The sequence below is a fragment of the Nicotiana tomentosiformis genome, chromosome 3 (genome assembly GCF_000390325.3).
Source record: "Nicotiana tomentosiformis chromosome 3, ASM39032v3, whole genome shotgun sequence".
In the NCBI taxonomy this organism is placed as follows: Eukaryota; Viridiplantae; Streptophyta; class Magnoliopsida; order Solanales; family Solanaceae; genus Nicotiana; species Nicotiana tomentosiformis.
In genome coordinates this window covers 26,234,835-26,306,923 of record NC_090814.1, presented here as the reverse complement: position 1 = coordinate 26,306,923, position 72,089 = coordinate 26,234,835, and the positions used below count along the sequence as shown (strand labels likewise).

General features: G+C 36.9%; 2 protein-coding genes and 1 pseudogene across 4 annotated transcripts; 1 reads left to right on the top strand and 2 right to left on the bottom strand.

Moving 5' to 3' along the window:
- Positions 1–19,245: 19,245 nt before the first annotated feature.
- Positions 19,246–19,797, bottom strand: LOC138907519 (serine/threonine-protein phosphatase 7 long form homolog). The gene has a single exon (XM_070198117.1). It carries the CDS (start codon positions 19,795–19,797, stop codon positions 19,246–19,248), a length of 552 nt encoding a protein of 183 aa, XP_070054218.1.
- Positions 19,798–33,921: 14,124 nt separating this feature from the next.
- LOC104114996 (uncharacterized) lies at positions 33,922–40,809 on the top strand (annotated as a pseudogene).
- Positions 40,810–41,863: 1,054 nt separating this feature from the next.
- LOC104114995 (probable 26S proteasome non-ATPase regulatory subunit 3) lies at positions 41,864–49,689 on the bottom strand. 3 transcript variants are annotated; one of them, XR_011414650.1, is made up of 10 exons: positions 49,473–49,689; positions 48,850–49,040; positions 47,715–47,852; positions 47,483–47,619; positions 47,215–47,269; positions 47,020–47,130; positions 44,819–45,058; positions 43,496–44,144; positions 42,965–43,114; positions 41,864–42,181 (listed from the first exon to the last, which is right to left on the bottom strand). XR_011414650.1 is itself a non-coding variant. In XM_009625560.4 (8 exons), the coding sequence occupies exons 1-8, from the start codon at positions 49,561–49,563 to the stop codon at positions 43,632–43,634; spliced, it is 1,476 nt and encodes a 491-aa protein (XP_009623855.1). In that variant the 5' UTR covers positions 49,564–49,689; the 3' UTR covers positions 43,259–43,631. The 3 variants fall into 3 exon arrangements, 1 of the variants encoding a protein (XP_009623855.1); XR_011414649.1 differs by having other exon boundaries at positions 41,864–43,114; XM_009625560.4 differs by lacking the exons at positions 41,864–42,181; positions 42,965–43,114 and having other exon boundaries at positions 43,259–44,144.
- Between the last annotated feature and the right edge of the window lie 22,400 nt (positions 49,690–72,089).

Sequence of the window (72,089 nt, the reverse complement as noted above, 5' to 3'; positions counted from 1 at the left end):
TCAATGCATTACCTAACAACTTACACGTTCGTGAACCCCTCCACACAATTGTGAAGCACAAAATCTCCCCCAGCCAAATCCTTCAATGCGATCGCGAGGCACGGCTTCGTAATTGCTATTCACTGCAATGCACCATCAAACCAACAATTCTAACTTATTCCAAAATGTTCTGAAACCATCCTGAAACTCACCTGAGCCCTCTCGAGACCCCGTCCAATTATCCTAACGAGTACGTATACCCTATACAAACTTTCCAAAAGACTCAAAATGACAAAAATAACATCAAAACCAAGAACCAAGCATGAAACCAAAAATCTGAAATTTTCTTAAGTTCAAATTCTAACTTTCGACTAGAAGTGTCGAATCAACTTCGGGCCACCCGAGACCCGAATCGAACATATATACAAGTCTAAAATCATTATACGAATCTATTGGAACCTTCAAATCACTAATAGGGTATCGTTTACCCACAATATTGACTTTGGTAAACTCTTCCAACCTTAAGCCTCTAGTTAGGAACTAAGTGTTCTAAATCATTCCTGAACCCCTCGGGAACCAAACTATTCGTTCTTACAAGTCATAAAAAATCAAAGCAGCTACGGAAAGCATCAAACAGGAAAATAGGGTTCGATAACTCAAAACAACCGGTCGGATCGTTACATTCTCCACCTCTTAAACAAATGTTCGAATTTAGAAGTGTACCTGAACTACTAAAAAAGTATGGATATCTGCTCTGCATGTCTGACTCGTCCTCCCAAGTAGCCTCCTCGTTTGATTGCCTTTTCCAAAGAACCCTCACCAAAATGATCTCCTTTGACATCAACTTCCAAACTTGCCTGTCCAAAATAGCTACTGGCTCTTCTTCATAGGCCAATTTATCATCTAGATGCACTGTCCCGAAGTCCAAAACATACAACTTATCTTTATTATACTTTCGAAGTATAGAAACATGAAATACTAAATGTACCACCAATAAACTAGGAGGCAAAGCAAGCTTATAAGCAACCTTACCAACTCTTTGAAACACCTCAAATGGTCCACTAAACCTCGGACTCAACTTGCCCTTCCTTCCAAACCTTATCACATCCTTCGTGGGAGAAACTTTCAAAAATACCTTCTCACCCTCCATAAATGCCACATAAGAACCTTCTTGTTCGCTTAGCGCTTCTACCTACTCTGTGTTATCCGACGTCGTTTGTGAACAAATTTCACCTTCTCCAAAGCATTACGTACCAAATCTGTACCCAACAACCAAGCCTTGTCAGGCTCAAACCAACAAACAGGAGAACAACTTTGTCTACCATACAAAGCCTCATACTAAGTCATCTGAATGCAGGACTGATAATTGTTGTAAGAAAACTCCGCCAAAGGTAAAAACTAATCCTAATGACCTCCAAATTCAATCACACAAACTCTTAACATGTCCTCAAGAATCCAAATAGTCTGCTCAGGCTAACCATCCGTTTGTGGGTGAAAAGTCGTGTTAAGCTCAACTTGCATACCCAACTCTCTCTGAACAGCTCTCAAAAAGTAAGATGTGAATTGAGCGTCACGATCTGCAATGATAGAAACAGGCACACCATGTAGATGAACTATCTCCCGGTTGTAGATCTAGGCCAACTTCTCCGAAGTATAAGTAGTCAACACCGGTATAAAATGTGCGGACTTGGTCAACCTATCCACAATGACCCAAATAGCATCAAACTTCCTCAGACACGTGGTAATCCTACCGCAAAGTACATAGTAATGCGTTCCCATTTTTACTCCGGAATAACTATTTTCTGAATCAAACCACCAGAGATGTTCATACTTAACTTGCTGGCAATTCAAACACCGTAAAATATGTCCAACAATGTCCTTACCAAGTTCATGTTATTCACTTACCTGTTTAATTAGACACTCTAGTCATTTTCTAAAAAACCAGAGGTGAATATGTAACCATGGATGATGTGATCCAATAGGTTTATGTTCATTGTCTACATCTAAGTGTACAATCTAAAATTTACATCCTAGGGGAGTTGTAATACCAGAGTTCTAATTCAAGGTCAATGCTTCCGTAAAATTAAAAGTATATCCGATTTTTGATAAAACAACCTACCATTTGTAATAAACAAAGGCTTCTAACGATGAAGAAAGTACCAATATAAATCATACATATTTTTTATGCTTGCAAAAATTTAAACAAATGTGTCATATCCTGATATTATTCAAAGTATGGTTCGGGATGCATTGCAATGTATTACATATTAAGTTATTTCAGTATCCTGTAGGGGTGACAAATGGGCTATTTTGGATGTATTTGGGCTGGTCAAGATGGATCGACTCGTTAAATGGATCATTGCCCAACCCTGCCCAAAATTCACTTGGGTTAAGATGAGTTAGGTCAAGATGGGCTAAACAATGGGTTGTAACCCAACTCGCCCAAATTGACCCAAATCTTTGCAATATTCTCAACTTTTAAATCAGCATACATGAAAATTGTTTTATGTTTTGGAATAAATGTCAATTCATGCCAAATGATTTATTTTCTCAATTTGGATTTAGAATTTTATTCGATAGTTCTTCGTCTTATAATACTAACAAAGATCAAAATAATTAAAAAGTAGTAAAATTGAACTTCTCACCCACCCCAACCCACCTCTCACCACTCCAACCCCCACCCTACCGCTGAACCTCCATCCCACCCCTAAATAGAAATATTATTTAGAGTACTTTCTTTTAATGTTGTAGATAGAGTATTTTCGTTTTTATTTCAATAAAATAAAAAAAAATTATGATGTAGAAAAAGTATTTTTTTTTATTTTAATAAAATAAGTACTTTCTTTTCATGATGTAGAAAAAATATTTTCTTTTCACAAATTGAGTACTTTCTTTTCGTGTTGTAGAAAAAGTATTTTCTTTTGTTTCAACAAAAAGAGTACTTTCTTTTCATGATGTAGAAAAAAAATTCTTTCCCACAAACTGAGTACTTTCTTTTCCTGTTGTAGAAAAGGTATTTTCTTTTAATATTGTAAATAGAGTATTCTGCCTAATAATTTCAGCAAAATAAATATTTTTCTTTTTATGATGTAGAAAAAGTATGTTCTTTCATTTTAATAAAATAAGTACTTTCTTTTCATGATGTAGAAAAAGTATTTTCTTTTCACACAATGAGTACTTTCTTTTCATGTTGTAGAAAACGTATTTTCTTTTGTTTCAACAAAATATTTTCTTTTCATGATGTAGAAAAAGTATTTTCTTTTTCACAAAATGAGTACTTTCTTTTCCTGTTGTAGAAAAAGTATTTTCTTTTATTTCAACAAAAAGAATATTTTCTTCTCATGTTTTAGGAAAAGTATTTTCTTTCATTTTAATAAAGGGAGTACTTTATTTTATTTTATTGTAATACGTAAAAAATAACTCAGTACCCGTCCTTTATATATTGATATAAATTTTATTTATTATTTTTTCTGTTGTGATAATGTGTTTGTTCTTTATTTTTAGATTTTTTTCATGTTTGATGATTATTTTTGTCAACAACAGTTAATTTTGGAAAATATTTTTCCTTCTCTTGATAGAAAAAATATCTTCCTACAATTGAAGAAAAGCGAATTCATAAAGAAAATATTTTTCAAATATTTAAACCAACCAAACATGGAAAAATTAGAAAATATTTTCCAGCACATGGGTCAAAGTAGAACTCTAAGATTGAGCATTTTCATGGGTCAAGGTTGGGGATCATCATGGGTCCATTTGGGCTGATGATATTTTATGGGTTAACTTGGGCTAGCTCAAAACAGTCCATTTTCAAAAGAGATTTTTTTCTTCCTATATAATATTTGAAACTTATTTATCAAAATTGTCCTAGTTTTGTATACTACCCACCCTAAACAAAGATTACCTACAAATTATATACAATCCATTATTAGTGCCTTGAATTAGGGGATTTAGTTACATTCTTTTCTCTTTTTTTTCTCCTCTCCTCTTTCCTTACTGCCGCATCTCTCATCAATTTTTCTTTCTTTCTTCATCTTTCTCTCTCACCGTTTTTCTCTCTCAATAAGGTAAGCCTAAAAATTGTCTTCTGCCAATCAACCTGTTGAAGTAACCTCCAGGTCGTAGGAATTGAAGATTCGAACACTAATCTATCATAAAGCTTTGAATTCGAATTTGGATTTTCAAAAATTATTATTTATTTAGATTGGGTGTTGTTGCAAACAATTGAGAATATTGTTTGGAGTTTAAATCTTAATTTTGAGGGTGCTTGGTGAAGATTAGACTTGATTCTGGCTGAATTTCATATTGAAACTCGAAGAAGAAGAAGAAGAAGAAGAAGAAGAAGAAGAAGAAGAAGAAGAAGAAGAAGAAGAAGAAGAAGAAGAAGAAGAAGACATGACATACAATATACTTACGAAATTGTAGTAAAGTTGTAGTAAAATTGTAGGTAAATTATATTTTGTTGTATTTATATATATTTTTTATTTGAATGCTGTATGAAAGTTGAAAAATAGTTGTATGATGATAAAATCTAGTTGCCTCCCCATGTATAATTTGAGAAACTAGTGATGTTTGACATATCAACACTTGGCATTTAACTCTAATATTCACACAATTAAGCATCACGAAATTTTTCTTTAGCAAATGTCTTGCAACGAATAATATTTATCTGATTATCCTATCAGCTTAACACAATTGATTTTCTTAAACATGCATTACTTTTCGTAACGCGGAGAAAATCAAAACTACATCATAAGCACCAAAAGCCTGCAGGTCTATCACATAACCAACTTGAAAATAGGGCTCCTTATTACTTAGACAAATGGCAATACTCAGTACTAGTACTAAGAATTGGCACAGAGACACTTTGAACTTATCGATATTTTTGACAATTATAGTCACAAGTTATTTGGTCAAATTACATAATCAAATTTTACCCTCAATGAAATTACAGTCAATTGCGACTTGGAATGTAATATTGAATTAGTCACATTGCATTTGATTTTGTAATATTGAATTACAAGTAACTATACATTATACACTTATTTACAACTAATCTACAATTTATCTACAATTTTCATACATTATTTATACCCAATTAAATACAACTACAATATCATACAACTTAAATACAATTATTATACAAATTTTATACAATATGTCTTTTGTATATTTTGTATCTGATTTGTATATATTTTGTGTGTGGTGTGTGCTTCTTCCTCTCTAAAATTTCAATCAAACTTACTCTCTTAATACAATTTTGATACACATCAATAACTTTATGTAAAAAGATAGTATTGATAACTTAAATACAAATTTTATACAACGATTCATACATAATACAACTATTTTTCAACTTTCATACAATATTCAAATAAAAAAATATATATAACTACAACAGAATACAATTTACCTATAATTTTACTACAACTTTACACAATTTCGTAAGTATATTGTATGTCATGTCTTCTTCTTCTTTTTTGAGTTTCAATCTGAAATTCAGCCAAAATCAAGTCTAATCTTCACCAAAACACTCTAAAATTTGAGATATAAACTCCAAATAATATTCTCAATTGTTTGCAATAACACCTAATCTAAATAAATAATGGTTTTTGAAAATCCAAATTTAATTTCAAAGCTTCAAAACTTTTTAATGGTTGTCAATGGTGGAAACTCTATACAACAAGAAATCCATTGATGAATTACTACAATATTTTCGTCTTAAATTTCGTAATTCTTTTCAATGTTTGTAATCCGCACTTTTGAGTTGCAATCTTTATTCTGTGAACTCTAAATTTTATAATAATCAATTAAGGGTGAAAGTTCCACTGCCAGAAATCATATTCTTTTATTAAGATCACACTACTGGAAAGAAAGCTAGACGATGGGTACACTGAAAAAAGTAGAGAGAGACACGAAGAGAGAGAGTGGACAAGTATAAAGGAATAAGGAAATAACTGATATTCCTTATTTAATTCCTGATATAAAGGGATACTCATTTAAAATTTATTTGTATATAATTGGTAAATTATATATGACCATGTAATTAAATTGAAATTTGAGCAGGGAGGGTAATAAGGTTTCAAATAATGTATAGAAATGTAAAAATTTCTTTTCAAAATTGTTCTAGCCCAAACGTACTAAAACTTGAGCGGGTTGAACGGGTCAAATGGGTTTGAATTAGTTTTGTCACCCCTAGTATCATGTATAATAACCATGCCTTGTTGGGTGGACCGTACATTGTACGTAATTTGTGGCCACACTAATTGCAGACATTAAGAATGCTAACTGTGGTACCTCGCACAGCTTCTACTCAACCCCAATATAAAATTAAGAAGGAGTTCTTGATGCAATCAGATTGCTATATTTCACTATTGTTTATCATTTTGATGGTATTATTAGGTTTTAGAGAATGTATATCTTCTAACTATTTCTGCAGTGAATTTGTGATGGAATGGCCACATTAATTGCTCTAATTGCCCCTGGTACGCAATATTAGTTGTGCTAATAAAAAATGAATCATTTTTGGTGTAAAAAAATATGTTATTGTGATTCTATAAGTGCTTAACTTTATTCCGAATGTTACATTTATTTAATTTGTTCATGTCATATGGAGAAGGTAAAAGTTACTGTATAGGGTAAAATATGATATGACACGTGGCTAATTAAAAGAAGCACACGTGGAATCCAAGATGGGATGGTTGAGGATCGAACGCAGTCACAACATTTGTCACCGGAATGAATAACGTTCATAAAAGTATAGTAAAAGCTCTGCACCCGGTAGTATTTACTAAGGAATATTCTACAGCATTAAGAGCGACGGTCCGTTACAGAAAATTTAGCATTTATACTCAACGTTACATCTCAATCAATGACCCTCATAATTGGCATTAAAGGAGGGCATGATCCTAGGACCTTTTTCCCTAGGCATAACTATAAATAGTGAGCTCAATTACCGTTGTAAAGAACAGGAATTTTCTGGTTAACTTACACTACATTCTATACAGAATTTTAATACAATTTGACTTTCTCGCTTTTTGATCTCATCATTATTGTGCTCGAAAACTCCGTTCTTGGACTCGTCAGTTCTGTCATTTCATCTACACTCTAAGGCTAAGTATTTTATATTTCATCAATTATTTCGTTACTTTTTGGATCAAATTAATTAACTTGTCTAGAAATCACGAAGAAAGTTAACTGTACCATTTTACGAGTAAACAGTTACCTAGTTTGGGGTGATGCGGATCATGTGGAATCATTCTTGAATGTGAAAACTCCAACGTAGTCTGCATGCTCAAACATTGTAAATACTGAAGCTTTAGATAACTCGGATTTCCAGCTCCTTGACCTTCAATAATGGTGGCACTTCGCTTTGTGTTTGGTTATGTACAACTTTGTTGATCACTAATACATTGTAGATTTACCCAACGTGAAACTGTGATCTTCCACTGTAAAAGAGTACCTATGAGATCGAGATGAGCGTCTCTGATTAGGTTTCTTCCTTCCCCGTCAATGGCAGCCCCGTGCTATTAAAAAGCTAGCTAATTACACCCAAGGTCAGCGCAAACTTATAATATTATTGCAGAAAGTCATCAAACTAATTTTTCTTACCATAAAATCACTCAACGTTTACTAATTTTTGTAAAAGCTCATTTTGACCATTTCGGTGAAAGTTAGATGGAAAGATCCTACTCTCACGTGCGAAGCCAAGATTTCAAGCTCATGGGTTCAGAAAGTTATTGGATTCTAAATTAATAATTTGTACATATTCAATAAAATTTTAAAGACAAATACAGAGTTTGAACCAAAGCTACTAGATCCGGCCGAACCCGCTCCCTGCACTCTAACTCCGCCCCTCTCTCCGTCTCATATTATCTGTCATGATTCTTTTGTACACGCTCATTAAGAAAGATTAATTATGATGGGATTTTAACTATTTTACCTTTATTCATGTCTTAATATTTAATCTTTCTATTTGAACAAAGTTATTCATAATTGAGGTATTTGTAGTCTTCAACGATAATTATTACTAAGAGTGAAAAAGGAAAAAGATTATCAATTTTGTCTTAAAAAAGATTATCAATTTTGTCTTACACTTCTAAAGTGACAAATAATTTGAAACAACTATTTTTAGTAACCACGACTGATAATATGAGACGGATGGAGTATATAATTTTAAAAAATTTAAGAAGCTTTGACCCAAATAAACTACCCATGACCCGACCCCCCTGACTTTTTAACTTTTTATGAACGAACTGTCACGACCCGAAATTTCCCATCAACGGGACTGTGATGGCGCCTAACATTTCACTTGCCAGGCAAGCCAACGTTAGAGAATTATTAAATCAATTCCTTATTTTCATTCAGTAAATAACAATAATTAACTAAAATAAAATATAATAAGTACGGAATATCATAAAACTGTATTAATTACTACCACCCGTATCTGAAGTCACAATTCACGAGCATTCTAGAATTTACTACAAGTAATAGTCTAAAAGAAATACAACTGTCTGAATGAAAGAAAACAGTAGGACATAAAAAGATAGACGGGGATTTCAAGGTCTGTGAACGCCGACAGATCTACCTTGAGTTTTCGGACAGCGAACCAATAGCAAATCTCGATCAACTTGAGCCGGTATCAAAATCTGCACAGAAAGTACAGAGTGCAGCATCAGTACAACCGATCTCATGTACTGGTAAGTGTCGAGCCTAACCTCGATGAAGTAGTGACGAGGCTAAGGCAATGCACCTACAATCAACCTGTATAATTTAACAGTGTATACGCAAATAACAGGAATGAAGAACTAAACAGAAAATATCGGGAGGGAAGACATACTAAGGGGAACACAGATAAAAAACTACAACAGAATGATCACCGGAGCAGTCAATATACCATGAATCAACAGGATTAATGAATAAAGTAAAAAAAAATGCACGGCATCACCCTTCGTGCTTTTACTCTCAATCTCACCACAAAATTAATAGAAACGGCACGGCATCACCCTTCGTGCTTTTACTCTCATATCATGGCACGGCATCACCCTCCGTGCATTAACACTCACAATATGGCACGGCATCACCCTTAGTGCATTAACACTCACAATATGGCACGGCATCACCCTTCGTGCATTAACACACACAATATGGCACGGCATCATCCTTCGTGCATTAACACTCACAATATGGCACGGCATTACCCTTCGTGCATTAACACTCACAATATGGCACGGCATCACCCTTCGTGCATTAACACTCTTCCTTACTATAATGCAATGCATGAATAACAACAGGGAGATAAAATAACAAGTACAAACCTTACTTCAACATTTGGTTCCATAATATCAATCTCAACTTTGAAATAAAAACTCAATTATCACCAGAAAATTTCCGTAAACATGATAAGAACGATAATTTGAACAGCACCAGTATAACACGTAGCAATTTGGCATAGGAATAAGACAATATAAGAAAAATAGAGAAACATGGAAAATAAGTAAATTGGAGGCGCATAAGTACTCGTCACCTCACATATATGCCGCTCACATGAATTTCACTTAGCAAATAATCTAAGGTTCCTAATTCCCTCAAGTCAGGGTTAGACATAACATTAACTCGCTCCGAATGTCACTTAATTCTTAATCACAGCTTTTTCTTTGGAATTCACCTCCAAACCACTCGTATTTATTCAAAAATGACTCAATAATATCAAATATTGCTAAAGGAATCAATTATATTGCATAAATTAAATTTCTCAAATTTTCCGCCAAAAAAAGTCAAAAAATCGACCCTGGGCCCGCTTGGTCAAAACCCGAGGTTCGGACCAAAATCCTTTTACCCATTTACCCCCGAGCCCGAATATATAATTAGTTTTGAAATCCGACCTCAAATTGAGGTCTAAATCCCCAAAATTTCCGAAATCCCTATTTTCTACCCTAACTCCTAATTCTACCATGAAAACTCTAGATTTTAGGTTTAAAATTCAAGAAATGTAATGGGTAGTTGAAAGAAAATGGTTTAGAATCACTTACCAACAATTTGGGGAAGGAATGACACTTGAAAATCGCCCCTCACCGTTTGGGTTTTGAGAAAAATGAGTTTTTTGGCAAAAATCCCGTTTTGGATTCTGTTAAGTGCTGGGCGACAGTGTTCATAGCGTTCGCGAGAGCACTGTCGTGTTCGCGAAGTGTATGGCCTGCCAAGCCTTCGCGTTCGCGTATGCTACCCTTCCCTGGTCTTCGCGTTCGCGAGACATTGCTCGCGTTCGCGATGAAGAAAAGGCTGACTCCCCCTCCCCAGTGCCTAACGCTACGCGTTCGCGATGGGCTTATCGCGTTCGCGAAAGGTAACGCCCTCATCGCTTCGCGTTCGCGATCAAGCCTTCGCGTTCGCGAAGAAGAAATCCTCAGCTGCCCAGTTTACTCTTCGCGTTCGCGAGAGTACCTTCACGAACGCGAAGAAGGACATGCCAGTACACAGATTCTGCAGAAAAACCAGATTTTCAAAGTCCAAAACATCTCGTGGCCTATCCGAAACTCACCCGAGCCCTCGGGGCTCCAAACCAAACATGCACACAAGTCTAAAAATATCATACGGACCTGCTCGCGCGATCAAATTGCCAAAATAACACCTAGAAATCTAAATTTAGCACTAAATGAAGTTCTGAAGAACACTTTAAAATTTCTATTTTCTCATCTGGACGTCCGAATCACGTCAAATCAACTCTGTTTCTTACCAAATTTCACAAACATGTCTTAAATATCATAATAAACTTGTACCGGGCTCCGAAACTAAAATACGGACCCGATACTAATAATGCCAAATATCAATCAATTCTTAAAAACAAACAATTTTCAAACTTTTAATTTTCATCAAAAATTCATAACTCAAGCTAGGGACCTCCAAATTTGATTTCGGGCATACGCCCAGGTCCCATAATTCGATACGGACCTACGGGACCGTCAAAGCACGGATCCTGGCCCGTTTACCAAAAATATTGACCGAAGTCAACTAAAATTAATTTTTAAGGAAAAAATTCTTATTTTCATTAGTTTTCAACATAAAAGCTTTTTCGGAAACCTGTCCGGACTGTGCACGCAAATCGAGAAGGGTAAAAATGAGATTTTTAAGGCTTAAGAGCGCAGATTCAAGTTCTAAAATATAAGATGACCTTTTGAGTCATCACACGAACTGTTAAAATAAAGTTTGAATGGTAAGTTTAGTTCCTTTTCTAGCTTAGCTCGAGCGGTGGATGTAGCTCATCAGCTATGAGTTCATTCGAACCGAATATTTTCTAACTTCGAAACTTACTATATGTGTGAATTAAAATCATTGAAATTTCATAAAAATTATAATATGAACCCATTACCTTTCATGTAAAATAAGTTTAGTGCAAATAATTTTAAGAAGAATTAACCTAAATAGTCATCTAATCAATTGCTTAAACTAAAATAGCCGACGAATATATAATATGTGTGTAATTTATGTATGCCAATTAAAAAAATAAATAATAAATTCAACCAACTATTTATATAAACCCTAATTTTAAAGGCTGAACCAATCAAATTTAACTCTCAAATCCGCTCATGCTCGTTAAACAATAGAAGAATCCGAAAAGGGGTTGTAGGGATATACAAGATATTAAACCCCATAATTAACTTGAGATTGTTTTGTCCATGGACTAATTATGAGGGAATATAATGCAAAAATTATTATATCTTTTTCTTAAATTATATACGGGGAACCATGAATATCCTTATGGTCAGGCCTAAAGGTGTACGAAGAAAATCGATAAATCGCACCAAACCAATAATCTAAGTCAAATCGGAAAAAATAACCTGATGTGGTTTGGTTTGATTTGATTTAGTTTGGTATTGGAAAACAAATTCGATCATAATTGGTTTGGTTTTAACTAAAAAAAGTCAAACCGAAATCAAACCAACCCGACATTACATTATACAATTTTTAAAAATATTTTATACATAAAAATATTTATTATATTATAATTTATAAATATTTTTTAAACTTTTTTACAGTTTCATCTTTTAATATATTATTTCAAACTTGAACTTAACATTCTTGAATGGTCCAATAAGTTTTATACCCCATAAATGTAGTAACTCAAACAAAGTTCAAATCAATACTAATGCTAACAAAATAAATTCAATTCAACACTAGAAATGGCAATAGTGTTAGATATCTATTTTTATTTTTGCATTGGTTTATAATGATAATGCATAACTTAGTTTATCTTTTTTCAGTGCTTAGTCATATAATTAATAGTACTTATTAGATGTACTTATTTTAGCATGACTTATATAGTACTTTTAGATTATGTTCGTTTTTATTATGGCTTGTTAATTAACAATATTTGTTTTATGCGATTTTATTATCTTTGTTATTGAATATTTTAGTACAAAATGACTCATCTCATATTACTATATTATTTTCTTAAAAAATATATTATATAGTTGTATCCTACTAGGACTAAAGAAATACTTGGAGCACAAGTTATATATTTTGTGCTATTAAGACTTTTACCGGAAAAAATTCGAAAACTCAAAAAAAATCAAAAAATCCAAGAAAAATCGAGATTGAAAAGCCCGACTTTGTTGGTTCATTTGGTTTATAGATTAAAAACCCCGACAATATTGATTTGGTTTGGTAATTAAAAAATCTGAACCAACCCGACTTATGTACACCCCTAGGCCTAGGCTTATTGGCCGAATCGGGCAAATATTTATGCTTAACGATTCGGTTTATTGGTTATCGATTTTAAAATGTAATAATCCGCTATCAACTGATAAGATATTGGTTGGTTCGGTATGGGTTAACAATTATCTATCCGTAATTGATCAGTTTATCGATTAAATTAACAAGGTATACAAAGCTAGAAGCAATATCTGGCTTAAAATGAAAAAAAAAAATATTACTTACTTGTCAACGTTCGGTCTATGAAAATAAGATCAGTACACTTCTAGTAAAAAAAAGTGACAATACAAGTATTTCCTTCGAAATACAAGATGCTAACAACAATAAACAATACCAAATGCAACAATGATATGTATTCTTTTAATATCACAACATGTGTATAACTAACTAGTAAGAAATCTTTTACACTTGCTTATTAAGCTTAGAGATTGACAAACTGCATCTTCATAGTCGACTTCAGGCCATGATTGGTAAACATCAGATTCCAGAAGGGATTCATGACATTATTTTGTATTTTATGGTATTTAATGCCCATTTACTCACCTACCCAAATATCAACTTCCAGGGGCCAAATTTATGACTGCAATTTCTATAAAACTCTAGTGAAGCAAGGCACACCAAATGAATGCCATATATTTGTGCATTTGTTGCATTGTAATAAACTAGAAATGAAGCTCTCAGTTTCAAGTAGGGGTGGCAAATGGGCTGACTCATTAAATAGCTCATTGCCCAATCCTATCCAAAGTTCACTTGGATTAAAATGAGATGTGTCAAGATGGGCTAACAATGGGTTGTAACCCAACCCGCCCAAATTGATCCAAATCTTTGCAATATTCTCAACTTTTAAACAAACATATATAAAAATTATCATACATTTTGGAATAAATGTCAATTCATGCCAAATGATTTCTTTCCTCAATTTAGATTTAGAATTTTATTTGATAGTTCTTTATCTTATAATAATAACAAATATCAGAATAATAAAAAGTAACAACATTAGAACTTTCCAACCACCCCAATCCACCTCCCATCACCCCAACCCCCACCCCAACCTAAATAAAAATATTATTTAGAGTACTTTATTTTAATATTATAGATAGAGTATTTTCTTTTTCAGTTCAACAAAATAAATATTTTTTTAGATGTAGAAAAATTATTTTCTTTCATTTCAATAAAATAAGTACTTTCTTTTCATGAAGTCGAAAAAGTATTTTCTTTTATTTCAACAAAAAGAATATTTTCTTTTCATGTTGTAGAAAAAATATTTTCTTTCATTTCAATAAATTGAGTACTTTCTTTATTTTATTGTGATACCTAAAAAATAGCTCAGTACCGTCCTTTATTTTATTGATATAAATTTTATTTATTGCTTTTTTCTGTTGTGATAATGTGTTTCTCTTTATTTTCAGATTTTTTCATGTTTGATGATTATTTTTGTCAATAACAATTAGTTAAATAAATCAATCGACATCATGAAAAGAAAGTACTTATTTTGTTGAAATAAAATAAAATACTTTTTCTACGTCATGAAAAAGAAATACTCATTTTGTTGATATGAAAGAAAATACTTTTTTTACAACATGAAAAGAAAGTACTCTAAATAATATTTTCATATATTTAGGGTAGCGGGTCGGGTGGGGTTGGGTGGTGCATGGATGAGAGTGGGGGAGTGAGGTGGGGGTAGGGATTGGGTGGGGGTTAGTGAAGATGGGGAAGGTTGAAAAAACAAATTGGAAAATATTCTCTTCTGTTGATACGGAAAATATTTTTCACCAATTGGAGAAAAACGAATTCATAAAGAAAATATTTTTCAAACATTTGAACCAACCAAACATGAAAAAATTAGAAAATATTTTTCAGAACATGGGTCAAGGTAGAACTTTAAGATTGAGCATTTTCACGAGTCAAGTTTGGGCATCATCATGGGTCCATTCGGGCTGATGATTTTTGATGTGTTAACTTGGGCTAGCCCAAAATAGTCCATCTTCAAAACTGTTCCAGCCCAGACCCATTAAAACTTAAACGGGTTAAACGGGTCAAATGGGTTTGGGTTAGTTTTGTCACCCCTAGTTTCAAGTCTCAACCAGAAACTAGAATACAACAAGTCTAAAATACAATTCATGATGATACATTATAGCTAAAACCTGCAGCAACGAAAATGAAGCTCTCATACTGTTTTTGTTGGTTGTTACTGGCTTTGGATAGAAATATAAATATAATAGTTCTTTAACGGATTAACGGTTTATCTGATAAGAAAATTGAATAATGTTCCGTACTAATAAACCGTTACTACAAAATTTCAATCCATTTACCAACCATTAATCTGATAACATAATGCAAATAAGTCAATTTTGCGATTGAGTTATCGATTATGGTTCGATTTTGAACAACCTTGATCAGGCCTTTCTTAGGATCCCCGAATAGCAAGAGCTTACCCCATCTCTTTCTTTTTTTTCTATTTTGTGTTATAAACCAAATGTTGTATTAATTATCTATTATAGGGAATTTTATGAAGAGATTATTTTTTCTTATAGCCAATGAATTAATTAGTTATATACTCCTTATGTTTTATTTTATGTAGCATTATTTTCTTTTTAGTATGTTTCAGAAAGAATGGTCTTTATATATTTAGAAATAATTTAATTTAAAATTTTTATTTTATGCGTAATGACATGATTTTATATTTAAAAATATGTTATTGGATTGTTAAGATCACAAGTTCCAAAAATTTTATAGTCAGAGAATATCATGACATATTGAAGATCACAAGTACTAAAAGTCTTTCTTTCTTTTGAATCCATGGTCAGTCAAACATATCTATATATATACTATATTAAAAGCACGAAGGCCTTTAACGGAATATCGTTCACCTTTTTTACCCTTTTAAAATAGAGTTCATACTAGACAAAATAGTCATTAGATTATTCTCCTAGCTAATATTTAAGAGTTTTAAATTAAATCAGATTTATTACTTATTAAATTTTCCTTATTTGAATTAAGTAAGAAGTCCTTATAATTAGGACTTTAAAATCATTAAAGTTTTACCTTATATAAATTTAATAATTAAAGTATGATTAAATAACGCGTATGAATGAAGGCCCTTAGCGAAATATCGTTCGCGCTTTTTATCCTTTTAAATAAGAGTTCACATTGGATAAAATGATTGTTTGATTATTTTTTAAATATTTAGAAATAGTTTTTTAATTATTTTTTCTAATATTTAGGCGTTTGAAATTAATTAGATTTAATATGTTAAATTTTCTCTAATTTTCACTATGTGATATACCATATTTGTAAGGAAAAGTAACAATAAAAAAATCAAAGTAGGAAAACTTAGAATTCCTTTTAGTTTAGGAGTCTTTGTTCTTTATTATAAATTCTAACCGATTAACACAAATAACTCCACCCTATTATTCCCACAAAAACTAATATGCAAGGAACGCAGTCACTTGTCTTTGACTGTGCTTATGTGTATAATTCTAAATTTTATTATTCATATTAGAAACTTTGGTTTGGTTGACTACACAAATTACGAAGACATAAAGTTTGTTGTAAATTTCTAATTATCTGTCTCACGATTTTATTAGTTTTAAACATTTATCTACGTTGATATGCACTTTTATCATTGAGGAGTCCAACTCATACTTGCAAGGTTAAATTTCCCAAAACTTTAGTTATTGGGTTCATTCTTTTGGAGCATGGTTATTTGCCTCCAGCTTAGTTAGTTGGAATTGGTTTCTAACTTCCAGTGACAAAGGCAAGAACCCTATACTGTAATATTAAGGATGTTGGGAAGTTTTAATATTTTTGAATTTTAAATCAAGAATTTATAAAAAAAACTCCCTTGCCCAAGATTTAGGGGTTTAAAATTAACTAAAATTTTATAGACAATTTTGTAATAGAATATCACTGAATAATCATGTTTGCAAAGGAATCTCTTTACTAAATAAATTTGAGAAGTGGATTATATATTTTATACAAATATATTTAACAGTTCTTTGACTCAAAAGCAAATCAGACTAGACAATGATGAGGAAGGGACGGGGAAGATGGAAAAGATGATTTTCATTAATGATACCAAATTTAACTCTGACAACAAAAGAAAATTTTATTTTCTAGCAACTTTACATTATTTGTTCATAAATTATGGAAGGCCAACGAAGTATTGATGAGTTTGTTAGGAGACTTAAAGAAAGATATGGTAAAAATTTCATGCATGAAATTGCGGAAGAGAGGATATAACATATGTACCACATGCCTATAAATTGATTTTTTGTGACTTTTCGTCCTTTTTCCCTTTATATTTCGAAAAATAATATTTAGAAATTTTTATTAATATTTTCTACCTATATTACATTGGCTAAATCACAAAAAAAAATGAATAAATTATTCTAAGAATCAAGCAGTATGCCTATTGGTTAAAAAGTTCTCATCCAAATAGTTGTAGTGTGTGATAGGTCTATTACCTGTTTATTTTCTTTACTATTTCATTTTCCTTGAGATAACCAAATTTTTTTGAAACATGCAATGCTTCATTTTTTATTTATTTATTACATTGGGGGTAGGAGAAGGGAAATGGGAAGCGGATTATAAATGTCATGACCCTAAATTCCCTCCGTAGGAGATCGTGATGGCACATAATCTCTAAGATTAGGTAAGCCTATCAATGCGGAATAATAATAAATATCTGAAATAAATAAACTACAATTCAAACAATTTCAACTCCCAAAACCCGGTAGAAATAAGTCACAGGCTTCTAAGAATTTATTCTCCATGTCTCTATACATCAGAGTCTAAAATAAATAAGGAAGACAACATAGTAAGATAGAAGGGGACTCCAGAGTCTGTGGACGCTGGCAGATATGCCTCGAAATCTCCTCGTACAGTTAGTTTACTGATGCCTGGTCTGATAAGATGTACCTGGATCTGCACAAAAAGATATGTAGAAGCGTAGTATGAGTACACCGCAGCGGTACCCAGTAAGTGCCAAGCCTAACCTCGGTAGAGTAGTGACGAGGTCAGGTAAGGCCCTACTGGAGAATAAATAATAACATGGTAAAATATTTAAATAATATAATAAGATAAAATGACAATGGAAATGCATCAAGTAGTATATCACATTTAATTACACCAAATAATGGCAATTAATATCTCGTGAAAACAAAACAAAATTTCCTTTCAACTTCAAGAAAATCACAACAAATAATCAAAGGCAACTGCGGTCATAAATCAATATCAACAAGGGCACTCCCGAGGTACCACCTCGTAGTCCCAAATCATAAATAAATTCACAATATCTCATTTTCTTATCTCACCGTGGGAGCCTTCATAATTTATTTTAAAAAAAATAGTTTTTCCGAAATAGCATCTCGCGTTTTAGCCATCCTTATTACACCGCATGACTTCTAGTAGTTCTCCCTACTAGCCACACGTATAAATCCACCCTTATCTCACCGCATGCGTTTCAATACCCAGACCTTATACCACTGCATGCGTATCAATATCACAATATATCACAATTTGCACCTCAAGTGCTCAAATAATTTAACTTGCCAAAATAATTCAACAACAATATTTTTCCACAATAAAGAGCGCACGGCTCATGCCAAAATAAATCGTCAATAATATTTTTCCACAATAAAGAGCTCACGGCTCCATCACAATGAGTACAAAAATATTTAGGAATAAATAATTCAGCAAAATAATATTTCAATGTCTTTAATACGTTACTTCAATACCAAATTTAAAAATGTCAAATACTTTATATTAATAATATTTAATTTAAAGAAAATTAACTTTAATTAATGCACAGAATAAAAGAAACCAAGTTCCAACTAAACAGATAAAATAATCAACATGAAAAGGTCGAGCAAATTTAAAATATAAACATTAAATCAATAATGAAGAATATAACAAAATAAAATAATTTAATTAATGCGCAACAATGATCTACTGGTGAAGTACCCGTTCCGTGGCATGATGCTCCACAATATCGAGGCACATCAGCGGGACAGAAGTGCTCCAAATCAGTCGGCCGGCCGAGCAATAATCAGGCAGGCCACCTATCAAGTCGTCGTTGTATGGCGTCCAGATGATATCAAATAACAACAGAAAACGTGAGTATGCGCAACACATGTGAAGCTATACCAAGTAAGTTTAGGTACACATTTACCTATGCGCCCTCCAGCATATCAACACATCCCTGTAAAGGGGGAGATTATGTCGATCCTCGTAATCTCGTACATATCCACGCCGGAGAACCCACCTCCTAGCTAGAGGGAGAAACGGAGGTGGTATATCCGGAGGTAATGGTGGTAGAGGTGGCTGCAACTGCAGGAACCGCTCCCAGGCCCAAACCTAACATACAAAGTTGACGTAAAGTTTAAGATAAATTTTGACTAGATAGAATTGGAAGGAATGAACAGAGCATTCGAATATGTTGTCACTTGTAGAAGCGGTAAAAATCCACATACGTCATGCTGGGTGCTCATGCTCGCCCGACACAGATGCATGTACAAGTAGGCGAGAACAACAGCACCCTAACTTTACTGAGGTAAATCATCTAGCAGCTGAAGATGATGAAGAAATCTCAAGCTGACTAGGTTCCCCCGAAGTGTTCGGGAACAAGACCCCCCCCCCCCCCCCAAACAGAAAGAGCAGAAGCAACCTCGTATACCGGTGAATATGCAAATCATCTGTCTCGTCGGTGATGTCGGGGTGCAATATCTCCAAATGATGTCGAATAGCTGTCAAACTCATGCGACTGGCCCCTAAGTGTGCAGTCTCATCCTGTGGCCTGAAACCAGTGAGTTGCTGCAGCATGTCCAAATACTGCCCACGCGTCATCTCTCTCATGGCCTGAGGCAGTGCAACGGGCAGTCCATCAACAGGCATCCCATATAAAACCTCCACGTCCTGCAGCGTGATGGTGGTCTCGCCAATGGGCAGTTGAAAAGTGTGTGTCTCCGGTCGCCACCGCTCTATCAGGGCTGTGATCAAAGACCAGTCGAGCTGCAGCCGCCCGATCTCCAAAATCCTGTAGAAGCCCATATCCCGCAGGCGCTGGACTACACGGGGATGGAGATCTTTGTCCTTCATAAAATCCCACATGTCGTCCACTCTCCTGGCGCAGAGAGTCTGGGCCAGTAACTCTCCCTCCCATACGTAGGCGGACCTATGATCGCCCTGTAACACTAATAGCTCATCGGAGACAGGTCCGGGATGCATAGGCGATACGTCCATGTCGTCTACTATAAATTAAACAACATTAATTGTATGTTTGATTTGTAAATTAAACAATTATTTTTTATAATTATACAATATTTAATTGGACAGGGTATATATCTATGGGTTCCAGGCTCAACATTTGAGGCCCAGTAGCACCAAGCTATCCTGAGTTCTTGTATGTGTCAATTTTATTAGTTTCGTAATTTTGTATGCTTGATCTAAATTAAATAATTATTTTTAATAATTATATAATATTTAATTAGACAGAGTATATACATATGGGTTCCATGCTCGATATTTGAGACCAGTAGCACCAAGCTATCCTGAATTCTTATGTGTGTCAATTTTAATATTTTCATAATTTTGTATGTTTGTTTTGTAAATTAAATAATTAATTTTTATCATATTTAATTGGACAGAGTATATACCTATGGGTTCCAGGCTCGATATTTGAGGCTCAGTAGCACCAAGCTATCCTGAATTCTTATGTGTGTCAATTTTAATATTTTCATAATTTTGTATGTTTGTTTTGTAAATTAAATAATTATTTTTTTAAAATTGGACAGAGTTTGTATTTGATCTATCAGTATAAAAGATACTTAAACTACAGGGATTCTACGCTAAAAGGCTCTACATTTTACTACGCTAAAAGGGCACTAGTCTTTAAGCAAATAAATAATCTAAACTAGATAAAAATAACAAATACATTTTAATCACAAAATATTCACTAAAATACATATAAAACAGTAAAAGAAATTTATTAACATTTTTATTAACAAAAAATAATAATTTCTCAATTTTTACATATTTTTTTAGAACACTAATATTTTAGTCCGGATAAAAATAACATACTAGTTTAATCGCAAAAAAATACAAAACAACATGCAAACACATTCAAAACAACTAATATGCATTATTATACGAGTTTCGACATAAACTAAATCGGAATACCTCGATTTATGTTTTTTGAAAAGTCGATGAATTAAAAATTTGAGCCCGAAACGAGGAAACCACAACAATAGAAGGCTTGGCTAGGATGTGGGACCTACAATCTTATCTTTTTGTGTGACGGGTGGGGTCCACTATAATTTTTTTAGAAGAAAATTTGTTTGGGGGGAGGAGGGGGAGGGTCGTCTGGTTCGAATGTGGGGAAGAAGGAGGGGGAGCGTTTATTTATCTATGTATAGCGCGGTATATAATTGCGCTATACATATATAGCGCGGTTATATACCGCGCAATGCATAAATGTCTTATCAGCCCTGTATAGCGCGATTTACAGTGGCGTTATATATATATATATATATATATATATATATATAGTGCTTTTTTAAAGAGCGTTATACTTTAACGGCCAAAACTCCGTTAAAGTATAGCACTATTTAAAAAAACGCTATATATAAAAAGATCACTCTTTTTTTTAAACACACATTTTTGTCACACTTGTCCAAAAGAATCACAAGTAGGTTCGGAACGTGTCCAAAAGAATCACAAGTAGGTTCGGAACTCATACATTAGGTACCGGTGTGCTTGAATCTGTCAACGGTGTGCTTGAATCTTTAAACAAGAATATACTAATAGTGACAGTGCTATAAAGAAGATATTGTCAAACGTCCTGGATATACTGTGCATGTCCAAATACTGTTCGTTTCTTGGGAGACTTTAGTAGCAATTATATGGAATTACAAGGAGTATTAGGTTGAGAAATAACAGATAAATAATATATATAAAAATATATTTTAAAATTAAAAATAAAATTTAAAAATAAAAATAAAATTTAAAAAATTAAAATAATGAAAATAAAAAGTTATAAAGAAAATAAATTAAAATATAAACAAAAAGGAAAGAAATTGAAAAGTAATTTTATAATTACAAAGTATAATTAACACCAATTCTCACCTCATCTTAAGAAGTGTAATTACACCTCTCCAATTACACTCAATTCCATGCTATGCTGATCAAATAATTATTTCGCGAGACAAATATGTCAAACTTTGTAATTACACCTAAATTCAATTTTTATGTGGCTTTCCCAACCGGGTCTAGATTTCTTCGAACACGTAAAAGACAATAAAAAATGTCATAATTATTCAGGATCATAAAGAATATTCTCAAGAGCGAGGTTCTGGAAAAGGTAGTAGTTTTGGCCTAGAATTTATATTTATTTTACGGAAAATGTCCAAATATGCCCTCATACTATACGAAAGAGCACAGTTGTCATTCGTTAATAGTTTAGCTTAAATATACCCTTACCGTCACATAGTTGGTCCATATATGCTCTTAGAGTTACACAGTAAGCCCATATATGCCATTTTCGAAACGAAATCCACCCAAACTAATTAGCTCTTTCGTTAATTGTATTAAAGTGTATTACAAATACTATTTTCTTTTTATTAGTACTTTTTTTCTTTACCTTTCTCTTTTCTTTCATCTTTTTTCTTTTCTTCTTTTTTTTTTTTCCTTTTTCTTTCTCCCTTATCCGATTTTCTCCATTACTGATGTCTTCTCCATTTTCATCACCAATTTCACTTGACAAATCTCATAAATTCTAATTACTAAGAAAATTCTCCCATAAGAATATTTTTATAGATCATATATTTTTTAATTTTTTAAGTTTTACTGAACATATATTTAGTTCTAAAAAATTTAACAAAGTAAGATTGAAATAATATTTATGTAATAAAAAATTCGAAAATCCAACAAAACCGTACAATCCAAACCGATATAATTGGTTTGGTTTGATTTTGATAAAAAATCGAACCAACCCGTTCCATGTACACCCCTAATTTACATATATAGTTAATAAAAAAAATAAAAAATGTCCAGCTGAAAAAAGACTAACAACTCAAATTTATAACACTACAACTTGAACTCTAGGCTTTTAATCATTAAATTATCTTTCTGAAAACAATTTAAATATTTTGGTTTTTTGAGTATTGTTAAAGGTTGAGATATTTTTATTATTTTAAATTTTAAACCATAATTTTTGAAATAATTTAATTTTATTTATTTAGAGGGCCAGTGAAATTGAAACGTGATTAACTTATGAAAGAATTTTCTTAGTAATTGGAATTTATGAGTTTTGTCAAGTGAAATTGATGATGAAAATGGAAGAGACATCAGTAATGGAGGAAATAGGATAAGGGAGAAAGAAAAGGGGAAAAAAAGTACTAATAAAAAGGAAATAGTATTTGTAATACACTTTTATACAATAAAAGAAAGAGCTAATTAGTTTGGGTGAGCTAATTAGTTTGGGTGAATTCCGTTTCGAAAAGGGCATATATGGGCCAACTGTGTAACTCTAAGGGTATATATGGACCAACTATGTGACGGTAAGGGCATATTTGAGCTAAAGTATTAACGAATAGCAAATGTGCTCAATTTCGTATAGTATAAGCGCTTTGGACCTTTGCCCTATATTTTAAAATAATATTTAATATACAAAAATTATTAAGAGCAGTCTCAAAAGATACAAAATTGAGATTAACAAATTTTAAATCCTAAAAGACCGATATCTGACTGTAGGGGTATGCTAAAGTGGAGTAATAATTTTGAGAAGACTTACTACCCCGACGGAGTGCGCACTTTAATCTATGATTCCAGTACCGGAGAGGAGAAAAGTAAGAAGTGGAGCCACTGATTTGCATTTTTGGTTCCGATGCGTTGCTGTTGTCGGTCATCAGGTACCTCTGTATACGGTTAAAACCGATCCTCGGTCGTGAAGGTCGATCGAGGATGGCATTTCAATGGAGGGGTGCCTTCATGGAAATCCCGAGCGTATTTCGAGATTGGGGCGTCGAGCCCGGGCGCTCGATTCGAACGAGGTAACATCGATCGATACAGGTCCCGAGCATTGATGCCCGAAAGTGACCACCTAGCTCGAAATCAAGACCGAGGTTCCGATTCGGTATCGAGCTTGAAGCGGTATCGAGCTCACAGACAAAAGCCGTTACAACCGCACCAAATGAGGGAATCTCTGCGGGAATTAAGGAGGAGACATACCATCATGGGTCCTCCACTAGTAATATTTATTCCATTATGTTGCTATAGATAAAGTAGCAATCCTTGGCTATAAAGCAGGGAGGAGTTTGTAATAGAAGACACTTTGTAGAGGAGATCAAGAATTATTTGTGTTTATCTTTCTAAGTTCACCTAATATCTTTGTTCATCATCTCCTATTTTCGCAACATAAATACGTGCATTGTTATTCTTATATCAGAAGAATCTACTTGCCCTTAGAACCATATATAAATTCTACTTTATTCGATTTTTCGGGTAAATAGTTTGGCGCCCACCGTGGGGCTAAGGATAACAAGTGATTATTTGATACAAATATACAGCACACTCCACCTTACAACTTCATGTCGGCAATGGCTCTCCCAATCGACCTTGAAGCCGGCCTTCAGGATGAAACCAACAACATGATGCCCGTAGCCGAAAGGCTACCCAACAACGTCAACGAGGCTCGAATCGAGGAACCCGAAATTCGAGCCGAAGTACCAGTAGATATCAATTCACGAATAGCTCTAGAAGCGAATCAACGTTCCGAGCAGGAAAGAAGCGTTCAGGGTGGCGCTCGACCCATAGCCCGAGACACCCACAGCACGGGGGAAATCGGGGTCAACTTGCGCATGATTTTTGAAATTCTACAAGCATAATAAGTAGCGATAGCTCAGTTGCAGAGCCAAACTCACATGCGGAGTAATCCAAACTCCAATCCGCTTCTTCGAGAAGTAACCCTAAGAACAGAACCCGACACAGTGAAACCGAACGAGCGAAAATCAGGAACCACTCCTGAAATTGCTCAACTGCTCGAGGAACTAACAAAGCGAGTCGAAGCCAACGACAAAAAATTCGAGACATATGATGCTAGGATCGATCAGATCCCGGGGGCTCCGCCCATGATGAAAGGGCTGGATTCGAAGAAATTCATACAAAAGCCTTTTCCATCGAGCGCGGCCCCGAAACTGATCCCAAAAAAGTTTCGTATGCCCGTAATTCCCAAATATAATGGCAAGACTGATCCTAACGAACATCTCACCTCCTATACATGTGCCATCAAAGGCAACGATTTGGAAGACGATGAGATCGAGTCCGTATTATTGAAAAAGTTCGGAGAGACCCTCGCTAAAGGAGCAATGATCTGGTATCACAACTTGCCGCCGAACTCTATCAATTTTTTTGTCATATTAGCAGATTCGTTCGTAAAAGCACATGATGGTGCTGTGAAGGTCGCAACAAGGAAATCGGATCTATTCAAAGTAACACAAAGGGGTGACGAAATACTAAGGGAATTCGTATCCCGGTTTCAAATGGAACGCATGGATTTGCCACCAGTCACAGACGACTGGGCCGTACAAGCTTTCACCCAAGGGTTGAACGAACTGAGTTCGACAGCATCACGTCGGCTAAAGCAAAGCTTGATCGAATACCCTGCAATAACTTGGACGGACATACACAATCGGTACCAATCGAAAATCAGGGTCGAAGATGATCAATTGAGATTTCCGTATGAACCCACACGTCAGAACCGCACAACCACTAAAATTCTAAAGGAAACCAACAGAGAACAAAGGTCAAATAAAGACCGATATCAACCGTACGTCACAGATCGGGTGAACCACAGTTCGGCGCATGAGATAGTTAGGAATAACCGCAGATATGATCGAGGGCAAATTTCTCGGGGACTTATGAGCAAAAGAGGCTTTGACAAACATGCCGATCCTATAGAAGTTCCTCGATTATCGGAATATAATTTCAACATCGACGCATCCGCCATCGTATCGGCCATCGGACGCATCAAAGATACCCGATGTCCTCGACCCATGCAAACCGATCCGGCCCAAAGAAATCCCAATCAAATATGTGAATATCATGGCACACATGGTCACAAAACGGAAGAATGCAGACAATTAAGAGAGGAAGTAGCCCGCTTGTTTAACAAAGGGCACCTCAGGGAATTCTTGAGTGATAGGGCGAAGAACCATTTTAAAAACAGGGATTTCGGCAAACGAAACGAAGAAGAAGAGCCACAGCACATCATTCACATGATCATCGGCGGCGTCGATACCCCTCAGGGACCTATACTCAAACGCGCTAAAACATCGATTGTGAGGGAAAAGCGACCTCGAATTCAAGATTACACTCCCCCAAGGACTTTATCGTTCAATGATGAAGATGCAGAGGGAATCATCCAACCCCATAACGATGCACTGGTAATATCCGTACTCATGAATAAAATTAAGATTAAGCGTGTGTTAATTGATCCAGGTAGCTCGGCGAATATTATCAGATCGAAGGTCGTAAAACAGCTCGGCCTACAAAACCGGGTCGTATCCGCAACTTTGGTCTTAAACGGATTCAATATGGCCTGCGAAACCACCAAAGGCGAGATAACCCTACCGATAAACGTCACCGGAACAATTCAGGAAACAAAGTTTCACGTGTTCGAAGGTGATATGAGATATAACGCCCTTTTCGGAAGGCCTTGGATCCACAACATGAGAGTTGTACCTTCGACCCTACACCAAGTCCTCAAATTCCCAACACCAACAGGCGTCAAAGTGGTGTACGGAGAACAACCAGCCGCAAAAGAAATGTTCTCCATCGAAGAAGCAAAACCAACATCTTCGTCTTCGCCAGTGGGTGGATCGGGTTCAAAGGGAGGCACAGTCGAAGACCGGAACGCCAAATAGCAACCAAAGATATCGGGCCCGACCCAGCCAGGTAAGCATAGCATAGATGAGGATAGTGATCAGTGTATCCCTCAATCCTTCGTGGCCCCCGATGACTCCGATGCCACCAAATCAACTATTAAAGAATTGGAGCAGATCATTTTGATCGATCACTGGCCCGAACGGAAGGTATACCTGGGAAGGGGTTTGAGACTCGAACTCAGGAAGAAAATTATTCAATTTCTTATTGATAACATTGATTGCTTTGCTTGGTCCCATTTAGATATAACAGGAATCCCGCCGGACATAACGACACATCGACTAAGTGTGTCCCCTAGATTCAGACCGGTGAAGCAGAAAAGAAGACCCCAATCGGAGGCGAAGCACGCATTCATAAAAGATAAGGTAACTAAACTGCTCAAAATAGGATCCATTAGAGAGGTAAAATACCCCGAATGGTTGTCCAATGTGGTCGTAGTGCCTAAAAAAGGAAACAAACTTAGAATGTGTATAGACTACAAGGACTTGAACAAAGCATGCCCCAAAGATTCTTATCCACTGCCCAACATCGATCACTTGATCGATGCCACGGCCGGCCACGAGATCCTTACTTTTCTCGATGCCTATTCCGGGTATAACCAAATCCAGATGAACCCGGAAGACCAGGAAAAGACTTCGTTTGTGACCAAATGCGGAACATATTGTTATAACGTAATGCCTTTCGGGCTAAAAAAACGCAGGAGCTACTTATCAACGCCTAGTAAATAGAATGTTCGAAGAACAAATAGGTAAATCAATGAAAGTCTATATTGATGACATCTAGTCAAGTCCCTGCGCGCAGAGGACCATTTGACCCATTTGCAGGAAACGTTCGATAATCTAAGGAAATACAACATGAGGCTTAACCCCGAAAAATGTGCCTTCGGAGTCGGCTCGGGTAAGTTCCTCGGCTTCATGGTGTCAAATCGAGGAATCGAGATTAACCCTGACAAAATCAAGGCCATTAAAGACATCACCATCGTAAACAGCGTGAAAGTTGAACAAAGGTTAATAGGAAGAATAGCAGCCCTAGGCCGATTCATTTTGAGATCATCAGATCGAAGCCACAAATTTTTCTCTCTACTCAAAAAGAAGAATGACTTCGCTTGGACACCGGAATGCCAGCTAGCATTGCAAGAACTAAAACGATATCTATCGAGCCCACCACTGCTACACACTCCAAAAACCGGCGAAAAACTTTACCTGTACTTGGCAGTGTCAGAAGTCGCCATAAGCAGTGTCCTAGTTCGAGAGGAAGAAGGTACGCAATTTCCAGTTTACTATGTAAGTCGGACTTTAGGGGAAGCGGAAATTAGATACCCGCACTTAGAAAAATTGGTGCTTGCGCTGGTTAGCGCCTCTAGAAAATTACGACCATACTTCCAATGCCACCTCATAAGCGTATTAACCACCTGCCCACTTTGTAATATTTTACATAGGCCCGAACTATCGGGCCGATTGGCCAAATGGGCCATCGAACTCAGCGGGTACGATATCGAATATCGACCTCGGACAGCCATTAAGTCTCAAATTTTAGCAGATTTCGTGGCCGATTTCACGCCGACCCTCGTACCCGAAGTCAAAAAATAACTAATGTTAAAATCAAATTTATCAACGAGGGCATGGATACTCTTTACGGACGGAGCTTCGAACGTAAAGGGATCCGGGCTAGGCATAGTTTTAAAATCCCCCGGGGGCAACATTATCAGGCAAGCTATTAAAACTATCAGTTTAACTAACAATGAGGCCGAGTATGAAGCAATGATTGCAGGTCTCGAGCTAGCTAGGAATCTGGGAGCGGAGGTCGTGGAGGCCAATTGTGACTCTTTGCTAGTGGTGAGTCAAGTAAACAAAACCTTCGAAGTCCGAGAAGGCAGAATGCAAAGGTATTTGGACAAGCTGCTCGTCACTTTGAACCATTTCAAAAAATGGAGTCTACGACATGTTCCTCGTGAACAGAATAACGAGGCCGATGCGCTTGCTAAATTGGGATCATCGGTCGAGGTGAATGATTCGAGCTCGGAAACTATCGTTCAAATTTCAAGATCTGTAATCGAGGAAGGGCACGCCAAAATAAATTCTACTAGCTTAACATGGGATTGGAGAAACAAGTATATTGAATACCTAAAAGACGGAAAGCTCCCTTCAGACCATAAAGAGTCCAGGACCCTTAGAACTAAAGCTGCTCGATTCACCCTGACTGCGGACGGAACGTTATATCGTAGGACATTCGATGGACCGATGGTGGTATGCATAGGTCCGGAAGATACCAATTACATCCTCCGGGAAGTACACGAGGGCACTTGTGGCAATCACTCCGGAGTCGACATATTAGTTCGAAAAGTGATCAGAGCAGGGTATTATTGGATCGATATGGGCAAAGACGCAAAAGAATTCGTTCGTAAATGCGATAAATGTCAAAGGTTTGCTCCGATGATCCATCAGCCCGGAGAACAACTTCACTCGGTCCTATCACCGTGGCCGTTCATGAAATGGGGAATGGACATCGTCGGCCCCCGTGTCATCAACCCCAGGTAAAGCCAGATTTATTTTGTTTGTGACTGACTATTTTTCTAAATGGGTTGAAGCGCAGGCGTTTGAGAAAGTAAGAGAAAAAGAGGTTATCAACTTTCTGTGGGATCATATCATATGCCGATTCGGAATACCATCCGAAATAGTATGTGATAATGGGAAGCAATTCATTGGCAGCAAAATCACAAAATTCTTCGAAGATCACAAAATAAGAAGGATACTAGCAACCCCATACCACCCCAGTGGAAACGGACAAGCCGAATCCACAAACAAAACTATTCTTCAAAATCTGAAAAAGAGATTAAACGACGCTAAGGGAAAATGGAGAGAAATCCTGCCCGAAGTCCTTTGGGCGTACCGAACAACATCGAAATCCAGTACAGGGGCGACCCCATTCTCCTTAGTATATGGCTCCGAAGCATTGATACCAGTCGAAGTCGGAGAACCCAGCCCGAGGTTTCGATTCATGACGGAAGAATCAAATAACGAAGCTATAAACACCAGCCTTGAATTATTGGACGAAGGACGAGAATCCGCCCTCATCCGGTTGGCCGCACAAAAGCAACGAATAGAAAGGTATTACAATCGAAGAACTAAACTTCGCCACTTCAAGCCAGGAGACTTGGTGTTAAGGAAAGTCACTGTCAATACTCAAAATCCAAACGAAGGAAAACTAGGACCAAATTGGGAAGGACCGTACCAGGTGCTCGAGCACTTTGGGAAAGGGTCATACAGGATCGGCATCATAAACGGCAAACAGCTATCAAGCAGCTGGAATGTATCACATCTAAAACGGTACTACTGCTAAGGTCCGACCTTATTCATCTGTCCCGTACAGAAGTTCGAACAAAGATCAGAAGTATTCTTTTGCTCAAAAGCACATGTTGCACTCCTTTTTCCTTAGACCGGCCTTTTCCCAAATGGGTTTTTTGCGGCAAGGTTTTTAACGAGGCAACCATTGATCGTGCTGCGGTGACAAAACAGTATCCGAGGATTTCGACCCTTAGCCCGAACGGCCTCGAATACCGGGGGCACCAGGCCCTCAAATACATCGAGTTCAGATGCAACAAAATCTTCTCACAATAATAGAGAAAAAATTGTAAGAGCCAAAATGGTCAAAATAAACCATGCTCATATTTGATTGCCCCAAAACATATGTACAATGGCTTGAGATTTATTATGCAACCAGAATTAACAATAACTCGAGTATTAAGTCTACGGGCTACCACATAATCTCGAGTTCGAAATAATCACTCGAATATTAAGCCTACGGGCTTCCACATTCGAGTTCGAAATAATCACTCGAATATTAAGCCTACGGGCTACTCCTATATCATGTTCGATATACTCGGCTGACCATTAAGTCTACGGGCTACCACATAATCTCGAGTTCGAAATAATCACTCGAATATTAAGCCTACGGGCTTCCACATAATCTCGAGTTCGAAATAATCACTCGAATATTAAGCCTACGGGTTACCACATTATCTCGAGTTCGGAATATTCATTCGAACATTAAGCCTACGGGCTACTCCTATATCATATTCGAAATACTCAATCGACCGTTGAGCCTACGGACTGCCAAGTTCGAACAAAGACCCAATCGAATTTGAAATATTGGAAAAGCTACGAGTTTACGTTAATATTCGAATCATCGTCAACTCTACAAGCAAAATCAACCTTATCATATATACAGAATTACCTACGTAATTAATTTATAGGTAATGAGAATTAGACTCTAAGCTTCTGGGTCGAGGTCTTCCCCACCCTCGGACCCGCTTTTGCTACCATCATCGTCATCATCATCGGAAGCCAAGGCTTCAGCTTCCGCTTCAAGCTCCTTTGCCTTTCTTACCTCTTCAGTAAGATCGAAACCGCGAGCATGAATCTCCTCGAGGGTCTCCCTCCGAGATCTACACTTAACAAGTTTGGCAACCCAGTGAGCTCGAGCATCGGCAATCTTCGCCGCTTCTCGGGCCTCCTCCTGAGCGGCCTCAGCATCAGCTCGGTATACAGCGATAGACTTATCCGCCAAAACTTTCGATGACTCAACCTCCGCCTTAGCCTCAGCAAGTCGCATCTCAAGCTCATCGATTTTCTTAGTCTGAGCCAACACCTTTTGCTTAACGTTTCGAAGCTGAACGTCGGCTGATAGTAACTTTGTTAATATGGTTTCTTTCTCCGCTGCCAGGCGGTCAATAGTCTCCTTCCACTGGTTGCATTCGGCCCGGATTTGATCGACCTCCTCTCAAAGTAGCCCGATCTTCTCGATCTTTTGCTGCAACTGAGACAACGGATGGTTAACTTCCACAGTCGAGTCGAACCCATACTTTAACAGAACAAGGCTCACCTGCTGATCGAGCTCGACCCTTTCTTCACGGACTTTAGCCGAATCCGCTTGAAGGTCCTTGATAGCCTCCTCCTTCTTGCTACAAAGAAGCCGAAGGTCATCCTTCTCACCTAGGACCTTCCGGAGTTCGGCCTCACACTGGCTAAGATCAACTCGAAACCTACCGATGGCCTGCACAGTTAGAAACTATCATCAAAACGAGCAGCTTCCTCTAACGAAAGCTGTATGGAAAAGTACGAAAGAATTATTACCCTAGTAATAAAACGCTGAGCTTCCTCTAACAAAAGAGAGGCATCACCGATATCAAAACTATCATCAACACCGGTAAAACAATCCTTAAAAGGATCCGCTGCACCTGAGCCTGCACCAATTTCGGGAGCCTTCAGCTCTCGAGCCTCCTTCAACGCCTCCTCAGAAAAAGACGGAAGGGAAGGTGAATGGCCCATTGCCATTAACCCGAGCAAATCACTCGGAGTACTTCGATCGAGATCTAGGTCTTCCGAACCAACCCCGATGGGCACGGCCGTCGTCAGCTCAGCAGCTCTAACCACCTCAACTGCCTCCGCGGGTCGGACTACCAAAGCCGAGGAGCTATCTTCTTCTTCTTCTTCTTCCTCCCTCAGTCGATCGAAAGGGCAATTATATTTCTCCTCATCATTCGGGTTTTGGGCTTAGGGTCCTCCGGCCGAGAGGAGGCCTTTCGTTTCTTTCCTTTCCCCTGTTCCGGGACCGGGGGCTTGTTGCCTTCATCAATGCTCAAAGGCCGCAGAACGGCATCCCTAGTTACACCTATATACGAGGAAAAAATCTATAACAAAATGAACACAGAATATACCTCGAGAGAAACAGGAACCGAACCTCACCATGATTCTTGGCCTCCCATCTACCTTTAGCCAAATCACGCCAAGCGCGCTCGGCGTAGGATGAAGTCGAGGCTAACTTTCGAACCCAATCCTCGAGATAAGGCACAGCCTGTGGCATCCAAGGTGCAGCTGAACATCAGAAGAATAATATTAGCAAACACAGAAAAGGACACGAAAAGCAAACACGGATCACTTACGGTCGAAATTCCATATCCCAGGAAACGGCATCTTTTCCTCCGAGATAAGATCACGAGTCCTCAACCGAACATATCGACCCATCCAGCCTCGATCCTTATCTTCATCGATGCTCGACATCAAAGCCTTCGATGCCCGACGATATAGCCTAATAAGACCACGATAAATCTGAGGTCGATACAGTCGTATAAGGTGGCTCAGAGAAAAATCCAACCCTCCGGCTTTGATAGAGAAGAAACGCAATAAGATGACTATACGCCATAAGGAAGGATGAATTTGGCCGAGGGTGACCTGATATCTCTTGCAGAAATCAAAAATCACAGGATCGACAGCGCCCAACGTGAAGGGGTAGGTATAAACACTCAGAAATCCCTCCACATAGGTAGTGACGCTCTCATCGGAGGAGGGGATTTGTATCACAACCTCAGAACCCCAACCGCAATCTTTCCTGACGGCCTCGAGGTTAACCTCCGCTATAGAGCACATATACATCGATACGTGCTCACACCGACCCGGAACGGATGAAGGATTCTCCACTTTAAAATCAGCCTTTAAAATACACGGGCCGGGAATATAATCTGGAACGGCGCCTTATCGTCGCACAGCTGTGAGGAGGAAGCTTTCTCCTTGTGAGGTACGATTTTTGAAGTTTTCGCCATTAATACAAGAAGAAAAAGTCACAAAGAAAGGTGAAAGAGGGAACGACACCAAAACTCTGGTACAAGCGACACCAAAACTCTGGTACAAGCGGCACTAAAACGACGAAATAAGAGAAATTGATCAGAGAGAATTTGGAAAAGAGGAAGCACAAAAGCAGAAAATATCGTATGCGAAAATCATTTATAAGGCACGCCGATTCGTCTAGCGGTGGCCGACCACCGACTGACGCTCATTAAACGCCTCGATAAAATAAAATTGATGGGACAGCTATCACGCACGTCATAGTCAAAGCCGATAGAAATGTCATTGTCGATTCGGTCGAACCTTAAGGAAATCACATCGTTCCTCGTCATCTCCTTTCCGAGAAACGAGGGGGCTATCTGTATACGGTTAAACCCGATCCTCGGTCGTGAAGGTCGATCGAGGATGGCATTTCAATCGAGGGGCGCCTTCATGGAAACCCCGAGCGTATTCCGAGATTGGGGCGTCGAGCCCGGGCGCTCGATTCGAACGAGGTAACATCGGTCAATACAGGTCCTGAGCATCGATGCCCGAAAGTGACCACCTAGCTCGAAATCAAGACCGAGGTTCCGATTCGGTATCGAGCTTGAAGCGGTATCGAGCTCACAGACAAAAGCTGTTACAACCGCATCAAATGAGGGAATCTCTGCGGGAATTAAGGAGGAGACATACCATCATGGGTCCTTCACTAGTAATATTTATTCCATTATGTTGCTATAGATAAAGTAGCAATCCTTGGCTATAAATCTGGGAGGAGTTTGTAATAGAAGACACTTTGGAGAGGAGATCAAGAATTCTTTGTGTTTATCTTTCTAAGTTCACCTAATATCTTTGTTCATCATCTCCTATTTTCGCAACATAAATACGTACATTGTTATTCTTATATCAGAAGAATCTACTTGCCCTTAAAACCATATATAAATTCTACTTTATCCGATTTTTCGGGTAAACAAACTCACCTTCTCTCTTTCAATCATTTTGTTTGGAACAACTGAATTCGCCACTTTTATCTGCCTTGTACATTATTATGTTGATTTTCTGGTGGGCAGAACAATCCTCTATATATACAGAGCTTTACCGAAGCAGATGACGCCTTAAAGCTTCATCACATCGTCCATTGCTCCCTTGATGTTGTCGATGAAAGAGGTTTTTGTCTCTCTCTCTTTCTCTCCGAACTGACTGCCACACGCACAGTTAACGCCCATCATTTGATTTTGCTAAGTACCCACCATCTCGGACTCTAATTATATACTTGTGGTAGAAAACTTTAAAATGAAATTCATAGAAATGTGTGTAAATATAGTAAGAGGTGGACTGCCATCATTATATTCTGGATTCGCCTCTTGATTTTAGTATCATTTGATTTGACGCTTTTAATTTTGCAATACTTGTCGTGGCCGAGCCAAAAATTTTGACCAAGGAATAAAACAGAAACTCATCTGAAATTTGAACCTATATTTCTCTTATGTTTAAGGGGATTAAAATTTTGTTTTTACTCTATTTATGCAGTATAACTTTCTTGATGAAGTGGATTCAACCTTCCATACTTGATACAGCTACGAACTTAGATAGAACCTAACTACTCTTTAAGTAGGGGCAATAATTCCTTCTGCGCCAGTGTGATTTGTATAGAGATCTTTGAGAATAGATGTGCATATGTGGAGCGCTTTTTTCATATTGATCAAACCAAAAATGCAGCATGTAGCTATTGCTTTAGTCATTCGAGAAAGTAGATGCATGTTGAAACTTAGATCAGACGGATGGATGTTTCAATTAAGAGCGAAGTCAGAAAGCTAAAGTTGAAGTATCTAGGATCGGCCTCTTAAATGCTAAAGAAGCCTTCTTTTCTTCTTTTTCGGTCTGACTTTGTCTTTTGTTTCTGTCCCTTTATATTACATGTTTCATCCGTTTAATGATATCCACCATTAGAGAATAGGGAAAACCCTCCAATAATGTCTAGTTTGAAAAATATAGAAAGATAGACCATATGGTCTTTTTAATGAGGAGTAATGTCTTCATCATATAATCCATATAAACATTTGAGTCCAATTACTTATCACCACAAAAAGGAGTCTAACTTCTTGAAAGAGAAGGATGCTTAATTCAGATGGGGCAACTGTTGGATAGTGTTTGCATTTTAATCAACTCAAACACGAAATGCTCCACTGTTACATTGCAAACTACTGAATGCAACAGAAAGTTTTCCAAACTTTAACCCACTTATCAAGTCATATGTCATGCCTATTGTTGTTGGTTCTTGTGTTGTATAGTGTGGAAACTACAAAGTAGCTACTGCATTTTCGAGCTGTTTATATAAATATCAGTTAACTTAGACCAACTATACCATTTCTTGACTGAAGTTAGGCGACCTCAGAATAGAAAATTCAAGATTGAAGCAACAATTTAATACCACTTTGATAATCATTTGACTATCTAGCCTGTTTGTAAAGAAAAAGAGGGAGTTACTCTTGAGATCGTGCACTATGAGAATTCGTAATAAGTTCTCATAAGCTGAATTTCAAATTGTCCACTTCATGGGATTGGATGTTTGAAGCCATTTTATTCTTTCGTTGGGCAATTTAGTTTAGTTCATATTTACTTTACCTTATCAAAGAGAATGGTTTAGTTCATATCCCAACAATGTTGATATCAAGAATCAGAATCAGAATAGCATCTTCTTCTCTATTTGACAACTCATCTGTTGTCTATTACAGTGAAGGATCCAAAAAAATCCAGCCCCACGCTGAACGAGACATTTCTTGGCTTGCTATATCCAACCGAAAACTACAAAGTGTGAGTACATATTAGTGCTAATTTGCTGTGCAATAAAGAAGTTCAGCTTTTGGCATCTTAGGGGAGGGGATTGGTGGTTTCATTTCTAAGAAAATATAGATTATTGACAATTAAACCTCCTTGCTTCTTGTGTCCTTATATATCTGATTATATGCTGTTTTCAGGTATGGTTATTTGACAAATACAAAGGTGAAATTCATACTGGTAACAACTGATCTTGATATTCGAGATGCTGATGTGAGAAATGTAAGTGCTGATTCTGTGAAGGTTTTATTTCTTACTTTACATGGATTCACACCTATGTTCCTGTAGACAAACGTATCTGCTTTTATTGAAGCATAGTAACTTGTTGATTTTTAGCAGCAGAGTTAGTGATCCGAGATTGATGTAAATTTTAAATAAGTCAGATATTTCTTCTTGTGTTCTTCGTGTACTGGTTTTTGAAAGGATTAGTTTTTGGATCTATCATATCTGGATTTTAAGTTAATTATTTCTTTACATAGAAAGAAAAATATCTCAAAGGTTTCTTGCCACGTTTTTTTGTACTTTAATTTAATTATTAACTTCTCAAAAAGGAATATCTGAAAGGCTTGTGTTGGTCCAAATGAAAGCAATAAAGCCTGTAATCTCTACTTATCAAAAAAATAAATCCATAATAAATATCTGTAATCATCTATTTTACATATTGTAACGTTTAATCTCTTCAGTTGCATAGTGTTTCTCTATTCTGCAAAATAGACCAAACTAAAAGACCTAGACAAATAGACTCAGCTCTTGTGACCCAGATCTGTTGGTGCATCTTGGTACTGTTGATGACTGGCCATAATTATTTGTCAACTTTGACTCCTGGAGTCATTTCACATATTTTCCTTGTTTTCATAAATTTGCTCTTTGTAATTCGAGACGATCACTATTGTTTTCTAGAACGTGTTTTTAGAAAATTGTGCTCTCGAGCAAGTAGATCATTAGAGAATCTCAACCAGGTAGTAAATGGATTGCTTAATCTTCTTTAAATGGAAATTAAGATGTAATATTTATTAGTTTGTCGTGATAAGTTCTTTTTGCTTGCGTCCTGATATTAAGAAAGAGATATTCATATAAATAATAGCCCTTTACATAAATTGAGGGAATTTTACACGAAGGCATTATTCCCTATGTTTAAACATAGCAGAGCAGTGATTGGAAATAGTATCACATTCTTACTAGTTCTGTGGTACTTCCACTTAGGGGTGTAATAGATATTTGAAAAACGAATAAACCGACCGAATCGTACCGTACCATACCGAATTGAATTTTAGGTTTCTTTTTAAGAAATTGTAGGTTTTTATATAAATTTATAACCGTACCGATAATTAGGATAGATTTTTTATTTTATAAAAATAAACCGAAAAAATACTAAACCGTACCGAATAAATTTTACATGTGAAAAATATATTTATCTAGTAAGTTTAAAAATAATAATGCATTAAATTTTTCTTTGGGCCTTGAAATTATGCAAACTATTACAAGCCAACAATTAATTAAACTCAAAATACTAATTCCTAAAACCTATTATGCTACATCTACTTAAGCTAAGTTATTTTAAGTATCTTTATTAGCAAGACACAAAGTATTTTAGCGATAATGAGTAGCAAACTACAATGTATTGAATATGTTTCCTTTCATATAATTTAGATTTATTTTTTTGAATATTTAATCTTTTATATACTTTATTCTTGAGTCCCAACTTGGTTAATATCTTTCCGCTCGTGTGATTTATATTTTCTTTGCCTTTGCTTTGTTTCTTTTACGTTGTTGTAGAATAATTGATGGATCTATACTCTAGCCATCTTTTATTTTTTTTAATTCATCATTCTTTAAACAATAAAAATGTCTAGAGAGTTTTGCTAAGTCATATAAAAGAACGTATATTATTGCATTTTATTTCTACCGGTGAATTTTATATGATATTTAAAAACATACCGAAAATTAACCGAATCGTACCGATACCGATTAGAAACCGACATGATTGGAACGGTTTCGAAAAGTCTAATTTTAGTTATACATAATAAAATAATCAAAAAATTGATATGGTACCAATTTTATAAAATAACCAACCGAACCGATCCATTGACACCCCTACTTCCACTAAACATTTTAAAACAAAATGTAGAACAAGAGAGTAATACTTTAGATTGTTAACTTCAGTGTCCACCCAGGTTGCTAGTGTATAATGTATTATGTTGTAGGAACAGCTATACTAATTTGTATTTGCTTGGATCTAGTGGCCATCATACAATCATAGTATATTCTATAGCATGAAAAGGATGCGAAATTTTGTCTCGTGTTTTATCCGAACACATTCACATGCACGCACACACGTGCACACACTGTTTTCATTTGCAATGGACAGTTTTAAAGTAGAGAATTTGCTCAACTTTGGTTGAATAGTCGTAGGTGCAGGAAACTGGGATGAAGGGAAAATAGGAATATACTAGAAACCAAGTAGCTCACTAATCCAGACATTAGTTATATAGTCCCAGTTTGCAATATGTTGACAAAGTGAATATTTATGTTAGGGGAAATACATACTTCGCACCCTAAACTTGTCCAGAAACTATGTGGGCATCTTCTTACCCACTTATTCTTGTTTGAAGTGGAATTAGTACCCCCTCTCAAATCCCACAACCAACGCCCTCTGCATCAGCTTCCATGTAAGAAAACCCTTAAAATCATTTTTTTTTTCAAAAAAAAAAAAAAAAAAAACCTCTATTCATCATCATCTTCTTCTCCTCACCCTCACTTGCTAACACACCCTTGGTCCCTCCTTCCCAAAAGCCCTTTAGAGAAAGAGTCGAAAAAGAAATTAGATAGAACTCTTTTTTTCTTAAACTTCTCTTTCTTTCAGATGAATGAAAGAGGTAGAGGTTGATCGGAAAATATGGAGCTTTCCGGAAAAATCTTTCTAACCAAAATCTGTTGATCCTGGCCCTTTTAAAAAGCTTTTGTTGTTTTATGAATATAAAATAAGAAATGGGTTTAAAATAGAGGAAGGTATGTGTTTATGTGGTGGTGAATGAAAGGCAAGAGGACGGTGAATGGAGGAAGTTGTGGGTCTTCTTTTTTTTGGTTGAAGAAAATAGGAGAGACGTGAGGTAAGAGTGGGTGTGAGGGATGCTGGTGTTTGTTTGTTAGTGAGGGATTAGGTGTTAAATCCGCAGAAGTGAGTGAAGAAAAAATTGTTGCTGGTGGTGAAGGATAAGAGAAATTTACATGAAGACCATGAAAATGACACTTTCTCTGGGTCTTTTTAGAGCAGAAAAAATTCCCAAGTTTTCACGTTTTGCACCCTCACTGCTGGCACTCTCTTCCAGTAACTATTCATGGCCTTGCAAATCAAAATTCGTCGAACTTTTCGTTTTATCTTGTAAATTGTGCATTTTATCAACAGCTCATTTCAACTTGTTGATGAATTGGAGAATCGCGTGTGCTTGACACAATTTGTGGACTGCCTCGGAGTTCTTATCTGGCAATTTCAAGACAAAACAAGGGGTTTTCCGGGTAAAAAGAAAAGAGGCTAAAACTAAAGTAAAGAAAAAAAAGAGGGGCCATTAAGTGTTATTAGTTGTGATTAAAAGAAAGGATCCAAGTAAAAATGACACATGTGGAATTTACTTCATTTTAAAAATAAAAATAAATCTTCTTTTCACGGGCGTCTAGAAGGTGAGAACACCTTCTTTGCGATGTCACCCCTCGGGGAAGGGGGACAGGGGGTAATAGATAAACTTTGGATAAGAATAAGGTAAAGGGACGCACAAAAAGTTTAGGTGTGTAAGTGATTTTTTGGGACAAGTTCAGGGGTGCAAAGTATATATTTCCCCCTTATATTACTGTATCCCCATTATTTTCCCCATGTCCTATTGCATGATAGGGATGGCAGCTTACATTGTCCTTTTGGTGGAAATGAATAACAGTTTTTCAGGAGATTCCATTCTGCATATGTTGATGCTGTGTCAAAGACTCAAACCCATTCCACGTTCCTGGCAAGAAGATCGCATCCAATACTTTTGCTGAAAGGGTCAGCAATATTGTCAAGTCTTTTGGATTGAGTTTGGCTGGGTGATGACTGCTTATTGTTCTTTCATTGTGCAAGATACTTTAATGCACCTCCAACCTCCTGAACTGATACCAGAAGGGTGAACAACATACTTCTGCAAACTCCTCTAAGCTCACAAACATGTAATTTCCAAGGGTGTTTTGTAGAGAATTTGCTTGCTTTCATGGACAGTAATCAAGAGAGATGTAAATCTTGCATAAACAGTAAGAAAGAGAGAAAAACTGTTTCATGTGAAATTCTTTTCCTTTATATTAAATAAAGTCAGTGGTCTATCAGAAACAGCCTCTCTACCTAACGAGGTAGGGGTAAGGTATGTGTACACACTACCTTCCTCAGACCCCATTTGTAGGATTATACTGGGTATGTTTTTCTTCTTGATATTAAAGAGAAAGTCGTTATTTTGCTAGATTACATTCTTGCTCAAGGGCTTGTATCCTTGCGAATTTGTCTTCGTAGCTGGCAAGATGCTTTCTCAAACAGGCACACAATTGCAGGAGAAAGCTCTGATACTGCCAGGATTCGACTTCTCTACATTATCAAACCCAATTTCATCCCATTGTAATAGAAAAGAGACTATATTAGTCCGAAAAGACTGATTTACTGGTTTGAGGTACTGTAGACTGCAAGAGATGTTTTCTGGTAAGCTTAACGATTTTCAATTCAAGATAATTATCATACACAAAACTTTTGTTCAATTTAAGAGATTTTTTAGAATTTCTTTTTTTCTCTTTTTCTTCTGGTTTGATAAAAGTAGCAGCTGGAGTCAGCAACCAAATATCCAACTATTTAAATTGACAGATGCTAAAAATGAAGGTACGCTTCAGCTGCCATTTGGCATGACTAGGAGTGGTCTGAATTGCTTGATGGTGAATTTTAGTACCTATGCACAAAGTAGAATGTACAAAAGTAGGGGGAATAAACATAACTAGATAACATCTAAGAAAATTGTACAAAATCCTAGCAACAATAAGTAATTAACAAATACTGCAGCTAATTATCTACATTTCTGGCCGAAACATTTAAAGCTACACCAATTCAATTCCTAAATTATCGCCCATAATATCATATCATCTCCCATAACGGCTAAGTATAATGATGGCAAGACATATCATATAAAAATCAATAACTATTTTACCGAGAATTTATAATGCATTATCAAAATTGACACCCCATTCATTCCTTTGATATGTCTTTCTTCTACAACGCAAACATAGACTACAATCATTTATTTATACTTCAATTATCATATTATTGTTGTTTCATAACCTAATAAATAATTAATTTTAATAATAAATATTTGTGGTTTAAAATATATATATATATATATATATAGAGAGAGAGAGAGAGACTCTATTATTTACATATTACTATTATATACTATGTATATTTATACATATATAGTATATTACTATTAACTACATCGTTATAAGTGGTATATCCATACTACAATAATTTGAACATAAGTTTTTAATCATACATTGATTGACTAGATGAATATATATACGAAATATATTCGACGTATACTAAATTTCATAGTTTGCTTTGACGTATATTTAGTAAATACGTGATGAATAATGTTGTTATATGAGCATATTAAAAAAAAATATACAACTTATTTTTGGAGTATATTAAATTATCGGACAACAATTCTCTTTAATACGAGTACAAATGATATTGTTTGTTACAAAATATATATATAGAGTGGTACACAATTAAAATACAGAAGATATTTTCAAAAACTACATTTTGGTAAACAGTAATAATACATAAGATTATAATTCAATCACATCAAATATACATAGTAAAATTTATACAATCGAAGCAAAATTCTTGAACAAAATCTTCAAAGGAATTGAAAAATGATTGGGGTCGTTTTGGTGCTCGCATGCATCCTTCTATTTGTTCGAACTTTTGAGAACCAAGACTTCTTTTTCTTTTAGTTTTCTTCTCTCTAGTCTCGATCTATCTTTATTTTTTTGTTTCGTGCGAGGCCTGTTACTGAAAGGCAGTCATGATTTCGTTGTTTCTTTTTTCTCTTGCGAGCTTGCTGAAATTTAGAATAGAAAATAAAAGGAAAGAGAATGTGAAAAGATAAATATGGATCTCATGATTTGTGCATTCAGTTACTCATTAATTGTGTGCATAATTTTTGCAATATGCTAATATTGTTAAAAAAAATGCTATTTATGGAATAAACAAGAAATGATATCATTTTCTTAAATAGTTTTTAAAAAATGCTTAGCCGTGTGTTTTTCTCAAAGTAGTTCATATTCATTCGAATATTGAAATTTGACCCATTTTCTCGTTGAATGGAAGGTATGAAAAAATCAGATTGATAAAAATACAATGTGAATTTTCGATTTTTATATTTTGTTCAAGAAAAATCTCGAGTTTATTGACGGCACGCGGACGGTCCACCTTTGACATTCCTTACTGGATGTACCGGAAAACTTGTGAGAGACAAAAGTAATAACTCCTGATCACCTAGGCGAACAAAAGCCTGAAATTGCTAGAATTACATCTTTTTTTGTAAAGAACTAGAACTTTGTAAGATGACCAAACAATATACCAACCCAACAAGAAAGAAACAGAATGTTCCTTGCCCACTTTACTGTTTATTTAGGTAGAGGGACTTCTAGACTTATGTTCTACTCGTACTGGGCAATTGGGAGGGCCATGGTGGGGAGATGTCAGTGGCAGAGCAATCGAGCAACGGGAAGGCAGACGCAGGAGAGAAAGGTACATCAATAGTTGCATTTGCCAGACTTAATCCTCCATTAAATCTTTAAAAATGTGATTGCACAGGAATGCCTTAAACTTTATAACATACCTTGTACATGGTTCTTGCAAAATTGTTAAAGAGGGACTACTAAGTTGCAGCTCCAACAAATTTGGGACCTCCAAAAATGCTATTTTGGTATAAACATAAGGCTTTGCACCAAAGGAAGAGCATGATGCTACTTGTGAAAACCCCTGGCACCTAATAGGATGACATGATATGGAATCAGAACAAGTCCAAGGAAAAAAAAAAAAAGACTACCCCTTTCTCTGCAGGTAAAAACAGATTAGGCAGAGAAAAGGTCAACAAAATTGCAGCAAGTGCACTATCAGAGCGGCACACAAATTTACACTTGACAAATGAATATTTGATGCATTATCCAAATAAGATCTATTAGAAAATTCTCTTCCATCACAAGAATTTCAACTAATCCTCACCCCCACCAAAACTAAAGATAAGAGTGTAAGGATAACAATCTTTTGCGGTTTTGCCCATGGAAAATGTATGGGTCAAACAAGCAGGAGAGATGTACGATAAAAGAGATCTTTTAAAGAGATATTTAAACAACAGTAACCAAAAAACCTGATGTCAGACTGCAAGAACCAGAAGACCAAAGGAAATTGCGTATGAAATGTATATGTGATCATATTCTCTTAAAGGGAATTCTTAAGTAAAGCATGCCGCCACATGTGCACCCCAATGCTGATCATCAGTTCCATCAGAAGTCATCGTCGTCCTCTTCAGCTATGTGCTTAGCAAGTTCTTGTTCTTGTTGTTGTCTCTCTCTCCTCTTCTCAGCACTTTCTTTCCCCTTGTGAGAATTCGGAGGAAATCGAAGAGCACGGACTGCTTCATTATGCATATTCAGACAGAAGGCAATTCTTGAGTTAAAAGCAATTTGAGGCTCATTTGTGGAGTAAATGTCACCAGTTTCCTTTGACACCATCCATCCATTAGCATGATCCAATGTGGCATCAATTGCACCATCTCGAATTGCTTTTGACACGATACTCTCAGCATCAGCAACAGGATTTGGAGAATCCAATCTCAGCTTCTTTGCCACATCAGCCAATGAGATCCTAGAGTATGAGATACTGATGTTGCGGAGCCCAGTCCGAATGACATTATGCCGGAGTCTGACAATCAAATTGTTAGTCCCATCTGAACTGAAAGTGCTTGAAAACTTGTCCGCAACCTTTCTAAATAACTCCAAATCTCCAACGCGAACAGCCTGAAAATCCAACAAAGATCATATACAGATCTAAGAACTTGATAGGGGATCAAGAATAAAATGGCCAGGGGAGGGACAGGTGCTTCTACCAATGGCACTTCAAAACACTAGCCTCTATCCTTATGATATATGAAACACAAACACTTCAAAAAAGTTCATGAATCTCTTTATCAAAGACATGCCCTCATCATCATTAACTCCATTTCTTTTAAAAATAGATCCAAATTGAGAACAGAGCAGGTAGATCAAGCACCTATAGCTAAGCAGCTAACTTGTGAGTTGTGACAAATGACTGCAAGTACAATTCACAAACATATCTTCATGTATTCCTTGACAAGTAAATGAAACTCTAATGAACATACTCTTTAAATTAGAATTTAACTTATGCTTTATAGAAAAGCATCAAAACATACTACTATAAAGCATGTTTTCCCTATAGTAATCGTTTGATAAATGCCTGTCTTATCAGTTGTGGCACTTGGAACACTTACTCGCTAATGCATATAGGATAAAAGGAATACACTGCAAATAAAGTATTTCACATTTTTTGAAGAAATATTAAACATATTTTTTGGACCATAATATGAATTAAACAAGAAAGTCTCAACTTCGATGGTTGTAAGCTTAAAATATGCCTTAGTACAAAACGTTTGAGCCTGGTTAGTGATACGCACATTTGTCAGCTCAAAATATGGCCTTAATGCTTTCTCCATGCCTTTCTGCATAAAAACAGTCCTCTCCGGAATCTCCCCAAGCAATAAGCGGACTATAATAGCCCACTTATTGCATTGAACTCGGAAACCAAGAGCGGCTAGAGGAGCTTTACGAGCAGCTTGAAGAAGAGATTCTTTGGCATCTGTATACTCCAACTGGATTGTCCTGATCTTTCCATGGTAGAAGAGGTATCGGCAGAACTGAAGGATAAAAGAAAAGGAAGGGAAGATGGTGAATGAGGATCAAGTGCAACAACAAACATTGTACAAAAATCTTTGAGCAAATATGAACAAATAAAATTTTGAATAGAGGATGCGATTCAAACAATAAAAACTACTAAAATCAAGTCTGACCACTTCCCGCTCGTTAAGTTCAAACATAAATATTGATGTTTGCCATGATATCAATATAAAATCTGAAATATCACCAGCGCCTTGTGAGATATATGTAATTTCATACTGATGGACAAACAAAACCAATTTAGTTGCTGTTATTCTGAACCTAAAACCAAAGTTAGTATGAATTCATAGTTTGTCTCCAAGCCCATGTCCTTGCTAGTCCAAAACAAATTAGTAATTAGAAATTGCGGTGTCCTCTACATGTTTAAATTATATTTTAATTTCTCACTCTAAAATTGGTTTAAGCAACGAAACTGTGGCATAGACGCTTGTGCATATCTTTAAGTATTTTTTTACTTGAAATAATGGCTTACTACAAGCTCACTTCTTACTCCATCAAAATGAACCAGATTGAAGATAAATAAGAAATAATGAGCATAAATTGTTAGCGGAGTTCTGCAGAGAGACCAAGGCAGTTTAAAAACTAAGCCATAAAATACAATTTTTTATTATGTGTTCTATTTCATCTTATATGCTACAAAGTGAAATACATGTTATGTCCTCTTAAATTTTCAATTTTTTGTGCCTCCTCATGCTACTTAGCTTAGTAGTTACTGGTACTAACAACTAATTTTACTGAATTGCTAAGTGGAAATCGTCAATACTTAATAATTACAACAGAAATTTGTGGACATTATGGAAAGAAAGGAATGCAAGACGGTTTGAAGATAGAAGTAGCTCAATACAGAAGACTGCATTTTTTTATTTCATATTTGGTGTAAAGAAAAATGTGTAGATGAAGCAGAATCATTCATAGATGTCATAGAATCCCTGTGAGATGAGCAGGTGATACTTTAGCGTTTTGTAATCTCTAAATATCCTTCTCAAAAGAATATCTGTAAATATGGGTTCCAGCACTTCCTTTGTGCTGATGTTTTAATATACTGTTACCTTTCTCAAGAAAATATGTCTACATGTTTAAATTCTATTTTAATATCTCACTCCAAAATTGTTTTTAAGCAACGAAACTATGGCATAAATGCTTGTGCATATCTTTAAGTATTTTTTTACTTTGAACAATGACTTGCTAAAAGCTCACTCCTTACCTTACTCAATCAAAATGAACCAGATTGAAGAAAAGAAATAACTTGTGTAAATTGGCAGTGGACTGCAGCAGAGAGACCAAGGCAGTTTTTACAAACCAAGCCATAAATTCCTGAAGCTAGTAGTTTCAAAATACAATTCTTCTATTGTGTATTTTCATTTCATTTTATGCTACAAAGTGAAATAGAGTTTAATTTCTTTTTTTTGTGTTATGTCCTTTAGTTACAAATGTTTGTGCCTCCATGATCTTGCTACTTAACTCAGTAGTTATCTTTAGTAAAGTAACAACTAAATTTGCTGGATTGCTAAGTGGAAATAGTCAATAGATTTAATAATTACAACAGAAATTTATGGAATGATGAGATGTAATCTGCTTTTAATCATTATTTGATAAGGGAAGTTTAATCATATCCATTAATCCTTTTTTTCCCTTTTGATGGAGGGATGTTGGGCTTGGGGGGTTAAAATGCTTTAGTATACACATGACTTAATCCATTATGTTCAGGTGAGGAGGAAAAAAGATGAAAGCAAGAAAAGGAGGGGAGAAGCAAAACTGCTAATTCTACAACCAATCAAATCTCCACTTAGCAACCAAAACTTGAAAGTAAACCTACATTTTAGGAAATAAGATCAGATTTTACCAATCACGAGAGAAATAAATAATCAGTCTAAGGAAAGCCACATATGCACAAAGATATGAGAATAAAGTTGAGAATTACCTGCTGATTTGAATGAGCTTCAAAATGGGGGGCCTTTGACCTCAATTTTTCTGCTTGATCATACAAGTTGTAGTGAAGGTAATTCCGCAGCAATAGATTTAGAAGTGTTTCCTACACCCGTAATTGTCATATCAGTTAGATGCAATCACATTTAGAGGATAAAAAACAACTAGGGATCCTGAATAAATGACAAACCTGACCCAATTCGTCATGGCGCAGTGTTGCAATCCGGTGCAACCCAAGGAGAATACTGTTGAAAAATACAAGTTTACTTTGATTATAGAAGCAAAAATAGAGAAGCCAAATGAAAGGTACAAAAGGGTAGTACTAAGGCTACAGTTTCTCTTCCTAAGATCTAACTGTGAGAACTTTTCCCATTTACTAATTAAAATCAAAAGTTTTTCTATGTATATACATGGCATAGCAGTTATATGTAAGCTTGAACCATTAAATTGGAACTCACCCCCTAATTTCAGCAAGATCACCAGTCAGTTCATAGCACAGAGAGTAGTAAAAGTAGAGCCTTGATGCTAGTACATCAACAGTCCTCCTGTTAACAGTTTTTAGACGAGCAATGCTTGCTGAGGAACATGCCTTAGCCTGAAAGTAAACAAGAAATACATTGTCAATCAAGGAAAGCAAAAACGTCATTGGTGAAGGACAATATGACATTGAATACAAAACTTTTATCCTACCTCATTGTATTTCTTCTGGTCGATTAAAAATATCAGAACAAGCAAGTAGCAATAGATCTCAAGCTCTGGCAAAGGATGTTTTGCAGGGGCTTGAGATGCAGATGTTGCAGTATCAACTTCCATATCATGCTCATCTTCCTATGAGAAATAAACAAATCAAAAGGCATAATCATCATATCACCAACAAACCCTAGAAAGAGAGGATTTTGTTGGAATCACAAATAGAGGCTACCAGATAAATAGTTGTTCTAGCGAGTGGGCCTAGTGCAAGGGATCCTCCATCTCCAATCATAATGTCAGAGGTTCGAATCACTAAGGGGAAAAGTAGTAAAGGCCATTTTAGGCCATGGGGGGAGAGCAATTTTCCTTTTATTTATTTATTTTTTTTTTGGGGGGGGGGGGGGGGGGGGGGGTTGTTCACCGTACAAGAACAACTTCTATGGCATAACCACAAGTTAGGAGGTGGGGTTTACCATATCAAAAAAATGGGTATGCTGATAAAGTAACCTGAATTACGGTGCCTACTGCTGACAAAAAAGAAAATCAAGAGGAAGCATATGAAAGGGCTGAGTGGTATCCTAGACCAGGAATTCAAGACATAACAAACTCAAAAGCATACTGTTATTTCACAAACTCACTTGTGAGTTTTCAAGGTAAGTATACAGACATGATACAACGATTATGTGGGACAAGAAAACGAAAAATCCATTGTTTTTAGGATATAGTCAACATAAAATTGGTAAATTCAAGAAATGGCATAACATTAAGAGGTTGTTTGGTTCACAGACTAATATACTTTGATTATTTATTAATAATAATACATGGATTTCCTATGTACATTCATCATCATTCAGAGCAATCAAGAATTAGTTTTATCCTGGTATTGCTAACACATGCATTCTTATTCCACGTCATGTATACACAAAATCGTATGGAGTTTTAACCAAAAATGAAGAATGCAGTGTTCTACAAGTAATACTGAGTCCTATACCAGAAACCAAAAGCAGTATTTACATTGCAAGGTTTTACGGTGAAATTATTTTGGCAAACTAAACGACCGCTAAGGATACTAAACATGTTCAGAAGGATGGCATCTACATATATCAACGTTAAATAGCCATTTCAAAAACATTACCGTGGGTAGATATGAAGATAGCCGCGAATGCATCTCTGATCTAGGCACAAGAGCATAATTGAGGAAAGCAGAGAGTACAGAAGCTTTTAGCTTCTTCCTCAGTGCCATAGTCAGCCTCACGGCTCTGGCTATCCTCCGGACCTCACGAGCATATGCCCCACTCTCAATCAGAGACGCTATCTCCTTCAAATCTAAGACATTCACACAATTTCATTAACAAATTGACCACTTTCTGGAACTCTAACCAAGATTCATTTAAATAAAATTATTATCTTATAAAAAAGATTCATTTTTTAAAACCCGGAAATTTTTTCAGAGAAACCTTGAAGATAAAAAGCAAAATTGGATCTTTGAGACAATATATCACAAACCCCAGAATTTATTTCATAGAACCCTTGAAGATAAAACCAAAAATTGGATCTTTGAGGCTATATAGTAAAACCCATAAACCTAAATTCCACAAGAAGTGAGTTCCTTTCATCGTGGAGTTAACAAGTTTAAATAAAAACCGAGAAAATTCCATTCAATAATCCTTGAAAATAAAACCCAAAAATTGAATCTTTATATAATGAACCCCATAAACCTAAACGATAGAGATACAAGTTTCTTGCATTGTGACTTACGGTGCAAGACAGAGGGGCCGCCAGTGGAGGAGACAGAATTGGAAGGAGCTGCTGCTCCCTGCTCTATCATCTCTACGTCTTGAGTAGTCATCTTTCGCAACAACTGAGAAAATTGGCTCAAACAATAGGCTCAACGAGTGTTTGATTCAATTTCTGAATGTTTTGATTCAGCTTAAGAAGAGTGGATGCTGCGGAAAAAAGGAACTCTAAACTATAGATGTCATTGGGCCGACGAAGCAGTGTATCGTCAAATTGTTTTTACTAAATACATATATGAGATTTTTACACAAATAGCCGGTTATATTCATTATTTATTTTTTTAGCCATCTACATATATTATACATTAATTATACATATTTATACACATATAATACATAAATTATACCTTCACTCACTATTTTTATTTTAAGTGATTGAGTGGATAACTATTTGGATGAATTATTCTATGTATAAAATACTGTGAGGAAACGGATAAGTAGGAAAAAATGACACCAAATTGGCATAAATTGTCTCTTGGTGCGTTGGTAATATGTTTGATGACCTTTTCTAACATGAAACTCAACAAAATCAATAGACTAAAATTATTTGTTGTCTAGAAGAATGATAATTAAAGTTATTATTTTCATTCTTCTACAATATTTCGACACCGCTTATAAAAGGAGCGCCACAACAGTTCACTATTGTAAAACGCATCCATCGTCACATTTGTCTTCGCAACCATTAAGAAGAGGAAGGAGGAGGAGGAGGAGGAAGAGGAGGAGGAGGAGACCTAAAGTTGTTTGTACTTTGGGTACTAGTTAATTTGTTTTTAAAAAAATTGGGTACAAATTAATTGGGGGTGCCCACATAGGACACCCCATGAATTTTTTACTTGGCGCAACCGGTTTTGACACCATGTTGGTCCTAGGTTGTTCTTACTGGATGGCTAAGGGGCTTGGGTTAAGGGATATACTTGGACCGTGCGGGTCCTGATCATTCCGGGTTGGATCAGGCTGAATTTATTTTTTTCTTATATTTAATATAAGTATATATTATATAAATAGTATGGTATAATTTTTATTTTAATGTTTATAAATTTATAATTTATAAATAAATAATTTAAATAGTTTGTTAAGGTCTTAAACTACTTTAATACTGAAAGTTAAAAGTTGAAACTTGAAAGTAATTTGAGGAAAAACAATCAAAGGCCCAAGAGCCTTAATTTCATTAAATAATACTTTAATATGAAGATTTTCAAATTACAATAGAATTTGCACGTTCTATTTTGATTTTATACTTGTAAATTAAAAGTTTAGAACAACAACATTAAACAAGAGTATATTCAATGATTCTCCATCATCTTTCTAAGTTATTTCATATCAACATTAGTTTTTGGCTTGCTTTTGGAATGTCTAGTTCAGATGGGTAACCACTTATCAATATATTTCAAATTTCCTTGTCCTTTGGATTATCTACGTCTTTACGTCCTTGATTTTGTCGCTTCAATCTAAAATCTTTAAAACACACTAGAACTTTTAAAGCATGACTATCCAATAAGTAATGTGTATCTTTTATCTGCCACCTTGCTTGGCTAAATGCATTTTCTAATGCAACGGTTAAAATTAACACACTTAGTACGTCTCGAGCCATTACCCAAAAGAACGAGAAACTACTTTGATGTAGACCAAATAGCAAAATCTTCAACATTTTCAACTTCATCAACAGAAGCAGATGCAGTAGTAGAACTAGAAGGAATATTTGGATTAGCATTTACTATAACAGAAGAAACATCAATTACATCTATCTATATATAAATATAATTGAGGGACATAGCTCCGATTACGTGGCACCTCTCATCAACCATGAATACACTTCATCTTTTTTCTCCTTTTTTTAGGTTGTCCTCCTTTTTTTCCATTTACTTGTTTAGTTAAAAAAATAACACGTCACCAGTAAAAAAATATCGCAAACTTATTGATGAGTATGTGTAGATGTGGTTTGGGGATATGGCATGTGATGCCATTGTTGAAGTTTGAGTTTTATGGTCGAGTTCATTGCATGTAATACTAGAAGTACTCTACTTTGGCTTCATGTCTGATTATTATGCAAAAATTAAAAGTAGTATGTCGCTAAGAACTTTTGAGAATCATAGCACTAGAGTAAGAATTTCATGTATATATCTTTATCTTATATCCTGAATCATTCTATTTTCTGGTTCTGAGGTGCACGCTTGCAGATATATCTCGTAGAGTTAATTAACATATCTTGTTATCAATAGAATGTGATAACTTTTTTCATTAATGTGTCTAATATTTTGCTTGTATCACAAATTGTTCTTATTTTTTATCTTACAGAAATAGGTATTCTTAGAGTTAAATAAAATATGTATTTTGGTTATAAGGAGAGAGTAGCAATTTCTTTTTAATGTTGCAATTGTTGCTTGTATTCAGTCATGCTATTTTTTGAAATTCAACGTTTTGCAGTGAGGATCGCTAATGTTGGGCATTATACTATCAAAAGAAAACTAATCCCTCATGTCTGCATCACACTGCAGAAATGGTAATTCATAATGAAATGGTAATTCATAATTAAATCTATCCAGATCACTCTTTGAACATATTCAACTTTGTTAAAAGAGGATTTTTTTTTCATTTTCCTAAAATGTTTTTCTTTTGTTTATAATTTTTGTAACTTGGTCCTTCCCTTCCATTTAGGCCTCATTTGTTTTTTTTAAGATTAAGACGTCTGAATATGAATACATATTTGAATATCAAAATGTGTATTAAGATTAAGACATTTGAATCTGAATACACATCTGAATATCAAGATGTGTATTAAGATTCGAATACTAAATTATTAAGTCTATTTATTTTTTTAACATTTGAATATATAAAATTTATCTTTAATTAAAAATTAATAAACATAAAATTCAAATAAAATATTAATTAATCTAATATTCTATCAATAATATATATATATATATATATATATATATATATATATATATATATATATGATAATTGGTAGTGGTGATGGTTAACGGAGGTGTTTGTGAGTGTCGACTAGAGGCGGTGGTTGGTGATGATTTTGGCTGATGGTGATGATTTTGGGTAATAGATAGTGGTGATTGGTAGCGATAACAATTATGGTTGAGGATGGTGGTGGGTGGTGGTGGTGGTGGTTGTGATTGAGGAAGGTGGGTGGTGGTAGTTTATAATGGTGGGCGATGCCGGCTATGGTTATTGATGATGAAGGGATAGTTGGTTGTGGTAGTTGAGATGGGTGAGTGTGTGGTTATGGTTGAGGATGATGGTGGTGGTGGTGGAGGGGAGGGAGGGGGAGTCGTGGTAGTGGTGGCGGCTATGGTTGAGGATGGCGGTGGTGGTGGTGATGGTAGTTGATAATAGTAGGCGGTGTGTCACTCCCCGACCTTGGGGAGTGCGACCGGCACTCAACTGAGATAACCCGGTCGAACAAGCCTACTTGATGCCTTCTATCCAATCTTACCCATGAACAATTTAAAATCAATATCAAGAGATATACATGAGGAGAGTGAAATGTTCCCCATTCTTTTCCCATTTCTCAAAAGAAATTCATTTACGATTTCCAAAATATTGTGAGTTTATAGATATAATGAAATAAATATGTTTGCCAAATACCAACACTTCTAGTTCAATTCACAACATCAAACACCACCCACAACCTGTCTACGGAGCCTCTAAGTACAACAGAAGAGTAGTATGGAAGTGCCGACAATAAGACCCCCGTTATACCTCAAAACACAATGTACAACATCAAATGACATCAGGTCCGGAATAGAGTAGGGTTCACCCAAACCTGTTGAAAAGGGAGTAACTGCTAACGAGAACCAAAGCTGCTCAATGATGAACCACCTACATCCAATGAAGATGCAGCGCCCCCGACAAAAAGGACGTTAGTACATATGGAATAGTACTAGTATGTAAAGCTAACTGTCCTCTTTCAAAATAGAATGCCAATGTAAGAAAGGCAAAACCATGGAAACAACAATCAATGATATCCAAATTTTAAGAAAACATAATAATTTCCAAAATACGAAGATAATATTATTTTTAGTTGGGAGATCCCTTGTAACAACCTCTACACAAAACGTCCCCGCCGCCTCACCCAATGTGTGCGGGTGGAGGTATAATTTCAATACCATATTTTCTACACAGAGCGGCCCTGCCGCCTCACCCCAATGTGTGCAGGTGGAGGTGTAATTTCAATACCACAATCCTTACACAAAGCGACCCTGCCACCTCACCCCAATATATACGGGTGGAGGTGTATTCACAATCACAGTCCCTACACAAAGCGGCTCTGCTGCCTCACCCCCAATGTATGCGGGTGGAGGTGTATTCACAATCACAATCCCTACACAAAGCGGCACTGCCGCCTCATCCCCAATGTGTGCGGGTAGAGGTATATTCACAATGACAATTATTTCTTTACTTTCAAGGATCATCATCTCAACATCAGTATATAGGATATTCCGAAATCATGACTTCAAACTCATTAATAATGGAAACTTTAAACACAATAGGTTTCTTCCCAAAGAATAAGGCAAACTGTCCAACAATAGAAACACACATTAAAATCATATACGAGCAATACACCATTTATTTTTAAAATACTTTCCCAAAAGGACAATACACCATTTCACTCATGAATATGTAAGAACTCAAAATACACTGGAAATACTTGCAAATCATAGTATTAATTAAAACAGCCACCTTTGGGCACGACTCGAGTACATAAGCTTTTAGGCAAATCTATTTTCAAAGTCAATTTGAAATAGTTGAATCAATGCTCATTTCTTAACCTTTGTCACATCATTTCATTTCATTGGCACCACTGGCCACATGTATAACTTTCACTATTGGCACGATGGCCATACTTTATATCTCCAACTCACTTCTTTCACTTTCAAGCATCTTTATAGATTATCAAAACAACACATTTCCAATCAAGACTTTAGGTACACACATGGGCAATTAAGGGTCTTAAGTACATCGAGTTTTTCTCACACAAATTGACATCATAACTTTCATTTGACACACGACCCAAAGTCATAATATTTTAATACACATATCATTCTTGAACACATTCCCAAAGGATAACATAAGGTGATAGGAACATTCGGAACACATTTTGAATACATAATTCTTGACACTTACTTACTCGGGATAATCAAATTTATTGGGAACAACTCGCAACATGGGGATTAGGAACTTGAGCCAACTATACTTAAAACTTACGGGAACATCAAAGAATTCAATTGTAAGAGAGTAGTTTAGCCAACATATCTCGCTTTGAGCTTTTCTTAAATTACTACAATGTTCCCAAAATCCTAGCAACTTCGATCTATTTAGAAACATAACAAAATTGAACACAGATTAGGAAGATATTCATGGTTTCAGCTAGTTTGAGCATTTTATCGAACACTAGATGTGCAAATTTGATTACAAGGTTCTTCCACAAGATTTCCTTCATTCCACAACCCAATCTTTACTCATTTGAGCTCAACAATCTTCCCACAAACCTTATTGGTATATGCATGTATAAATAATACTCTCATACCCAAGAATTATACTCCCAATTCTTCTACCCAAATTCGAAATTGAAAACTAGGGTATGGAACCTTATCTCTTAGATAAAGACCTTGTGAGCTTTCTTGTTGAATTTCAAGGCTTGAGCAAGATTTTAATGAACAATTAGCTTAGGGATTTCTCCTCTCACTTTAGGGCACTTCCTCTGTCTAGACGAGGCATCAAAGATGAATCTTGATTCAGCTTGTGGGGGTAGTTGCATGGCGAGGCCGTACAATGAAATACAACTCTTGCTAAATAACTTCACTACTAATGACCATAATTGGCAAGGAGATGGGGACGCAAGAAGAGCAATTAAATAGAAGGCAGCCGGGGTGATTGATCTTGATGACTTCTCAGCCATGAGAGCAGATATTGCAAAGCTGGAAAATTAGATGAACAGAATGACAATGCAACAAACACAACAGATGCAACATATACAGCAAATGTCTATTTGCTGCGAACTATGTGGTGACAGTCATAAGAGTGACATGTGCCCCACGAATCCTGAATCTATATACTATGTGGGGCAACAAAACAGAGGTCCGATGAATCAGCATGCACACTATGGGAACACTTACAATCCAAATTGGAGCAATCATCCTAACTTCTCATGGGGTGAAAATCAACAGAATCAGAATCAGTATAGGCCTCAAGGAAATTTCAATCAGCCTCAGAAGCCACCCCAACAAACAGAAGAGAGTACGAATGGCTTGATAAATAAGTTGTTGCTTGACAATTAACAGCTCAGGACCGATTTCAGAAATCTTGAGAGGCAAATGGGGCAGTTAGTAGCAAATCAAAATACTAGACCTACAGGCTCTCTTCCCAGTGATACAGAGAAGAACCCTCAAGTTAATGCAGTTACACTCAGAAACGGGAGGGAACTAGAGGAAGTGCCAAAGAAGAGAAAGGACAAACCTATACCAGAGGGGGAGCTGACCCCTAAGGCAATACACGAGTCAAGGAAAAATGATGCAAGTTCAGAGGCAGTGGAGGCTGCAAGGCCACCACCACCTTTCCCCCAGAGATTGCAGAAAAAGAATGACGATCGCATGTTCAATAAATTTCTCTCTATGTTGAGTCAAGTTCAATTAAATATTTCCATTGGTGGATGTACTTCGTGAAATTCCAAAGTATGCTAAGTACATAAAAGATATAGTGGCTCACAAGAGGAAATTGACTGAGTTCGGGATAGTTGCACTTACTGAGGAGTGCACTTCAAGGTTCCAAAACAAGCTTCCTCAAAAGCTTAAGGATCCTGGCAGCTTCACCATTCCAGTGCGAATCGGTAATATTGATGTGGGTCGTGCTCTTTGCGATTTGGGGGCGAGCATAAATCTAATGCCTTTGTCCTTGTTTAAGCAATCGGGTTTGGGATATCCAAGACCAACTACTGTGATGTTGCAATTAGCTGATAGGTTTATAGCCTACCCTGAAGGAGTGATTGAAGATGTGCTGCTACAAATTGGGAAAATTATATTCCCAGCTGACTTCATTATTCTAGATTTTGAGGCTGATGAACAAGTTCCAATCATATTGGGACGACCTCTCTTAGCTACTGGTGATGCAATAATTAAAGTGAGAGAGGGGAAAATAATTATGAGGGTGGACAACGAGGAAGCAGTCTTTAATGTCTACAAAGCAATCCAACTTCCCCGCCACTATGAGGAGCTCTCTATGATATCTGTTGTGGAGATGGATGAGCAACTTCTTGACACGAGTGTATATCTAGACGACTCTCTAGAAAAAGCACTCATGTTGTTTGATAGCTTGATGATTGATGATGAGGTTGAGGAGATGATGCATATCCTAGATGCATCATGTGCTTACATTCAAGGAATACACCCGTTTGAGCCCCTGAATAGGCCAAGTGGGCCTCCTCCAAAGCCGTCAATTGAAGAAGCTCCAAAATTGGAGCTTAAACCCCTACCCACTCACCTTCAATATGCTTATTTGGGTAGTTCTGACACTTTACCTATTATTGTTTCTTCTCACTTGTCTAAATTACAGGAAGAAAAGCTATTGAGGGTGCTACATGAGCACAAGCGAGCAATTGGGTGGACAATGTCTGACATTAAAGGCATTAGTCCAGCTTTCTGCATGCATAAAATTCTCATGGAGGACGGACACAAGCCAAGTGTAGAGCAACAACGCCGACTAAATCCAATCATGAAAGAGGTGGTAAGAAAAGAAGTGATTAAGTGGCTTGATGCAGGTATTATATTTCCAATCTCTGATAGCAAATAGGTAAGCCCCGTTCAATGTGTGCCGAAGAAAGGGGGATGACTGTAGTAGTTAATGAAAATAATGACTTAATTCCTACAAGAACTGTCACTGGATGGAGAATTTGCATAGATTATAGAAAATTGAACAATGCCACCCGGAAAGACCACTTTCCCCTCCCCTTTATTGATCAAATGCTTGATAGGTTAGCTAGCCAGGAATATTACTGTTTCCTGGATGGTTATTCGGGGTATAATCAGATTGTTATTGCCCTAGAGGACCAAGAGAAAACTACATTTACATGCCTTTATGGCACGTATGCATTCAAGAGAATGCCCTTTGGTCTTTCTAATGCACCTGCGACTTTTTAAAGGTGTATGATGACTATTTTTACTGACATGGTTGAAAGATTTGTAGAAGTGTTCATGGATGATTTTTCTGTGTTTGGATGTTCTTTTGATAATTGTTTAATGAACCTTGATAAAGTGCTTGCTAGGTGTGAAAAGACGAACTTGGTGCTAAACTGGGAAAAGTGCCATTTCATGGTACGTGAAGGTATAGTTTTGGGGCACAATGTGTCCAAAAGTGGTTTGCAGGTGGACAAAGCGAAGGTGGAGGCGATTGAAAAATTGCCCCCACCGACATCCATCAAAGGCATTCGCAGTTTCTTGGGCCATGCAGGTTTTTATCATCGTTTCATTAAAGATTTTTTGAAAATTTCTTCTTCTTTGTACAGGCTTCTTGAGAAAGATGTGCCCTTCAAGTTTGATGATGCCTGTCTGAAAGCATTTGAGGAGCTGAAGGGAAGGTTGGTGACTGCATCAATTATCATTGGCCCAGATTGGGTGCAATCATTTGAGTTGATGTGCGATGCAAGTGACATAGCAATCAGAGCTGTTTTGGGGTAAAGGAGGGATAAAATCTTTCACTCCATTTATTATGCGTGCAAAACTATGAATCCAGCTCAGATGAATTATACAGTTACTGAAAAGGAGTTTCTTGCAGTGGTGTGGGCGTTTGACAAGTTTAGATCCTATATAGTGGGAACCAAAGTCATCGTTTACACAGATCATCCATCTATCAGATTCTTGTTTGAAAAGAAAGACGCCAAGCCGAGGCTGATTCGTTGGTTCCTCCTCTTGCAAGAATTTGACTTAGAGATCCGAGATCGAAAAGGGATAGAAAATCAAGTGGCTGATCACTTGTTCAGATTAGAAAGTCGGAACCATGTAGCTGAAGGAGGGTCAATCAAAGAAATATTTCCTGATGAGCAGTTATTAGCAGTCACCTCAAGTGAAGCCCCATGGTATGCAGATTATGTGAATTTTATTGCAAGTGGGGTGACGCCACTAGAATTGACACCTGATAATAGAAGAAGATTCTTACATGATGTGAGGCTCTACATGTGGGATGAGCCATTCTTATATAGGCAGTGCATAGATCAGTTGGTGCGAAGGTGTGTTCCTGAGGAAGAAATGAATGCTATACTGCATGACTGCCATGCTTCATCATATGGAGGTTATCACGGCGGGGATAAAACCACTCAAAAAGTGCTACAATCAGGTTTCTATTGGCCAAAATTGTTTAAGGATGCATACGCCTTTGTTAAAAATTGTGACAGATGCCAAAGAACCGGAACTATCACAAGGAAGCACGAGATGCCCTTGCAAAATATTCTGGCAGTAGAGCTTTTTGATGTTTGGGGGATTGATTTCATGGGACCGTTCCCATATTCTAATGGGCACATGTACATATTGGTGGCAGTCGACTATTTTTCTAAGTGAGTGGAGGCCATTGCTCTTCCTACTAATGACGCAAAGGTAGTGGTAAGCTTTGTAAAGAAGCACATTTTCACACGTTTTGGGACTCCAAGAGTGTTGATAAGCGACAGAGGAACTCACTTTTGTAACAAATTACTGAATAATGTTCTTGCAAAGTATGGAGTTAAGCACAAGGTTTCCACTGCCTATCATCCCCAAACGAGTGGTCAAGTAGAAGTTTCCAACAGAGAGGTAAAGCAGATTTTGGAGAAAACAGTAAGTGGGAATAGAAAGGACTGGGCCGGAAAGCTGGATGATGCATTATGGGCATATCGCACTGCATACAAGACCCCCATAGGTACTTCTCCGTACAGGTTGGTTTATGGGAAGGCGTGCCATTTGCCCGTTGCGCTTGAACACAAAGCCTATTAGGTGATTAAAAAGCTAAATATGGAGATGGACTTGGCCGGTGAGAAGAGATTGCTACAACTCAACGAGCTTGATGAATTTCGACTGCATGCGTATGAAAATGCCAAATTGTATAAAGAAAAGACAAAGAGGTGGCATGATAAGCACATCCAACATCGTGAGTTTGAGCCAGGTCAAGAAGTTCTCTTGTTTAATTCGAGGCTAAAGCTTTTTCCCGGAAAGCTTAAATCTCGATGGTCGGGTCCGTTTGAAGTGGTTAGTGTGAAACCTCATGGGGCGGTGGAATTACGTGATACGAGTTCCAATGCGACATTCTTGGTAAATGGCCAGAGAGTAAAACACTATTGGGGTGGTGACATTGCATGTCACAAGACCTCGATGGATTTGGTGAAGACCTCGATGGATTTGGTGGAGGCGTGAAGAACGTGTTGGGAGGCAACCCAAGTCTTGTCTTTTGTTTTCATAGTTAGTTTTTTTTTTCTAGTTCGTTTTTTTTTATAATTTTAATTTAAAAAAAAATCCAGGTATGGGAAAATAGGGGGGATACGTCGCATCCCCCTCAGCATAAAAAAATTGACTGACCAATTGCTCAAGCTAGTGAAGTCTTCCTATAGCGTCCACAGCCGCGTCCAAAACAATTTCAGAGAAAGCAGTTGGGACGCGTCGCGTCCAAGCTCGCACGCACAGGTAAGTGTTATATTTTAACACATCATATGCTCAACATCCCAAAAATTCCAAACGCGAAATTCCTCTTCCCAGACCCTCCCTCTCATATCACTTGAAACCACCATATCTCCTCTCCCTCGCACCACCACTGCCTCACCCCAAATGCGACAGGTATGTATCTTCTTCCTCATTATTTCTTTTTATTTTCTCTCCTTATTCTCCTCTCTTCTCTCTCTCACTGGTAGCAACAGACCCCCTGACCTAAATTCCCCTAGGTTAAGTTTTACCAATTTAAATGTCACACATGTGATTAAGAGGGGAACTGAAAAAGTTTGAGGTTTGGGGCTGTCATTCCTGTTAGTTGTAATGGTTGCGAGATGATAAACTATAATTCCCTTTATCTCATTAATTTTGGTAGGGTAGTCGAATTACCCGACTGATAGAAGAAACTAGGCACAACTGTTGCATATCACCTGTTCGACGAATTGCCCGTGAGGTAAATTTAGGCGCCGGTGAAGTCTAAGTAACCAAGCAACACTGGTATATGCTAGTGAATAAGTGTAGGATCGTTTGTCTTGATTGTGTACAGCATTGTCGGAATGTTTTGAGCCTATGATAGATTGTCTAAATAAATTGAACATCTAGCACATGCTAGACGTCTTGAATTGTAAAGTGTTACTCGATTTGAATTGTGTGAGCTCTATGCATAATGATATGTCGTGATAATAAGTGTGGGGTCGAGTGAGCTGCTATGTGTAATTGAACATGGTTAGTGAGTGTCGCTCGAATAAATCTCATGTTATGCATAATGATATCTATATAGCGAAGTGCTTATTTGTAAATTTGAAAAGAGTTATCATATCCCTGCTGAAAGCCATGGGCTATAGTTTCATGAAGTACTGAATGGCATGACTATGCGAATGATTGGAAGTGCAAGTTGTTGCAATTGCTTTATAGCTGAACTTCACTGTTCTATACGCTAATTGTTGATTTCTTTGCATTGCAGGTACTTAGGCTCATAAATGGCAGCAACGAGCAAACCGTCCAAGCAACAAGACAAAGATAATAACAAGCAATTGCCCAAAAAGCCTACCGGAAAGGCAACAGGTGCTCCAAATCCACAGAACAAAAGGAAGCGGACTGAGAAAGAGAAGGAACTGTAGACTAGGCAGTTAATTGATGAATCAGAGCAAGAAGAGGAAGAACCATTAGTAAGGAGGAAAGTGAAGAAGGGTATTACAACAACATCATTAAATCCTCCAAGCAAAGGGATAGAGATAAGAGAACCTGTGCCGAACCAGAGAAAATCCTCCAAGCAAAGTGACCCGAATGATAAAGGAAAACAGAAGATTACTGTAGAATCTGAGTCCAAGTCTGATTCGGATAATGAGCCTCCACATGTCGACATGAGTGACGAAGATGAGGGCGAACCAATAGACCGAGCTTCTTGGGAGAAGAACTTTGTTAGTGAAAAGGCATTCTGAGCTTATAATAAGATACTGGGTTCAAAGAAGTACATTCCAGAAAAGCCAATCAACATCGGAGCACTTAAGAAAAGTACCCAGATTTTCTAAAATTAATTCGAGAGATGCAACAATGGGGACCTATCTTGAAGGGCCACGGCAAGGCCAACCTCTCTATCATCAGAGAGCTTTACCCCAATTGGCGTCACTCCAGGGACAACATTGTAAGAGTGCGAGGGGTGGATATTAATGTCTCGGCTGAAGCTCTGAATAATTTCTTAGGGGTGCCACACACACTAACAGATAGGTTTGACTCCATATGCAAAGCACCAGATTATGCACACATTAGGTTGGTCCTATGCCCTACCAGGAAGGATGCAAATTGGAAGCATTAGAGTATGGAGTACCATTCTCTGGCCAAGGAATTCATGAGTGCGTTAGCACTTATGGTTCTAAATTTCATATGCAACCACCTGATGCCATGCCAAGACAAAACTGATGTGCCTCGACACCGAGCACTAGTATTGTATGCTTTATTGGAGGGGATACCGCTCAACTTGGGAGCCATCATGTATGACCAAATGTAGCACACCAGGATGAACTACAAGTGGAGGTTGTTCTTTGCAAATACCCTATCGGCTTTCTTGACAGAGATGGGAGTACTATGGGACAAGGAGAATGACGACATTGAGGCTAAAGCTCCAGGACCATATGATGTTACTCATGTACTAGAACCGAACAAAGGAAGGTCTTCTAAGCTCACCATTCAACAGTTGTTTGAGCAGATGCAAGCTGATATGCAAGAGAACAGGGCTGAGTTGATAGCGACTCGTGTAGAGTTGAGTGCCACCAGAGATGAGTTAAGTCCGACTCGTGCGGATCTAAGTCGAGTCCAGACTGAGCAGGCCACGATGATGAGGGAGGTATCATTACTCCTCCGTGCTCTGATTCAACGTGCAGATATAGACATCTCACAGCTGCTTGCATCATCCACTGCTGGACCATCCACTTCTGCTCCTCCTATAGTCCCTGAGGCTCCACACACCACGCCTACTGAGGCCGCTGTACCACCTGCTACATACTCAGCTCAAGTTGGTGATGATCGGAATGTGACAGCTCTCCCTATTCATGAGGATGCCATTGCAAGGCCAGAGGAGGTCATAATGAATGCCATGGATGCTGATGCTCTTCCACCTTGACATGAGGGAGTTTTTTCTCACCCTACTCTACTTTATTTGTGTGCATTAGGGACAAAGCACGATTTTAAGTGTGGGGTGGGGGCTTATTCATATTTTTGTGGATGAATGTACTTAACTGTTATAATTTTTGTTGATTTTGATACTGTTAGGGGCTGTAATATTCACTGGATTAATGGCATGTAATAGTTAGTAAATTCATCTATATGGAGTAACTCTCAGTCCATTGTTGTGTGTAGTCGTAGTAAGTAGCCTTATCAAAAACACACAAAAAAACCCAGAAAATAAAGGACGTTTCCCGACGACGGACTATCTAGACAGTTCTCTCGAGGGACTAAGGTCCTTAGAAAAATACAAAAATATTTTCATTTGATTTTTGAAATTAGTGTTAGTATTAGGAGATTGACAGAAAACTAAATAAAGGCACAAAAATAGAGTAGTAGCCTTGAGTAGTTAGTACATTTTCTTTAGGTAGTAATAATTCCCTGTGGTTTTTCTTTGTGCCTCAGTTCTTTTCCATGGGATGTATTTTGAATCGGGTAGTAATTGTTTATTTTTAGAATATATTAGGAAATTAGGGAATAAAAGGAGCAAGAATGATGAACCTAGGCGCCCTTGACTTGTTTGATAGTAGCATATTTATGATTTGGCATGTGTAGTATCTTCTGTATGATTTGAAATTATTGATGATGCCTTGTTAAATTGGATAGCATGTTTTGTGGCGCCTATGTCTCGTTTACATGACTTATGTTCACTTTGTGCTTAATGCTTAATATCTCGTTGCTCCGTGAATACTTACATTGTTTGAGAGTCAGAATGTGACCGTCCTTAGTGAGTCATGTGCCATGTGTGATGAGATTTTTGTGTAGTCCATGTATTGTACTTGTGTCTAGAACTTTGCCCGGTATGTGAGTTGAAGCGAAATTTGAGGTGATGCTCGGTTTGAAAAATGATTTTAGGCTTTCTTTGATCTTTTTGAGCTTATTGCTTATCATAAATAAAATTTATTTCTAGTTAACCATTTTTAGCCTATTGACTTTTATTTGGTACCCACATTACAAGCCTATACCCATTTTATTCTTAATTGACATTGTTTTGATCCTTTTACCTCTTGAAGCACTTTAATTGTTAGATGAACGCTAAAAGAAGTAAGAAGGGACTAAGTGTGGAGTGACTTTTGAGTGGAACCAATGAAAGGAAGAAAGATGCACTTATTTTGTAAAATACTACATCACTAGCGGGGGGAAAAGAGAGAAGGAAAAATAGAAATGAATAAATTGTTGTCTTGTTCTTGCTAGTGGGTATGAACTAAAGTGGTGCTTAAAGAAGAAAGGACTGTTTTTGAGGGTGATATTGTTTGTGAAATTGAAGTGGTATTGAAGAAAATACGCTTAAAGTAATTTTGTGATGTATTAAAGTGCTTAGGAGGGTGAGTCACTACTCAAATATATCCTACCCGTCCCTTAGCCCACATTATAACCATGAAAAAGTCCTAATTGATTTTAGATCGAGCGAGCTTACATTAGTAGAGATTTACATTAAGGGCAAGCCTATGGTACCAATTGCATGCATGTGACTTCTTTGTGAGAGTGAGCGATTTTCTTTGATATATGTGAGTCATTAAAATATATTTGATCATGAGATTCGAATGTGTGGATTGAACTCGCTCTCTTGTTCTTGTTGTGAGGGCACATGGTTTCACGAGGGATAGGTAACGTTATTAGACTTCTCTATGATGTTGGGTGTTCAAGCCATGAGTACATAGTGACATTGAGTCGGTTTTTGAGGTTAGGGTTGTTGTGAGCATGTTGTCTTTGTTCGAATATGTTTAAAGAAGGGCATAAGTAAAGGGAAGTGTATGTGATGCATAGTCTAGAGCCTAATTGTTGCAAATAACCATGGTCATAGGTGCAGTGTGCTTTGAATGATAAGAGCTTAATTTTGTTTCGTCTACTATATGATGGTTTGTTCGAGGACGAACAAAGGTTTAAGTGTGGGGTAGTGATGTTTGGCATATTTCGATATGTGTTGATGTTACTTTACCCATGTTTTAACCGCTTCTTGATGTTATTTGATCTTTAAAATGCCCAACATGGTTTAATTATTGGTTTTATGACTAATTGAGTTGTGTGTGGTGAATTAGGGTGTTTGGAGTACAAAAATATGAAGAAAAGGTGCTTTAGCTAGAGGAAGGGGGATTGGATGCGTCGCATCCAATCTAGAAAAAATTCAGATTTCGTGCACCCTTAACAGTGAAGTCGGCCCATAGCATCCGCCTTAGCATCTGCACCTGGGAAAAGCTGAGATGGAGGAACAAAGCATCCACCCTAGCATGCGAAGCTGATAAGTAGAGGATGAGGTGGATGCGACGCATCCACCCTAGCATCAATCCCTGAAGCTGATTTGGATTAGAAATAGGAAAACTTTGGCCCACGACTTTGGTACGCAATATATAAGTCAAAAACGCCTCTTTTAGGTCATCTAACATATGGGGAAGGGGGAAGAAGCCACGACAAAGCTTGGGAACCACGGAATTCATCTTGAGTTCTTATTTTTTCTTCTTTTATTGATTTTTATGCACTATTGTGAATTTTTTGATGATTGCATGAACATGAGTGGCTAAGAACCCTATTATTCTAGGGTCATGGGCGATACATGAATGTTGATGTTTGAAGTTTAATTTGACAAAGTTGATTTTATCATATTGGGTTGTTTATTTAATTCTGTTTTTAATTAATTTGTTGAGTAGCTAACAGTGAATTACTATCTACGAATCTAGAGTTGAACTCGAAAGTGGGAATTCTAGATTGCATATAGAATTAAATAGAGCAAGTTCTTGAGCCCGGACATCGGGGAATGGATTCGCAATTAGGATAGAAATATACCTAATTGTCTTGCTCAGTTGAAATACAAGTAGTGTAAATGCATTCTTGTTAATCTTAATTCCATAGACATATAGGTATTAAGTTAGCTTGAATAGGCGAGTAAGAACTCGACATATTCTTATGAGTGATATCAACCCTGTCAATCAACAATCTAGATAAATCAATTAGTTATTTTAAGCTAAGAATGCAACATGATTGTTAGATAACCCGTGACCCTGGAATATTATCTCGTATTGATTGTTATTCGAAATCATTTAAGTGTTGTGGTTGATCTTTAGTATTTCATTACTTGATAGTTTTTAGATAGTAAATTAGAAAATTATCTATTTTGTGATAAATCGCTTGAAACGATAAGTTATTTGAGTTTGAGTTAGTCAAAAGTTAATCATAAGTCTTCGTGAGAAAGATACTCTACTCATTACTATATTACTTGACGACCACGTATACTTGCGTGAGTGTGTTTGGTCCCAACAAGTTTTTGGCGCCGTTGCCGGGAACCTAGAAATTAGCTATTTGACTAAGTTAAGCTTTTATTACTTATTTGTTCAAGTTTTAATTTTCAGTTTGCCTTGGTTGTGTTAACGCAGGATATTCTCTTGAATGCGGAGGAGTAGAAGTGCAAACAACCTCCTTCCTTTTGATCTAGAAATTGAACGAACACTTCATAAAGTGAGGAGGGAAGTCGAAGCTAGAACGAGAATAGAAAGAGAGTTGGACATCGTAGTTCAACCACAGCCAATAGAGATGGAAGGTAATGAGGAGCGTCCGGTGATTGAAGCCGCAAGGCTCAATCTTGCTAATATGACTCAGGCTATCGTGAAGCCTGATATCATGGGGCATTTTGAACTCAAACAGTACATGGTACATCTGATTCAGTCCACAGGGCAATATGTGGGTCTATCTCATGAAGACCCGTAGAGGCATATTCAGAACTTCTTGAAAATTACGGATACTTACAATTATCCGAACGTTTCCAAGGACTATATCAGGCTGACACTATTTTCCTTTTCATTATTGGGGGAAGCTAAGGAATAGTTGCAAAAGGAGCCCGCGAACTCAATCCACACTTGGGATGATTTAGCAAGGAAATTCCTAATCAAGTTTTTTCCTACTTAGAAGACAAAATCGCTGAGGAGCCAAATTCTTGGATTCCAACAACGGGATGGCGAGACACTTCGTCAAGCTTGGGAAAGATACAAGAAGCTACTCAGAGACTGCCCGCATCATTGTCAGACTGATGAGGTATTGGGTCACACATTTGTTGATGGGCTAGACGAGGCATCAAAGATGAATCTTGATTCAGCTTGTGGGGGTAGTTGCATGGCGAGGCCGTACAGTGAAATACAACTCTTGCTAAATAACTTCACTACTAATGACCATAATTAGCAAGGAGATGGGGACGCAAGAAGAGCAATTAAACAGAAGGCAGCCAGGGTGATTGAGCTTGATGACTTCTCAGCCATGAGAGCAGATATTGCAAAGCTGGCAAATCAGATGAACAAAATGACAATGCAACAAACACAATAGATGCAACATGTACAGCAAATGTCTATTTGCTGCGAACTATGTGGTGACAGTCATATGAGTGACATGTGCCCCACGAATCCTGAATCTATATACTATGTGGGGCAACAAAATAGAAGTTCAATGAATCAGCATGCATAATATGGGAACACTTACAATTCAAATTGGAGGAATCATCCTAACTTCTCATGGGGTGGAAATCAACAGAATCAGAATCAGTATAGGCCTCAAGGAAATTTCAATCAGCCTCAGAAGCCACCCCAACAAATAGAAGAGAGTACAAATGACTTGCTAAAAAGGTTGTTGCTTGACAATCAACAGCTCAGGACCGATTTCAGAAATCTTGAGAGGCAAATGGGGTAGTTAGCAGCAAATCAAAATACTAGACCTACAGGCTCTCTTCCCAGTGATACAGAGAAGAACCCTCAAGTTAATGCAGTTACACTCAGAAACGGGATGAACTAGAGGAAGTGCCAAAGAAGAGAAAGGACAAACCTATACCTGAGGGGGAGCTAACCCCTAAGGCAATACACGAGTCAAGGAAAAATGATGCAAGTTCAAAGGCAGTGGAGGCTACAAGGCCACCACCACCTTTCCCCCAGAGATTGTAGAAAAAGAATGATGATCGCATGTTCAACAAATTTCTCTCTATGTTGAGTCAGGTTCAATTAAATATTCCATTGGTGGATGTACTTCGTGAAATTCCAAAGTATGCTAAGTACATAAAAGATATATCCATGCCAAACAAAATTCATATTATTCACAAAAGTATGCCAAACAAACCTCACATACATATAAGATTAAAAGGAACCAAAAGATGGGTAAAGAATTTGGACCTTTATTACTGCATATTTTCTGCCATATACAGCGAAATAAGATCTCAAAAATAACAAACCAAAACAAACGAGCTACTGGCCCGAACCTCGAACCAGCAAAACTCGAACGCTACCTCACTTTGACAGCGATCGCAACAATGTTTTGGTGGTGGTTTTCAGTAGTGGTTTCATGGCTTATGGAATGAAATGTTGGTATATTTTTACGGTGGTTTTGAAACCATTTTTTTTTTGTGTAAACTGGCAGCGATTTGAGCTGATATTGTGGGTCGTTTTGGGTCTGTTTTGCTGGTGTTTCAGCAGTGCGCCGGGGTCGTTTTAAGTGGAGGAAAGCATTTGGTTTTGAAGTGATTTTTGGTGGTCTCCGGGCTGATATTTTGGGAGGTTTTCAGACGGATTTTTGTTTATTTTGAGCCCTATTTTTTAGAGGAAGAAAAATCGTGAGCAAGAAAAAGAAGAGGGCATCTCGTTCTTCTCCTCCTCTCTCAATGTCTCCCTCCTTTTTTGTGTGTACTTGTCCATTTCGTTTAGTGAATTGGGGAGATGTGGGGGGTTGTGAGTGGGGACAAGCATGGGGGGAACAAAGGAAAGTGGAGTGGGGATAAAGTGTGGGGGGACAAGCATGGGGGACAAAAAAAGTAGGGTGGGGACACGCGTGGGAAGATGGGAGCAGGAAAGATGGAGTGAGAAGTAAGGTATTGGTGAGATGATTGGAAAAAAATTCAAACATGGTAAAAAATTAGTTGCTCACATCAATCAATACATATCTTAATCATACTGGCCAAATATCAACTCTAGAGCAATTGGAGCACACCAACACCTTCTGCTGAGCTGATAGCCTACTTGGAGGACTCTCGACCTGGCTATTGGGACCTGCAGGCATGAAACGCAGCGTCCCCAGGAAAAAGTGAGGTCAGTACAAATAATGTACCGAGTATGTAAGGAATGAAAATTAGTAAATAATAGACATGAGAGAAACATGGAGTAAAAGACTCAACATGTAAGTCTGAATAACTCCGTGAATCATTACTATTTATAACGTCATGTATATGCATATAAATGTCATACCATGCATAAGTATATGCGTTCATAACATCATCAAGCCTCTGAAGGCATCCCATCATATCATCTCGGCCACTGTGGGCAAATCATCAACATGTACCAGCTGATTAGGTAGTAGTGCATATATAACGCCGTAACCTCTTCCCATATCCCATATACATATAATATACATGTATATAACGCCATTTGGTCATGGATCAATGTGCATGTATAAATGCATGAAATGTATAAGAAATACCTTAGTAAGATTCCTCAGAATGTCATAAGATCAGTATGCCTTTGATTAATATCAGGAAATAAACTTTATCAACTTACGTATTTTCTGAGACCCATGAACAGATGATGGAATAATAGGACATATGGGGAATCAAGAACATAGGCACTTATAGTACTTCTATGAATAGAGTCATTCATGAAAGTTGTGCATTTACTCGTTTCGTTTGTATCGTATGGATCATGCCAAAAGGAAAGAAGGGATAGCCTTAACATACCTGAGTCGGTTCTCTTGACAATCCTTCCAACACCTGACAATCGCGACAAAACACGTGACTGCAAGATCGGAGTAGGGAAACATTTGTATGATATTCTTGAGAAAGATTGCACCGTACTCCCTTAGAATTGCAAATTCTCACGTTGCTATAATATTAAGATATATCGTATGAATTCTCTGCTGAATTAACTCACGTTACTATCATATATATATTCTTGGATGAGATTTTCTTGCTGAAGTTTTCAATCCTTAACTAGCAAACTTAGCATCAAAATCTAATGAGATAAAGAAGCTTTCTTTAAATAGTAGGTTATGGCCCCCATTTCATATGGCTTAGTCTTGCCCAAAGACCCCTTAAATGTGCCACCTATTCTTAATGAATCAAGAGTCATGGCCATATAGCCCCTTGCTGCCATGTTACCAACTTATCCACCAAATTTTCCAATTGATTTGTTAACTAATTAATTAATCTCCCACTAAAAATCCATAATTATCCAATTATCCATATAATTAAGAATTATCTTAAATTACTTTAAATTACTACTCAGTTTATACTCCTTGCTATCATGGTCATGTGGTACCTTGTATGACACTAGTCTATAAATACAGGGTATTATGGCTTGGATCGTATTATATCCCAAATTGACAACCTTCAACGAAACTCATTTTTTGATTCGCTTACCCTTTTACCTTCACGAATTTACTTATCACTTATTTGAAATAGCATAATACTTATAATCTCATAAATAATCTCATTCCCGAGTCTACGTCGATTAAGGTACGACGAAACTTTAACGTACGTTTTGAAAATGCGGGATGTAATATCTCATTTCCGAGCTTTCATCAATTTACTTATGGCATACTTTTACGTACGAAAACATGGGGTGTAACATCATTCCCCCCTTTGGAACATTCGTCCTCGAATGTTGACTGATGCACTTATCATTTTCATAACTTATGTCTTCCGAATACTTTAGTACTTTCCTTGCCATCTAGGCAACTGTTCTGTGAATAAATCTAAATGCCAGGGCATTCCCCCCTTTAGGCCTCTTTCTCACACCACGACTTATGGTCGGAATCTTCCCAATCTCGTAACTGTTGCTACCTCCTATCATGCAGCTTGTACGACTCTGACTTTGTATATGCGCCTATGCAACTCTTCTCTCCTCTTTCCTCCAGCTTTTAGCCAATCTCTAGGCCTCACTTGGTGAACATATACAAAAATATGACAAGTTGTCCCTCTGGGCATCATTAGCTTTACTACATCTAAGTAGGACATACTATACCATAACTCTTACTTCGATTTATCGTTACTGAGGTCTGCTTCCAAACTCCAGGTTACTCTCGTTGCTTATCCCATATGTATAAATCTAAGTCCTTTAATGCTTCCTCATTACTGTTCATCTTAAAAATGACGGTCTAATCTCATCTCATACGTTGTAACTTTTATTCATCCATTGTTGATTCACCTTAATGTTGATCTATAATCTACCACTGATAACTTGACCTCTTATGTAACACTGCTGCTAGGGCTCACATCTCATCAGGGAACATCTAAAATGATTAGACTGATCCACCTGGGGCGATACCATGCTTCCATAACCATAATTCATAGAATCCCAAGGTGATTCACCTTGCGTGGGTATTTTAATCATGTACAATACATGAAATCCCCCTTGGTTACGTGGGTATGACCATATTTCATACAATTCATTACTCAATCAAAGGCCCAAACGTCATCCTACATTTATCTCAATTACACCCTCATTCTACTACCAGGGCAGCATTCCACCTCTTCTAAATACTATTAGTCTTAGACTCCTTTGAGTTCATTCAGGTTATACTGAGCTTTCTATAACTTAGAAAAACCATCAGCTCTCTTGTTTTCATGGGCTTAATCCTAAGGACTTATCAATTATTATCACTTTCTCACTCGCCCTTTCTTATCCTTACTCCTATCTTCCTAAAACCTTGTCGCTTTACCATACTTTAGCTTGCGACCTACACATATTCATTTATACTATTCGCAACCTTCCTTCAACTTGCTTGCACCACAAATTTCCTTATGTTATTCTGGAACATCAAGCGAGATATCACATCATCTTAAACTCTTATTTACTCTCTTAACTAGGCCTCTCAGTACCTAGAAATCATAGGCTGGAAGATATGCTACTGACGACGCCGTTATCATTCCAGGATACTGAGTCTCAGCGCTTCTGGCCTTCTATCTGAAGTATGGACTATTCACAACCTTCTGCATTTGAGTATCTCATACGCTGTTCATCTTTACCTTACTTACCTTAAAATCTCGCCTCACATCTTCTATCTCTTTTATGACCTCCCTTCCACATAGGTATAATTCACATCCACAACTGAAGCTCTATCATAATACTTTCACCTCTGGTGCATACACAATCTGGTGGGAGCTTTATATTGACTTCTTATGAGGCTGGTACTCTTTTAACTGGCTTTATCGTAGAGCCATTATAGAATAT

Coding starts and splice junctions, on each gene's coding strand:
- LOC138907519 (XM_070198117.1), bottom strand. CDS start 19,797: ATGTGGGATTTTATGAAGGACAAAGATCTCCATCCCCGTGTAGTCCAG.
- LOC104114995 (XM_009625560.4), bottom strand. CDS start 49,563: ATGACTACTCAAGACGTAGAGATGATAGAGCAGGGAGCAGCAGCTCCT. Junction 47,620..47,714: donor ACCAGAAGAAATACAATGAG/GTAGGATAAAAG, acceptor GTTTACTTTCAG/GCTAAGGCATGTTCCTCAGC. Junction 45,059..47,019: donor AAGCTCATTCAAATCAGCAG/GTAATTCTCAAC, acceptor TTTATCCTTCAG/TTCTGCCGATACCTCTTCTA.